At 43.2% G+C, this 72,089-nt stretch overlaps 1 protein-coding gene across 2 annotated transcripts; it reads right to left on the minus strand.

Moving 5' to 3' along the window:
- Positions 1-10,215: 10,215 nt before the first annotated feature.
- On the minus strand, positions 10,216-59,676 carry LOC147883288 (uncharacterized). 2 transcript variants are annotated; one of them, XM_087399771.1, is made up of 10 exons: positions 59,368-59,676; positions 58,986-59,132; positions 58,605-58,830; positions 35,976-36,282; positions 24,788-24,855; positions 13,581-13,679; positions 13,352-13,405; positions 12,481-12,549; positions 12,330-12,392; positions 10,216-12,223 (listed from the first exon to the last, which is right to left on the minus strand). In XM_087399771.1, exons 3-10 carry the CDS (start codon positions 58,818-58,820, stop codon positions 10,316-10,318), a joined length of 2,784 nt encoding a protein of 927 aa, XP_087255897.1. In that variant the 5' UTR covers positions 58,821-58,830; positions 58,986-59,132; positions 59,368-59,676; the 3' UTR covers positions 10,216-10,315. The 2 variants fall into 2 exon arrangements, with proteins under 2 accessions (XP_087255897.1, XP_087255896.1); XM_087399770.1 differs by having other exon boundaries at positions 58,605-58,864.
- Between the last annotated feature and the right edge of the window lie 12,413 nt (positions 59,677-72,089).

Raw genomic sequence — 72,089 nt, forward strand, 5'->3', positions numbered from 1 at the left:
AGTTGAAAGCAGGCTCACGCAGCCTCGAAACCCTCCAACAACCTGGTTACCCTTGTCTCAGTAATTGTCCGGTGAATGGCAAGGGCGGGATAGCTCTGTTAGTGCGAGATGCTTTCCATGTTCATTCCATCGGCAGGTGATTTCATTTCTCGACTCAGGGGATTTTCTTCTTTTTCGCTTTGCTAAATGCCCCTAAGGTTTCAGCTCAAAGAATGGAACTTTGGGATCGTTTAAGGATTGCTATTTTAGAAAAGAATATCGTTCTGTTGGGAGATTGGAATAATGTCAGCAGTGTGCAGGATAGATCCCATGAGGGAGTGGATATGCATTATCAGGAGAAGGTCTCCTGAATTGATAGACTGGATCAGCTTTGACGTATGCAGGCTAAGGAGCTTTACGTGGCATAACAAGCATACAGATAGCTCGTGGAGGGCAGCTCGGTTAGATAGGATTTACTTTAGCAAAAGGGGAACCTGGATCATGCCTGTTCTGCACGGATAGGTTCTGCCAGAGTCATTCGACTCAGATCATTTTCCTGTGCTGATTTTCTTTGGCCTATTGGGTCTTCATCAAGCTAACAAGGGACCGATGCCTTTTAAACTGAACGTTTCTTTGCTTGGTAAAAATGACTTCGATGCTAGTTTCCGTCATGAGTGGAGTTGTGAAGCTGTCAAATCTGGAAGCCCGCTTAGAAGATGGCTGAGTTGCATAAATGCAGTAGTCGCAGCTGCAAAGGAATACGGCAGACATCGAGCAAAAAGTCTAAGACATACAGAACAGCTGGCGAGAGAAGCTAGGTTGGCGATTTTTGCAAGCGATACAACAGGACCCAAAGACGTTTATCTGGCAACTCTCCTCAGTGAATCAGAGCAGTTCTTGAGGGCACAAGAGCATGAAAGGCTTAAGGCTGCTAGAGTTCAGCTAAGGCTAACATGACTCGAGGAAGGTGATAAGCCCAGTGCCTTCTTTTTCAATGCGATAAGAGACAAAAAGCAGAGAGAACGCATTTCAGTGATTAAGGATGGAAGTGGAAATTTGGTAACGGGTGATAAGGAGATCGAAAAGGTGTTTGCAGAATAGATGGCTCGCATTGCTGGTACTAAACCAAAGTTACCTGAGAAATTTGAACAGAGAATGAAAGTTTACTTGAACAACATGCCGTGAAAGGTCAAGCCGCACGAAGAACTATTGCTGCAGAGATCCTTTTCCGAGGATGAGATCAAGTTCACTGTGATGCAAATGCCCAAGGATAAATCGCCTGGGCCTGATGGAATACCGGCAGAATTTTTGCAGCACTATTGGGAGCTGTGTAAGAATGAGCTTATATGCCTAGTACAATGGATTTGTGACAGGAGAGAGATGCCGTGTGAACTGAACACTGGAATTATTAAATTAATTCCAAAGAGTCACAACAGGTTCAGCCTAAACCAATTGGCCATGCTAAATACTATCTATAAGATAGTAGCCAAACTCCTTGCTAATCGTATTAAGTTCATATTGGGCAGAGTGATTCACCCGAATCAGTATGGATTTGTAATGGGAAGAAAGATAAAGGATACAGTCCTAAACGCCTTGCTGGCTATAGACTATCCTGTGGCACAAAATGAGAAATCTGTCATACTGAATATGGACCTTGAGAAATCGTACGATAGGATCAGTTGGGAATTTATCATTCGTACAATGAGCGCATTGGGATTTGGCAACCGTTTCTGTGGCCTGACCAAGATGCTATTTACCAATGCATGGGGAGTTGTCTCAGTGAATGGATACCACTATCAGAGTTTTGCTCCACAAAGATCTGTAAGACAGAGCTGCCCTAGTACTAGCCCCTTTACTTTTCGCAGTAGTGACTGAGTCCGGTAGTGACTGAGTCCCTACTTTGTCAAATTGCTACCAGATGAGTAGAGGTTGCATCAAGGGGCTGAAAATGCTGGATAAGTCTGCATTTTGCACGCAATTTTTTGCAGATAATAACACCAATTTTCTGGAGGCACACAGGACAACATTCGCAAATTTTTTGAGACCTTTCATGAATTTTCTGTTCTATTGGATTCAAAGGTATGATTAGCATGAAGTCAAATACTGAAGCTCTCTGCACACTGAGTCTGCTGTAGCTTGGGAGTTGTAATGAAGGAGAAAAAAAGGGGCAATTTAGAGGACCTTTAGAGGCCTCTTAGGTGGGAAATGTGGAGGGACTATGTAAGTCCCCATCCTCCCCTATTTGTGTAGCTTTTGATGTGACATCCAATCCTATACCAGTCATCGAAGTTTCTTGCAATTCTCCTAGTAGGAGCTATCATTCACAAAATGGTTCTAGGTGCTGATGGGCGATGTTATTCTCACGAAGTTTGAGCACCAATGCTCCAGTACATGAGGAGAAATGGTAAAAAACCAGTTGAAAATGACGCAACTCTCTCTGACAACTTGATGCGACATTGCACAATTCCTTGCTAGGGGGTCCTCTCTAGTAATAGAGCTTCCATTCTATTGCAAAAGCCCTCTCAAAGTCGTCTGTGTGTGGGCAAATTTCAGCCTCCAATCTCTGCTTATTTCTGAATTCAAATTTTGGCAATCTTGTGGTTTTGAGGGTTGACCAAGTCAACTAAAATTTGGGGCTTCTTATTTCGATTGAAAGAGTTTTCAGTATTGATTGTGCTTGAGTGCTAGAGTTCAATCATTGGACTTGTGGGAGTCTCATTCACCTACAAAAACCCTACTTGGTGTATTGACAACCTTTCCTTCATAGCTTTGTGTTCATGGAAGGTGGTTATTGAAAATGCCTTCTTGTGGTTTTAGCAATACTCCATGTGTTAGGAAGATGAAGAACAAGAAAGCTCCAAACTACACCAATAGGAAGGTATCTAGGCTTCAAGACAAGAAACAAGTCCCTCACTATTATCATTATGGAAAGGACCTTGCTTGTAATATGCATCTATATGGTGATGGTTCATTTTGAAGAATTGTAAAGGGATTAGACACTGTCAATTATTGGTAAGACCTTTCCTATGGCCTCTAAAACAAAGATAAGTTTCAGGGAGAGGGATTTCACACTCGGCAAACCAAACTCAAGTTTTTTCTCATGAAGAAGGGGATCTGGAATATGGGAAAGAGAAGAAACCAACTACTAGGAAAGGAGAGACTTTATGGGTACCTAGGGATGAAAAGGCACTAGCTATAATTGTACTTGGATTGAGTGATTCTTATATTCATCACATTGATGATTGTGACATTGCATTAGCTATAAGTGTACTTGGATTGAGTGATTCCTATATTCATCACATTGATGATTGTGACGTTGCACATGCTGCATGGAGTCATCTCGAGATTGTCTTTGGAGCACAGGAGATATGTTCCAAGTATAGTTTTCTCATTAAGTTCTTTGATCTGAAGTTGGATAGAGGAGAATCAATCTCTTCACATTTAAACTCTATGAAAAGCATATTGAGTCAGTTAGCTAGCATGAAGTTTAATCTTGATGATGACATTGTAATTGCTATCTTGCTTAAAAGTCTACCAGCAATCACCACTCCACGTTCCAGGAGGAGGAAAGACCTTCATAGCAGGCCAAAAACGTATGTGCAGCAGATCCCCAAGAGTTCCGACTCAAGCACAGGGAATAGGCACAGAATAGGAGACGCAGCTAGCAAAACCGGTGTCGGTGAAGGAGATCCCAAGGAGGAAACAGATGGTGGTTCCAAGTCAGCAAATCCTAGCTGTCCAGTAAAATACAATGCACTAGCAGGTCCACACCACACACATCAGCAAGAGGATCCTCAATCTGACGATGATGAGGAGCCACATTCTAAAGGTAAAGTTATTGCATTTCTTGATGAAAATAAGCTAGAACAATCCATTGAGTGGCTATCTTCTCATGCATTAATAGGCTTTCTTCCTGGCCCCTGACCTCCAACATTTTTTCTTGAAACAATTGGATTAGGAAAGGCCTAGTTGTCACCAGTGTAAGATTTCTTAGAAAAGGTTTCTTTTTCTTTCTATTTAAAATAGAAGACATGGCTTGGAAAGCTTGTTGAACCATTAGGCACCAACCTCTATATCTAGAATTTCGGTCTCACTATTTTAACCCTGATAAACCTAGGTCTACCTTTGTGCCAGTGTGGGTTGAACTCCCTGATCTTCCATTTTCACTTGTCAACCAAGCTCCTAATCTCTGTAGGAGTCTAGGTTAGGTTATTGATGTAGAAAAAGAGCAATTTATCAAAGTACAAATCTCAACAAACTTGAGAGCTCGGAGGCTCTTAGGGGGCTTTCCCACGTATGCCAAGGGCTAAAACATATGCTAGGAGCCCTGGCAATGGCAAGCGTAGCAAGGCTTATGTCCCTACAATCATTAAAGCTAGCGATCAGCTCTGAATACGATGGATCGATGTAAGTTAGTGGCTGGGAATTTTACTAAAAACAAATGAAGCCCCGTAATGTCCGGGGGTGGAGAGGAAGAAATTCCATCTCCACCAAAGCACCTGCAATGCCAAAAAGTTGTCAGTGTAGACTTAGGCGTGTAGACTTAGGCGCTGAGGTGGGAACGAAGAAAAGGTTGGCAAATTCAAGCAAAGTTGGCATATATGCCGTTGCAGGAACAGCCTCTTAGCTTACAGACTAGGACAAGCAGCCAGAAAGCATGTGCTTCCAAAAGCCGGGCCTGCTTTCTTAGCCTAGAATAGGTGATTTTCTCCAAAGAGTTGGGCTTTAATGCTTTCTCCAAAAAGTAGGTGCTTTCTCGTAGAAGTTCGTTCCTTTTTTGCCTGCCCTCTAGGTAGCCGTAGCAAAGGTTCGACTTTTGCAAAGCCAAAAATCCGGATTATTGGAAATTTGGAAATTCTTCTTTTTTGCAATTGGTGCATTAGTTATTGCAAGTGTTTTGTTGTTGCAGGTTTATTTATTGTTGTAGGCTCCATTGTCAAAGAGCTTTAATGCCTACAACTGTTTCACTTTCTTCCCTTCGAGTTGCCCTCGCATATTTTTTTCAAAAAAATTGGGCTTAGTTGTGGATTTTGTGTGGTTTAGGTTGCCTTTTATTAAATGCATGCCACTTGTATAAACAAGATTAGCATGCTGTCTGTTAGATATTTGATGCGGCAGATTGATTTGCGCCAGGTTTCGGAACTGGGTGCTTGCTGCCATGTGATTTTCTAAATTTCTACTACCAGTTTTGAAAATCTCTCCCTATCTTGCTCCCGTGTCTTTGTTCGATAGCGAACAAGAGTTGGAGAGACGCGTTTCATCCTCCTTCGACCGAATTCTTTGAGAATAGGTAGGGGAATTCTCTCTAAGTGCATGATGAAGATGCAAATAGAAGCATTTCTTCTTCCATTAGAAATTTAAGAGTAGAGGTAATCAACTTCTGCGTTAGCTCATTCTCGGTTCCTATTGTCTGAGTAAACAACATGAAGGTTTTCTGTGTTAGTAGGATGCAAACAATCAGAAGCATTTTATCCTCTAGTCTTGCTATTATGTGAAGAAGATGGTCGAGAGTCCTGTATTTCCAGAAGTATTATATGCTCTTTTGCTACCACTCTACATAGAGGTTATGGAAGTAAACTGTTAGCGGGCTCTGAGTCCTCTTTTAATCAGGTAAAGGGAATACCAACCGATCAAGCAGGCCAGATAGTATTTGTTGGATCATGGCTAGGCAGCAAGATGGGAGTGGAACAACCAAAATAACTCTTGTACTTTATTCATGAGGGAAGGCCAATATGTAAGCACTTGATACATACATGAGAGCCAAGGTCCACTAATTTCTCCATTGATTTCTCAATCAGCATCTCTCAATCACACACCACACTCCTATATTCACTCAATCACACCTACTACAATCACACCTACTAATTGACACATCATCAGTCACATCTAATCAGGCACACCTACACACACACATGTTCACACACTCACTCGTATGATCACTCACAACCATAGACCTTGGTATGATCCATTACATCAATTTGTCCTTCATACCCCCCACAAATTGATGACCTCAACCTTAGCAATAGTACATGGGAAGCTTCATGGTTTGTTCACACCTAGTAACAACACTCATGACCCCAACCTGTGACTCACTTTGGTTATGGCTCTTGGTTTACAACTGGAAGATTGGACAATGACTATGTATGAAAATCCCCATGGGTCCAACAAGGTAAAACCTCAAACATAAGACTAACAACAATCATTTAAGGGGGACATCCCAGGGTAGAGAACCCTTATTGACCACACACAAAAATTCTAAGTTGAAGATGTGGGGAAATTCCCCCCCTTGATGGCAATCTTTTTTTGGCATCATTTCCAAGCCACCATTGTATCAGACTCATAAACTTGCGATGAAGCAAAGCTTTCCTTCTTTGTGTATCTTCTTGGTATACCAAAGTATAATCTTTTTTTCCATGTGAAGCAAAGTATCCAATTCTAGGTAAGGTCTTACCAATAGGCAGTGTCTAATGCCTTACAAGGTTTGACAAATAGACTCAAGCAAGTGGAACTTGAGAACTTATTCTTTGAGAACACAATCATCATGTCATCCCCATATATATGCAAAGAAGTTGCATATATCATAAGATATATTGCATAGACAATTAAGTCATCTCCATAAATGCAAAGTACAATGACACCCATGAGTTCCATAACTGAGTTCTAATGCTCAAGAAGAGTCAATATACTGAAAACTTTTAGTCAAGGTCAAAAGCCCCATTTTTTTTTTGTTGACTTGGTTAACCCTTTCAAATGATGGAGTAACATGAAGGTACAAGTAGTACAAACAAGCTCACTAGTCAACTACAAGCTTCCATCAACAGACTAAAAATGGAGGATGCAATTTGACCAAATGAGAGCAACTCTTTGAGGGCTTTTGCTGTGCAATGAAAAGTATACTACTAGAGAATACCCAGTACCAAGCTTGAGCGAAATGGCACATCACATCACTCGGGACAGCAGCACCATCGTCAACTAAGAAAACAGTGCTTTCTCTTAAACTGGCTGGTTTTTCCGTGTTTTCTCCTTGCTCAGTGGACCATATCAGCACAGATTTGAACACATGACAAACCTTGACGTCACCCAATAGTGGCTAGAAGCATTCTAGGAAATTTGGAGTTTAAAGGTCGAATTCGTCGAAATGTCACTGGGCAGAGAAGTCGTCGGCACGAGCTGTAGGAGAACTAGCTTCAGAAATCCTCCAGGGTGGACGTGCGCCCTAGTGAGGGAAAGCTACAGCAGAAATATCTCGGGAAATGGTCGCCTAGAGCTTGGGAATTTGTGCCTCCATGCTCTAGACCAGAAAGGGGAAAGAATGAAGCATGAGGAAGAAGATGAAGAATCTAGGAGAATCTGGGAGTGTAGTTCTAGAGACCTCAGGGCGGCCGATACGTGCATGGTGGCTCTGATACCACATGTTGGATCATGGCTAGGCAACAAGATGGGAGTGGAACAACCAAAATAACTCTTGTACTTTATTCATGAGAGAAGGCTAATATATAAGCACTTGATACATACATGAGAGCCAAGCTCCACTAATTTCTCCATTGATTTCTCAATCAGCATCTCTCAATCACACACCACACTCCTATATTTACTCAATCACACCTACTAACTGACACATCATCAGTCACATCTAATCAGGCACACTACACACACACATATGTGTTCACACACTCACTCATATGATCACTCACAACCATAGACCTTGGTATGATCCATTACATCAATTTGTCTAGTATTTCTTCTCACCAAGAGCGGGAGATACAAATTGGAGAAAGAATTGGAATAAGATTTTGCAAACTCATAAGACAAACTCGATTCAAGATTTGGCCTATTCTTAGGCAGGCCGAATGAATTATAATTCATCTTGTTCCTTTTGGATCATATAGGCCCACCATTCAAGTGGGACGCCACTTGTCTAGGTGCTTTTTCCCTTAAAAAGTGGGGTATTTAGCACCCTCCAATGTCCTACACATTCCACAAATTATATCCAACACTTTAACCCATTAGAGGTTAGCCAAATGCATGCATTCTAGTTCTTGGACTAATCCTAGTCCCTCGTGGGCATCCTCACAGTGCTCTTTATCCATCAACACAAGGGAAAACTTGCTCTAGTTACCCAAAGTCAATTCCTTGGGCCGGAGTCAACATCAAAATATTTCTCTTTATTTCTTAGAGAAGTACAAATTCATGACATCCTACATATATAAGTCTTTTTGAATTCACACATAAAAGAACATGCATGATTGTTTTCTTGCTCACTCAATTGTGCTATTGCTTACTCACAATTCAAGGGACTATCAAGTTAAAAATGGAGAACAATAGAACACTTCTTTCTATTGGTGTAGATGCCCTCTACAGACTTGTCTTTATTATTATAACCAGCCATCAATGCATAAATACAAAGGTGTGATGTTGACATCCCCTAAGAAGCTAGGCTCGGTATCCCTTGCTAGATGAATGTGCGTTCAAGGAATTGAACGATGAGCATAGCTAGCATTACTATATTGAATAACACTAATAACGAGAACAATGAAGATTCTTTTATAATAGCAATATAAACACAAAAGTAGGAATGGCAAAATTGTTGATTAATTGCACCAAAGGATGGTGTCAACAATACACGTATGTTAGTGAATTTGAAACTAAACAAAGTAGCAAAAATTAGAAAATTCCTAATGTGAATTAAATTTTACACCACAAGAATCTAAAATTTATTGCTCATCTCTAGGAAGCATTGCAATCGATTTAACTTTAGATTTAAATTGAACAAACAATGTTTGTATCTTCAAAGGATGTTGAAATGTGGAGATGGGAAATATGAAAGAAGTGCAAAAAGAACAAGGACTCAATGGGAGAAGTGGAGGCGTTTGAAAAACGGAGACTACAATGCACACAAATAAATGAAGCAAACTTTCTTTTTGGATATTGACCTTCAATATCGAGTAATAATAATAATGTATAGCACATGCCTTTGACTATATTGAAAAGTTTATCAAAGCTTTGATATAGATACCAATGTCACTTTACACTTATATATATTATAACATAGTACGAAGATACTCCAAAACCTTATTTTATGTTTTAGTGTTGTTTGTCCATTGGCGTATTACTTGTATTTAAAAAGAGTATCAATGCTTTTCACGCGCGCCCCCCCCCCCCTTCAATTTTCTCACTTATATATATCATAAAGTAGTGAGGGTATACTAAAAAAATTATTTTATATTTTAGTGTCATTTGTCCATTAGATTATTATTATTCTTGTCATAAACTATTTTCTGTCATTATTTTTTTCATTATAGCGCCATAGTGCTCTCAATCATCAATATTCAATAGGCTTCCATTTGAAGCCTAAGATACGTCGTGTGAATTCACTAATGAACGTTTAACAAACTCAATGTTGATGCAACTAGCTCTTTAATCCAATGAGTATTCGTAAGCTCCATGGATATTAGTTAATGTCATGTACCATGGATCAATACCAATAGCTTCCACAGTCTTAAAGATACAAAAATTGCTTCCTAACTCCTACACGTAACAATACATTGCTTACTAGTTTCACCTAGAGAATTTGCATTAGTAGAAATTGAACTTTGCAGTTTGTCAAGAAAAAAAGATATCACTAGAAGTTACTATATGTACCATGAGAGAGTTATAGAAGAAGAGACAACTAACGCGAGGGTTGAGTTACATAAGTATAAGCCCTTCATTATATCAGCATTGCAATAGACCAATTCCTGAAATCAAAATCACAATGCATCCTATTGCAAGCTAAAAAGCTTCAAGTGCCATCGCCAAAATAAACCTCATCTTTTGATAATTTAAAAAGTATGAAAAGGTATCACTTCTATTGCAAGCATAATATCTGACAAACAAAGATGAATGCATGCCAAGCTGACTAAAAGTGCTGGGTTTTTAATCTATACGGTAGCAATCATAGGAACCTTAAAATCCAGGGTTAGATCCATACACAAGAGTCCCTGCTGTTGCTTTTAGAAAGGATATACTTTAGAACAAAGCAGCAAAAAACAGTAAAAATAAGCAGCAAAATAAGGAGCTAGTGTGATCGGGCATGTGCCTGATGTAGCATCATCTAGACGTCTAAAGCAAGTAATAATTATGTAACAAAATTCATTCAAGATCTAAGGTGACCACCATAGGAAACAAACAAAATCTGTCTTGTAAGTTGCCTTCCAAGAATATTTTTAATGACAATTATACACTCATATTCCATACCGGACTCGTCACTGCAATCATAAATTAATCCAGCATTTATTTAAAATTAAATAAAATATTGTTCCTTTGGGTATAAAAATTAAATACATTAAAAGTATCCTCAAGAATCTTCTGGTGGAAAATCCTTAGTAGCTGATGGTGGGGGATATGCTTGGGGACGAGGAGATGGGGTAAACGGCGGTGCAGAATTTTGCTGGTATACATATCCTTGGGATCCTCGTGGTGGTGAAGATCCTTGGGGTCCTTGAGTTCGTGGGTAGTTTGGAACACCTTGTGGTGAATGTCCATGGGGCCCTTGCAGAGGAGCAGCATATCTCATAAAGCCTTGGCCTGGATGACTCTGATGACTTTGTGGTGATGGATCAGCTGGTGATTGTGCTTGAAAGACGGCAAGAGGTGGTTGTCTTGCAGGACCCTGCGGTGAAAACCATGGAGCCCCCTGAGGTGGGGGTGGTGGTGAAAACCTTGGGGGACCTGGAGCAGGTGGATATCTGAATTGACCCTGTGAGTAATCAGGTGATCCTTGAAAGGGGGGTAATGAAGGCTTTGGTATACCCGCCGGTGGTGTGTACCTCAGTTGACCTTGTGAGGGAGCTTGAGGAGGTCCATAACTTTGAGGAACACCATGCCCTTCATCTTTATGTTTCTCCTCTTCAACATGTTCAGCTCCAGCCATATGAGACCACTCTTTAGGTGGCATTGTCTTGACTGGACCAGGTGGTGGGTATCTTGGAGGACCTTGAGACGAAAACCATGCAGGTCCCTGAGGTGGGGCTGGTGAAAACCGTTGGGGACCTGGAGTAGATGGATGTTGAAACTGACCTTGTGTATGATCAGGGGATGCTTGAAACAGGGGAAATCTTTGTGATCCCTCTGGTGGCGTGTATCTTGGTTGACCTTGTGAGGGACCTTGAGGAGGCACAAAAGTTGGAGGAGCAACATGCCGATCCTCTCTCTGTCTCCCCCCTGCTTGCGTTGGAGGACTCTGTGGTGAAAACCATGTTCCTACCCGAGGTGGGGCTGGTGCAAATCTGGGACCTGGAGTTTGTGGATATCTAGCTTGATCTTGTGAGTGATCAGGATATCCTTGGAACAGGGGAGATGAAGATCTCTGAGGACCTTCTGGTGACATATATTGTAGTTGACCTTGTGAAGGACCTTGAAGAGGTCCGTAACTTTGAGCAGCATTATGTGTGTCCTCTCTATGTTTCTCCTCTTCCACGTGCCTTGGAGGACCTTGTGAAGGAAAAAGTGAACCTTGCTGTGAAGCACCCTGGCCAGGTGGAAACCTTGGGGGCCCTGGAGATGCTGGATCTCTAAATAGGCTTTGTGGTTGATCACAAAGTCTTGGGGAACCTGGAGATGGTGGATCTCTAAATAGACTTTGCGATTGATCACGAAATCCTTTACATGGGTGTAAGGAAGCCCTTTGCCCATCTGCTGGTGGTGCCCATCTCTGTTGGCCCTGTGAGGAACTTTGAAGAGCCCCATAACTTGGAGGAGAATCATGACTTTCCTCTCTATGTTTCTCCGCCTGCTCATCTCTAGCCATTTGGGGCTGCACTTTGGGTGGCATCTTCTTGACTGGCAGAGGAGTTGCTCGTTTTGGAGGATCTGAAGGTGAAAACCTTGGAGCTCTATCACGTGGGGCTGGTGAGGATCCTTGGGGACCTGGAGTAGGTGGATGTCTAGGTTGAGCCAGTGGCCGGTCAAAAGATCCTTGGGATGGGGAAAATGAGGACCTTTCTCTTTCTGGATCCTTTTGTGGTGCCTCTCTCAGTATACCTTGGGAGGAAACATGAACAGCTCCATTAGGACTGGTACTCTCAGATACATCATGCCCATGCTCTTCATGATTCACTGCTTCCACCCGCTCAGCCTCAGCAGTTTGCACCTGCACTTTAGGTGGCTTTTTCTTGACTGGTCCAAACTTCACGTGCCTAAACATAACCCAAGCTTGGCACTTTTCAACTCTTGGTCCCTGTTCTATAACAGCAACACCATCGACCTGTTCCAAACAGAAAAAGTAACTTGAAAAATAAACCTACAGGTTGAGGAGAGTACAATATGCTCCTACATTACCTTTAAAGCAACGTTGTACTCTGTAGACATACCAGTGGGAAGACCTTGTCCAGTAATTGGCCTTGCGCAGAATCTGCCTTATACATAGCAACAAACTGCATGCATACAAAGAACACGATTAATACCCCACCATCCTTTTAAACAGAATTTCTTGAGCTGCAGTCTAATTGATGAGTGGTGTACCTTGACACGGTGTCCACGCTCCATGAACTGCTTTGCTTTCTCAACCTTCATCTTCAAGTCCTTCAACTCCTGTAGATAATAGAGGGTCACTTACTGCCTAGTTAGATTGCAGAGCTCATAAAATGTGTGCACCTATATATACCTACATGAATCCAGGAACATTCCCAAACTCATCCTCTAAAAACACAACATAGTGCAGTTTCAATCTCACGATAGTCACTCATAAGATTGAAAACCATAAAGTCCATCACGCATAGCAGGGACTAGCTACTCTGACATCCCCACTGACGTCATCAGCACCCAACAGTGGGTGTAGACCTTAGTATAAAAACATGCTCTCACACATACAAATCCACACACCCACACATACTTGAGTATCCTTTTATACAAAGTCTTTGTACTGAGTTTTTGTCGGCACTCCAGAGGTGAAGGGCAAACTCAGCCATGACAAAGGCTAGCACTAAAGGAGAAGGCTAATCAAAAAGTAGTCCAAAATCTCTTCATTCAAGCTACAACTGCTTGTGAAGTCTAAACGATTTCATTTTAGTCTCTCTCAAAGGAGCATCTAAATCTAGCTGATGTGTGCATCTCCTTGTACACATGCTTGCTTAGCTAATATCACAAGGAGATACATGCATATTGCTAGCTAATTGTGTAAGAATTGCAGGTCCAAAATCTCTTCATTCAAGCTACAACTGCTTGTGAAGTCTAAACGATTTCATTTTAGTCTCTCCCAAAGGAGCATCTAAATCTAGCTGATGTGTGCATCTCCTTGTACACATGCTTGCTTAGCTAATATCACAAGGAGATACATGCATATTGCTAGCTAATTGTGTAAGAATTGCAGGTCCTAGAAGTTGTGAGAACGCACAATTTTGGATGCAAAACGAATTTCCTTGACATCGCTGAGGCGAGCTGTCTCTCCCTGTTTTCCAAAACCCCAGTAGTTAGTGCAGGACATTTATCAATCAGAAGCAATTTTCTCTCTTCAATTAGATCAGGTATGGTAGGAGATTGAGGACAGTATGACCATAAAGAGAAAACGTAAGAGAATAGTAAGACATTGAAAAAAAAACATGATAAAAGCAGAAGCAACTGACTTTCTTCTTCCTACGATCCTTTCGGACTTGCTCTTGTTTGTATTCCTCCTTGTGGAAATCAAAAACCTTGCACACGGGAGGTTTTGCCCTGCAATCCATCTGCAGTCATCTTCTAGTCAACTTATGATACCACACATAGAGAAGCAACGTACAAAATTACCAAAAATGGCAAACAGTTAAAACATGAAACAGCACATAAACTCTTACTTGGACAAAACATGAACAGCATGTAAACTCTTAGTTGAACTGACATACAAATGCCTTTCAGCCTTACATACACTTTCTCACAATGTCAAGATTCAATTCTATATCAAAGGGCAGTTTTAACTTAGCCTCCATAGTCCAAAAGACTTACATCGAACATGTAGCTACAAATATTCGAAGTAGAACTCTTGGCATGTCCTATGAGAGTATATATTCGATATTGGGGATGAGGATTTGGGAAGAAAGATCTTAACATTGTTTACTTGTAATTTATCTCAATGAAAAGTAAAGAATATCACAACCTAACTGGATTACGGTGAGCCTTGACAGGCATATAGATAATTCAATTTAGGTTTTGAGGTCAGTTGAGCTGAGGTATCACACACACCTAAGCTCTTGTGATGGTTTGTTGTGCCATATTTACAGCTTTTTCAGCTTTGTAGTCTTCACTGTAAACTGTTGCTGGTAGCTGGTTTGTTAAATGCATCATTCAGATGGTCTCTTCTCACCTTCCATTAGAATCATGCCCTCATTCACCCTCCCTTCTTGCAGCCATACAGATTCTGTCAAGAGGTGCGAATGAGGAGAGTAGCCACCAAAAGTTTTCAGCTGAGAGCCTGCAGCAGTATAGCATAACAGGGTGGTGTTCAAAACTGTTTCAGCAATGCTTTCACAGGTTTTGGGGAGGCAAAGATTCCAAGACCTGTTCTATAAACCCTAAAACTCATACCCTCCATGTAGGAAGCCTGCAGATTTACAGTACTTCGAACAGAAAAAGCACACATAACACGGTGGCTTTGAGAATCGTTTCCACGACGCTTTTTGCAGGTTTCAGAGAGGCAAAGCTTCCATGACCTATAGTACACTGTAGACGATACTCGATGAGGTGAAGAACATGACCGCAGCTTGCCTTTTAAAAACACTACAGTCCTAAAGTCCAAACAAGTGTATCAAACAATACAATTCGTGAAGCCAGGTAAGACAAAAAGCAAATCCTCAGGAATGCCAAAGAAATAGTACTCCAAGAAAGGACAAAAGAGCTTCCATAGAGTGGTACAGGGAGAAGAATGACACCCAACCGCACTACGTGAACAGATGTGCGATCCCCAAAAGAATGGGAGATGCTCTCTATAACCGAATAGCAGTGCTAACAGGCACAACCATTGCGAAGCCCATCATGCAGAACAGACAGAAAAATGCGGAAATACACCTTAATCAGAACTGCCCTCTGTCCAGGAGCAACCCAAAGGGAGGACAAAAAGAAGAGTTATAGTGCCCAATGAATCTGCAGGCATATGCCCCTGGAAGCAGGTCAGTGTGCAAAGCATGGCCGTAAGTGCCAGCAAGCAACAGCACTACAAAAAGGATTGAATTAACTCCCATCGAACCCAAGTGAAGTCCAACCAAACTGAGTCAACGAATGTGCAATTCCTTCCAAAAGAAATGCCCGATGCTCACAGTGCATGGACCAATGGGAAAGCCATCATGCAACAGCAACCAGGAGAATGCTGAAAAACGCCATAATCAGCACATATCATGTCATGAAGGTGATGCCAGAAGGCAGAACAAAAAGAAGCTGGAATCTCCCTTTTCTCTGAATGGCATAAAGGTGAGATAAGAATCACAAGCATGAACCAAATCTAATGGCCAATGTGAGTATATCTAGAGAAGAGATGTCTTACCAAAATAAAATGGAATTGCCACACGTCACACAAATGAGGACTTTGGATTAATCAACCCTAGATCTGCCTCAACAATTGGTATAATCAAAGTATGCCAACCAATACATACACAAGTATCCCTAGTGACATCCTATCAAACCACATGCAACCTTGAAAAGGGTTTGTGAATAACTCCTGCCAAAAGTGACCCATAAATTTTGTATCTCTGTCATTAACAATTTCCTGAGGGAAGCCATGCTGCTTCAAAACATGCTCAATAAATTGCCAAGCAATCTGTAATGCCCAATACTGGGTCTTGGTGGGTATGAAGTGAGCCTCTATTGGCACTCTATCCACAACCACAAAAATGCTATCCCATCCACTCTCTATAGAAGGCAATCCTGTGATGAAACCCATAGTTATGTGAGTCCATTTGCCTTCTGGAATAGGTAATGGCTGTAAAAGACCTGCGGGTAGCTGGCTGTCCACCTTATTTTGTTGGCAAGGCAAACATTCCATGCCATCCCAGATGAAGCTCTGTTTGATCTTTTCATATGTCGTAGTGATACCCACATGTCCCCCCATAGGAGATAAGTGCATTTCATGCAAACCAGCAGTCTATACTAGGGAGTCTGGCACAAGATTAATTCTGTCCTTACAGTACAACCACCCATTATGCAGCTTAAATTCAGCATGCCCTTGGCTTGAAGGCTCCTGTAACTCCAAAATGTGGGAGTTGCATTTGAATTCTGCATGTATTCTTCTTGAATCCCATGAATCCAGTCCTGATAGATGGTGGAAATGGCAGATAAACTACATGCCCACATTCTAGACAAGGCATTGGCAACCACATTTTCTTTCCCCTTCCTATATTCAATGTCGAAATCATAGGATTGAACTGCAGCCAACCACCTCTTCTCCTTCATGGACAAATTGCGCTGCGTAAGAAAGTACTTGAGTGTCCTATGATCCGTCTTAACCTTAATCTTGCCACCGTACAGGTAGTGGTGCCATTTCTCGAAAGCATGTAGGATAGCCAGCATTTCCTAATCATAAACATGATAGTTCAATTCCTTATCCTCAAATTTCTTGCTCTCGAAAGCTATAACTCCATGCTCTTGTCTCAGAACAGCCCCTCGGCCTTTGCCACTTGCATCTATCTCTACAATGAAGACCCGTGAGAAATCCGGGCATACAAGTACAGGTGCATTACATCTTTGAGGTCCTCAAAACTGAGTTGTGCTTCTTCTGACCACTTAAAGACGTCCTTTTTCAACAAGTCAGTGAGAGGGGCTGCCCTCTTGGCAAAATGTTCAATAAATCTCCTGCCAAAAAACCTCTGAGTTGGGTGGGATTCTCTAGTTGTGGCCACTCCCTTATGCATTTGACCTTGGCTAGATCCACCCAAATTCCATCCCTGCTCACAATATGGCCAAGATACTTGATCTCTTCTGCCATGAAAGTGCACTTTCTGGCTTTAGCATAAAGCTGATGCAACCTCAAAAGTTCCAACACCTGCTTGACATGCCTAATGAGTTCAGAGCTTGGGAGACAGTGAGAGAAGATTTCTTTCACAGACACCCCACGTCTATTGAAGAAAGGAGGCAATAGCCTCTCCTCTTTAGTAAACTCATCATGATTGATACAAGTCACACTCTTAGAGTTAGACCTCACCTACCTTAGGGGAGCTTCATCACAAGAGTGGCTAGTATTGTGGGAGAGTGAATGACCTTTACAGACTTGCCACTGTAGATTCAGAGATAGAAAGTGTATGGACTTAGAGGATTCCAAATCATGTTACAAAAGGGGGAGAGGATGATCACAAATGAATGGAGAGTTGGATGAGATCCGCACTCTTGGGTTGGTATCTTCCCTCGATATGAGATTCTATTTCTAGTGATGGTACCTTAGGACTCTCTTCCCTCACATTTTTTTGAATTCTTTTTTTAAGAAAATTACTTTATTAAATATGCATGAAAACCGCGAGAGCAAGCTCAAATGCGGGAATACATCATGCTATGCATGAGGAAAAAAACAGCTCAAAAGGAGCTAATAAAAAACCAAGGCGGAGGCTGAAAATGCCACCTCAACCCTAAGGAAGACTCGGAGAAGAAAGGAGATCCTCTCCAAACTCTAAAAAAAGTAACTCTCTTGGCAATGGCTGCTCTGGAGGATCCCTGCATGCTCGCCCAAATGGCCACCAGAGTGTGTACCACAACGGTCCAAAATACTGGCCTAAGCTTGAGAGGGGTGAACCTGGGTACCCTCCATCGCCTCTGTACACCTGGCTCTCCAAATATGCCAAGCTGCAATGCTAGCCAGAATCTCCCATGATGTGTCTACTGAGGCATGAGCAGCTCTGAAAGGAGTGAAGGGAACATCTTGGAGGGAACAAGACTCCACTAAGTGTCGTCGTACAATGAGAGCTGGATCTGGATCATGTCCCTCGAAGAACACTTGAGGGCCAATAAGAGATAACCATGCTACTGAACCCCAGGTCATATAGAAAGGTGCAATATATGAAAGATGCTGAAAATTCTAGCAACACCTTTGTAGATCGTCCTCGCCTATACTCCCAAAGGCAATGCTGTACTGACTCAACTGCTATGTGGCAACGAGGACAAGTAGGGTCAGCCCCGAACCTGGATCTCCACAAGTTCACTGCAATCCCTCCATGAATAGAAAGCCAAAAGAAAAGAGTGATCTTCCTATTCCTGAGGGATTTCCAAAGCCTACGCCAAAAGTTTTTTCGCACAACTGCAGAAATCTGAAAACTATCCCAATGAGGGGCTCTCCAGGGCCTCCAACCTCTACTGTTGCGCTGAAATCTCCGGGCATTTCTGACTGTATAAAAACAAATCCAACGCCGTCCTGAATGAGGTCAGTGTCTATGGAGTGGCATCCAAAAAAACAGCCGTATCATTTGTCAACTCACTGTCTAAGAGCTCATCCTCCTGCTTCAATGGAAGCCTGAGCCCTACAATATCAGCTTGAGCTCTAATGTGATAGCTCATAGCTTCAGCCACAAATAAGAACAGAAAGGGGGCTAGAGAGCATCCCTGGCGGACTGATCTGGTGATTTCCAACCTGTCTCTCTTGACTCACCAATAAGAACCTGGCTGTGGGCTGATCTGTAGAGAGTTGACACCCCTCTGATCCATGCATCGGAGAAACCAAAGTGAGTAAGTGTGCCCTCCAGAAAGCCCCAGTCTACCTTGTCATAAGCTTTCTCAAAGTCCAGGAGTAGAATGGCCAACATGTGGCCATTATGCATGGTCCACTCAGAAGCCTCCAGCCTCCCAAAATGAGAAGATGTTGTCAAAGATGCTCTTGCCATGCACAAAGCCCATTTGCGTATCATGAGCAAAAAGAGATGCAGACGAAGGCTGATAGCTTTTGCTAAGATTTTCTACAAAGTACCCAACAACAAAGTAATTGGTCTCCACTGAGACACTAAATTCCTGCAACCCCCTTTCGGAATCAAATGAATGAGGCCCTCCGTAAGTGAGTCTGGCATCTCACTCGAGTCCCAAACACCCTGCAGGGCTGAAGTAATGTGACCCCAAAAAGTAATTAAAAATAAGGGGTTAAGTCCATCTGAACCAAGACACTTGCCCTTGTGAAGGGCAAAGAGAGCAATCCTGAACTCTGTGTTGGTGAAGGGTGCATCAAGTGAGACAGTCATATCCCTAGTCACCAACCAGGTAAGTGCTGCCAAATAACCACTCTAGCATCATCTGTCGCCTAAGTGTTAGGATCTGTTGTAAGAAGGGAGGCATAGAAATCGGTGGCAGCCTGCAAGACGGCATCCGGATGTGTCTGAAGAACTCCGCATGAATCAACAAACTGTGAGACGCTCTCCTTACTATGTTTAGGGTCAAAAGTAGAGAAGAACTACTTGTTGATACTACCTCCCGTCTTAGTCCAAAATGACTTTCTGGCATGAAAGGCATACTCTGCTCTCTGATCTAAAAGTGATTGCTACTGTTGCGCCCTTGCTACAGCAAGGCGCTCCTGAATCAAAGCATCTGTAGGGCTCTTCTGCTTCTCTCTTTGGAGGGCAGCCAACTACTCACGGATACCTATCTCACCCCTAAGGATCTCACCCCTCCTGATACGAGCAACTGAAAGATAAAAGTCGCTAATACCAGAGAGAGCTGCAACTAAGTCTGACGAAGAAAGCTGCCCATCATGCATATGAGATACCCGAGTCCTCAACACTGTCTCTGTAAGCATCTAAAATCCTAACACTGGCAGAGTGGCCCCTCACATAAGAATCTGAAACCATCAAAATCACTGAAAAATTATCCGAAGTAGACACCCCAACTACAATGCTAACTGTACCACACCCGTCATCTGCCTGCCTGTCCCTAGCGTGCACATGATAGTGGGCGGCCCTCTAAGAGCCATAAGCACCCCACGAATCATTTCTATAGCGAAAACCTTGCAATTCATCATGAAGAAAGTCTGCCAAAATCCCATTTTTGGACAACCACCTGCAATTTCCCAGGAGAGCTCCAGTAGCCACTTCTCAACTAGGTCAACCTGTTTTTTCTCAGATTCCACCTCTTGCAGGGCTTCCATAGATGAGCAACTTCTCCTGAAGCAGTTTTGCTAGGGTTTCAAGCAATTTTTGAGTAAAAATAGCAGCTGGTTGTCTATTTCATGCCTATTCAAGCACACTTACTGGAGGACGCCACTTTTTGAGAGCTTCTGGAGCTGCTACAAGACTCGGCAACCAATTTTCTGCTGTTTTTCTTGCTACAACACGCATTTCTAGGCAGGGCAACCTGATTTTTGCTGGTGTTGAGCTCTCCAAACAGCTGCAAATCTGTTCTGTGCTGTTTTGGAGCATTGCAGTCATTTTTTCCAGCAAGTCAATGCTGTTTTGCATCTGTAGCACGTGTTTCAAGGTAGGTTGAACCTATTTTCAAAGTGTTGCTCTTATTTTGAGGAGATATTCAGATCTCTTCTGCCGCTTACCAGCTGGTCGACTCATTTGGGGACTGTTTCCCAGCTTTTGGAGCTGTGTACTTGCTGTTTTGAACTTATTTCAAGCAGTTTTGTGAAGGAACCGCTTGTTTTTTGCACTCTCGGAGTGCATAAAGAACCCATACATGATGCTTGACCAATCAAGGTTTGACTGAGGGGAAGATTGTGCTTTGATCGGAGCAATTTTCAGTAAATTTCAGTCATTGTTTGGAGGGCTTTTGGAGGCATTTTGCTACCCATTTTTGAGCACATACAGTTGTCAGTGGGTGTATGCGATGTTGAGTCAAGTATTGGCTAGTTTGGGCAGAGTTTTTGAGTGTGCAATACATATCCTAGGGAGGGAATTTTGTCACGAAGACGTGAATTTATGGGAATTTTGATTTGCGACTCTTGTAATTTACATGTAACTACCTTGGGCCTCCAAGACGGGCCACGTGTGTGGGACTTGGGGAATTAAAATTCCTAGCGAGCCCTTGGAAGTTGTGAATGTGCAGGCCAATTACTAGGCAATTAATTCCTAGGACCAGTGTGTGCAACAGAGGGGCAGAGAGTGGTGCAATTAAATTTTGCTATTTTTAGCACGGGACTCTAAAATCAGCATAGGACACCTATTTGGCATGCAGGACGCTAAAAGGCAAGCAGAAAAGTCAAAATGTGCTTTCAGGGCTGTTTTCTAGACCACATAAGAACACGGAGAGGCAAGTCACAAGATGGCAAAGTGCCCTAGGGCTATTCGCCTTGCTGATTTTTGACAACCAGGGCAGTCTGTGGGTTGTTGGTGGGCTCCCTGAAGCTCAAAAACGAAATTCGTTTTTGTGCCAAGAGCAGTTTTTGCTGCTTTCCAGCTTGCAAGCAGGCTGTAGGAAGCAAGACGATTTGATTTCTGGCTGATTTCTGTCAGCTGCAGCTGATTTTGGGCTTTTTCCAAGTGAGGAGACCTGTTTTGTGTTGCTTTCGGGCTGTTCCATGGTTGAATCATCAGTTCCTAGCTGGATTCCGGGTTTTCCAGACCAGATGACTTGTTTTCTGAGGATTCCTAGCAAAGGAAGGCTGGTTTTTGCCTGCTTTTTCTGTTCCCAGACTAGTTGTGGGCTAGTAATTGCGTTTGGTATTGTTTCTAGGCAAGGAAAGGCTGATTTATGCTGTTGGGCAGTGGCCAAGGGTGGCTACAGTTTGGGACGAGCTGTTTGGAAGGGTTTCCTTGGTTGGTTGTGCCAGAGTTTGGCTGTCCTTGTCTTTTCTGCAACTGTTTAGCCCTGCTTGGCTGGTTGGGCACTTGGTTGTGCAGTTGCAAAGAACAAAGAGATAGTTTATACCTTTGGGATCTGTTGCACGCTTGGTCGAAAGGAAGGATGCGTGATTGCCTAGTGATTGATCATTGGATGTATATTCGCCATATAAAGTTGAGCAGGAATTGCAAGGTGTGCAGGATATTGGAAGTCTGTGGGCAGTGGTTTGCCTGTGTGCAGCTTTCAAGAGACCTTTTAATCAGCCTCTTGGCTTTATATGAATATTAAAGAAATACCGCAACAGGCGCCAATGTTTGGGGCCAATCGGTGTCTTTGTTTCTGAGTAGGAGCGCTCTACCTCCCTGTGATTTTATATGTGGTGATTAATTGTAACAAGGGCAACTACTAGACTACTAGACTGTCACTTAAACTAGTAAAAAGAACAGAAAAGATAGAGGGGTAGGGTTAGAGACACTCTCACATGAGAGGGCATGGACTTGCAGCTCCATGGGCTGGCTAGCCATTGCTAGGGGATCCTTCTTGGGATTGAGTCAATCACCAAAGGGAGTAGACTCCAATTTTTATTATGATCAAAAGGTACTTGGAAGTACAGCTTAAGCCCCTTTTTATATTATGGGAAAGTGGACCAGCAACACTAAATGCTTATGGGATAACTCCCAAGGCCTGCCACGTGGCATTACATGATTTAAAGTAGAGTTTACAAAAGCTGAATTCCGAGCAGATTTCAAGGTAAATGATCTTCAATGGACTCCAAACTTAGTTCATGTGCTCCAGAGGCTGAGGCAACTACTTGGAAGCAGAGGTATCACTATTTGCAGCAGGGAAACCCTAATTCAAAGCAAAAATGCAGGTACAGCCAGCCGAAAACGCTGATAACTCCCCCACTTGGACTCCAATGTCTACCAAACTTAAGGAGCAGCCTGTAGAGCCTAGGGCGACCAGCATGGTGCAAGAAGCCCCAAATTCTGAGCAGTACTTGGCTAGATCGCAATTTAGGTCAAAAATTCGCCTACACCAATCAGATTTTCAAGCAATTTCTGGGTCAAACCTGCACCATTTCGTGTTTCTTGCACATAGGAGTGATGAGGGAAGCAAGGGCTATCCAATGATGCTAAAAGCCCCAAATTCTGAGCACTCTGAAATTTAGGGTCTCTGCACAGTCTGACACGTGGCAGCAGCTGACTGGGACACCTGACCACGATGAATTTTTGCACAGAAGTAGGGATAGGCCTAAAGATTCCATGCTCCAAGTTTCAGCAAGTTTGGACATGATTTACCCCACAATTTCCCATGAAAAGGGCTCTGATACCAAATGTAACAAGGGCAACTACTAAACTACTAAACTGTCACTTAAACTAGTAAAAAGAACAGAAAAGATAGAGGGGTAGGGTTAGAGACACTCTCACATGAGAGGGCATGGACTTGCAGCTCCATGGGCTGGCCAGCCATTGCTAGGGGATCCTTCTTGGGATTGAGTCAATCACTAAAGGGAGTAGACTCCAATTTGTATTATGATCAAAAGGTACTTGGAAGTACAGCTGAAGCCCCTTTTTATATTATGGGAAAGTGGGCCAGCAACACTAAATGCTTATGGGATAACTCCCAAGGCCTGCCACGTGGCATTACATGATTTAAAGTAGCATTTACAAAAGGAAAGAGTAGTTTCCTACTAAAATAGAGCTAACTACTAAGCTGGAAGTAACTACAGTTACATTAATAATGTGATTATTTACTGTGTATGCTGTGGTTAAAGTGGATTCTACCACCCTTTGATTAGTGAAGGCTGGTTTCAAATTTTGTGGACTGTTTTGAGGTGCATCCTCAAGCCAAGTATTGGCTTTGAAAGTGGGCATATTTTTTGTTAAGCAGGGTAATCATAGTACATTCACTTAATAGAGCTTGTTGCCCTTCGTGCATTTGTTCGACATGGCTCAGAATTCAAACGATATTTTGGTGTGCTTGCCGATGGGATGAACATGTGCAACCATGGCATTAGATATTCAAGTATCCTGAGCCATGTCCAGGATACTTCAGCCCATACCATGGAGGGGGGTTTGTACGCCATTCTATGGGCTATCCATAAGTGCCACTCCTTCCTTGGTATGTGTCTTGTAGGCATAGTTACATTCAGTTAGGTCAATTGGTACAGTTAGTACATGTACCACTTAGGACAGTTAGGACACTTAGTCCAGTTAGGGCACTTAGCCCTAGGGTTTTGTTATGTTGGCTCTCTCTTGAACCTCCACTTTCAATTTTGCAGCAATTCATTACAGCATCTCGTTTTTTGTCTTGTCACCTCCAGTTTTGAGCTTCCATTGCTTGCCATAGCCTACAGGGGAAAGGAAGGGGATCCTAGAAAGCTAGGCCAAAAGGGATGGGGGCGGGAGGAAGAGGAAAGAAAAGGAGAGAGCTAGGGAGGGATACGAGAAAGGAACAGGGTAGGAACGAAATTGGGGATGAGCAGAAGTGGAAGGAGGGAAAAAAGGAAAAGGAGATAGAGTAGTCCTACGGTTGGCTAGGCGAAACCCCAACTAGCCTAACGTTGGCTAAAGGCATTGTAACTAGCCACAAGGAGGGAGAAAGGGGGAGGAAGGTGACAGCAGCAGAAGGAAAGGGGGGGGAGCTTGGAATGCCAGGCGAGAAGAGGGAAACGAAGATAGGAACAAAAGTAGGGCAAGTGAAAGAAGGCAGAAAGCACCCAAAGATTTTGCATAATGTGGGAAACTGAGGTTTAAACACAAGAAATATGCATTGCCATTAAAATAAACCAAAAATTCATACATAATGTGCTGCACGCAATGAAGTCGTGTAAGAGAACTTCACCCAAAGAAAAAGACCTCTCATTCAACACGCAAAAGAAATATAGCAAGCTATTTGAAGCTCACAAGTACCAAGGCCTTTCTTTAACGTCACGTTGGCCTATACAAATTTTTGGAAGCAAAGAAAATCATGTGCACTATAAATTACATTGAGAACACAATTCACGCAATGGAAAGCATATGCTCAAAGAGAAATCTTTCTTGAAGCCACCAAAGAAGATTGGTGACATAAATGGCACATCATTAAATTAGAGTAAACAGCAAAGAGTTCAGAGTTTCACCTGAACAAGATCCATGTTTCTCTCTTTAGCATAGCTTAACGCCTCTTCCCTTGAGAGAATTCTATGATCTGTTGTTTCAAAAGACAAAATTGAATACATTAAGTACAATCCATAGAGAATTTATAGATTTATTTTGCATACTTTTTCAAGATGTTCATAAATGCGTGTTGGAATGGAAACTTCTTAAAAAGAGTTTGCATAACTTCACAACTTGCTCAATTACGAATAACAACCAAGAGATATACACAATTTGGTATTTGCAGAACCCCTTCCAATTTGCTCTTGGGCTGTGGGGCTAAGACCCCCCCCCCCCAATTATCCAAGCTCTTTTTATTGCTTGAAAACGAGATACAAGACCAAGGTGCAATGCACCTTACAAACTTAGACTCAAACTGTTGACTTGGACATAGACAAAGGTCTTATTTACAACTGCACGACAAGAGTGCTCAAGCTGAGCTATACACAAGGAATGACTTAAAAGCTGAACTAGTGGGAACAGGACTCCATGAGCACCTCAATCTGCAAGGTTAGCTTTAACTTTAGTTAAGTTAGTTTAACTGTTAGTTAGTTAGTTATACTAACTGGATCATTAGGTTAGTTGATTGTACTAGGTTAGCTCAACTAGTTGTGGTTAGTTAGCTGCAGTCAGTCTAACCATAACTAGGTTAGGTTAGACTAACTGTTAGGCATCTAACTAAACAGTTAGGTTAGTTAGACTAATTGGGTCAGTTAGATCAACTAAACTGGATCAATTACTACCCCTCAATTAGACTTAAGGCCCATTCACACCAAACCTTAAGACCAAGGCCCCCCCTCCCAAAAAAAAAATTTCACACCAAACCTTAAGACCAAGGCCCCCCCTCCAAAAAAAAAAAAAAAAAAAAGCCAATTTTACACCTACTTTAACCCCTCGTAACTCATCCGTTTGGGACTCAAATTGGACCCCGTTTGAACCAAGATTTCATCCTTAAGACCAAGGCCCCTCCCCCAAAAAAAAAAAAAAAAAAGCCAATTTTACCCCTACTTTAACCCCTCGTAACTCATCCGTTTGGGACCCAAATTGGACCCCGTTTGAACCAAGATTTCACATATGGAAACACCACGCTACGGGGTATTTTTCCAGCCCATTGCACACCATTTTAGCATCCCTAGCACTCGCTCATTCGCGCCCCCGTGTGGGCCTCGTTTCACACAAATTCGCTCGTATCTTCACGCCATGACCTCCGATTGACGATCCATCTACACTGGCACACTTCCCTACACACGTAGGACAATCTTAGACACATTATTAACACAACGGTCCCTACACAAACTAACACCATTCTAACCTGCGTAATCACAACTTCATCCCACATTGCTTGCATGCACTAGATGTCTAGAAAAAGAGGAAATTTCAATGCAAAAAATCTACTGCAAATAAACAACATATTCAAACTCCCCTTCCCCTGTGCTCCCTTGATTATGGAGCCCTTGGTTGAATTGCAGCCCCTCTTGCTTTGATGGATGAGGTCTTTGGGCTGGAGAGAGAAAAACTCAGAAGAAGTGATGCAGAGAGGAGAGCAAAAACCTTAGAGTGGAGTAATGGCATCGAGAGGGAGTGTCGTTGTTACTTCCGGACACGGGAGAGAGAAAGGGGTACTGCTGCTGCTCCAGAGGTCAATAAAGGGGCAGATTTCTGCAGAGAGAGAGGCCTGAAACTATAGAGAGAGAAAGTGACTGCTGTAGAGAGAGAAGCCTGGGAGAGGAGAGCTGCACCACCAAGAGGACCTGAGAGGAAGGCTGGCTGCACCAAGATGGGGAAGGAAGAGGGCTGCTGCACCAAGGAGGGAGGAGGGACAGAAATGGAGCATGGGATTTTTTGTGGAATGAGGGAGGGGAGGCCCTTCTTATGCCCACCCTCTACCCAAGATGGCAAGTTGGGGGCTTGGCTGGCCCACTTTGGCAAGAAAAAATCGCCCTTTTCAGCCCGCCAAATGGAGGGCTGGCCCGTACACTTGCCCCACTCCTTGCCACTTGCCCCCTCCTATGGCCAAGTGGCTGGGCCAGCTGGTGCTGCTGCCAGCTCCAGCCTGCCACATGTCACCAAAAGCCCTAAAAATTCAAACTTCTCAAAATTGAATTCTGACTTCACCAACGGGTTCCTAGCAGGTAGTCCTAGATATTGACCCACTCTAGAGCCACTTCTGAGTTTGATTAACCTCATCTAAAAGGTTTATTCGTGTGTCGTCTTATCTTGTATCTCCATGCCTCTTGGCATGTTTCCTAGCTCAAACCCAAGGCCCTGAGACATTCTCTTGGATGGTTGCTAGGTCACTCTGCAATTTGTGCATTTGATTTGTCCCAGAAACGGATACTCAAATGGGGTGTGATTTCTGATGTCCCTGTTGAGAGAGGGCATCACTCTTGCGGGTCGCTAATGCCCATAACCCCGAGCAAGGGGGTCCACCCTCAAATGCTAGACCTAGACCCCATGACCTAACTGAATAGAGGAAAACATTTTCATTCTCTTGCAAAACATACTAGCTTAAATATTTTAAAATAAATAGAAATTTAAAAGAAAAATCACCAAGCAAGTGGATATAGGTTGAAGATGAGTGACAGGATGGGACATGCAAAGCCATGGAAGAGCTCAAAGCAAAAATGCCAATCTCAAGAAATACATTGGAGCTATGCAGCCTCTATTAGAGTTGTGCATCTTCTAAGGTATCACATGTAGAACAAGAGTGAGGGCCTTTGTTGTGGGTGTGCCCACCCCATTAGGAAGGGGGTTGGATGTGTACCTAGGCATGTGTTTCTACCAAGGTCTTACAGCACAGATCAAGGCATGATTTGGGACCGTGGGAGGCCTGCTTGCTGCCGAGATTACTGCCCCTAGGCTGCGCCTAGAGTGGGCTGGTGTGGGGGTCATCCAAGCCACCCCTTGGGCTAGATACCCGACCTGTTTGTCGGGTTTTCACGGCACTTCACCCGGCCATTGGTAGGGGTGGGTCGGCCCCTAAGTCAAGCTATCGGCCCTTTGTAGCAGACTGACTGGAGGGGGTGAGGCTATTTATAGGAGCTAGGAAATCGCATGTAGTTTTAGGGCTGCTATTCGGAGGTGTTTGAAGAGAAGTGTGTGGAGGTGTGGACTGTTCAGGTGTCGCAAGTGTTTGAAGCGTGTTTTCAGATCCGAGAGTAGGGGTTTTAAGGGATGGGACAGCGAAGGCGTGATGGTACCTTAGGCTTCAAGCCTCTTCGTCGTCTTCTCTAGCCCTTTCTTCTCTTCCATCTTCAACCCTCTTCTCTATTTTCTTTCCCGTCCACCCTCTCTTCTACTCTCTCTTCACTCTGACATGGCTACCTTAGCCGAGATGGTGGAGAACAAGGTGAAAATTCCCATATTACCCACCTTCTCCATGGACCGTCAATTGGATGGGCTCAATAACAATGTATGGCGGGTCATGATGGAGTCTGTCTTGTAGTCATATGATGTGGCAAACTTCATTTTAGTAGGGGTTACCAGGTCCGATCCCCTTCCAGCAAACCTAGGGATCCTAAAGCAACAGGAGGCTGAGGCCATGGCTCAGCTCTAGGACCAAGTCAATGCGAGGGTACATTCCTTCGTCTTCTTGAACTATACTCCTCGAGTTATTAATCATGTAAAGCATATGACGGTAGCCAACAATATATGGGAGCACTTGGCGTCCTTGTACAACAAAACTTCTCCCATGAAGAGGATGCCTCTGGAAGTTCATAAGAGAGTGTGTTCATCAATGCAGGAGCACATCAACAAGCTCCAAGAGCTTCAGCAAGAGATTCTCTAGGCGGGGAAGGAGATATCATCTAAGGACATCGCCATTACATTGTTGTCACACTTGTCTTCTCAGTAAATCCTACTTTATACGTCCTTGATCACCAGTGGTAGGATGAATACATTGACTTGGGAGGAGTTGGTACCCATGGTGCTCAACCAGGGGGAGAGATTTCAGAGTCCTTCCCAAGGTAGTAGTGTGAGAAAGGGAGAGAGCAAAAGTGAGAGCTAGAAGCAGGAGTGAGAGAGAGCTGAAAAGATAGTTGCAAATAGATGAGTGTAATGCAACTGAATGGAGTGATAGGTTTTGTCTAAGTGACAAAACCTTATCCTTCACTAACCATAGTTAGTGAACTAACTGTGGTTAGGGGAAAAAACCTCTCAGTGAGGAAAAAGTGCCCCTAACCTACTTATTACATTACATTGGTCACTGCTAAATTATAGCAATAATTCTAACACCCCCTTGTAGTGCCAATGTCATGTACAAGGAAATGATCAATCACCAAAAGGAGATAAGTTCAGGGCATTGCGAAATGCCTCAAACTTTTCACGTGGAAGTGCTTTGGTGAAAATGTCTGCAACATTGTCATGTGTTGACACATAGATCATGCTGATCTCTCCTGCATGCAACTTCTCTCTGACGTAGTGATAGTGAACCTCAATGTGCTTCGTGCGAGCATGAAACACAGGATTCTTTGCCACTGCAATAGCAGTCTGACTATCAGTGAGAATTGGAGAAGGACCCTCCAATGAAAGATGAAGATCAGCAAATAAACGACGCAGCCAAGCACATTCAATTGTCGCTGTGAAAGCTGCCCTGTACTCAGCTTCACATGAAGAGGTAGCCATTGTAGATTGTTTCTTGCTCAACCAAGAAATATAAGCTTTGCCCGAAAAGAAACAATTGCCACTTGTGGACTGCCTAGTGTCATAATCTCCAGCCCAATCTGAGTCACTGTAGGCATGCATCTGCAAGTCACCCCCCCTCGGAAACATCAAGCCAAAAGACTTGGTACCTTGCAAATAGCGGAAGATGTGTTTTACAGCCTGCCAATGCATAGTCTTTGGGCTGTGCATATATTTGCTCACCTGAGAAACTGCAAACTCAATATCAGGTCGTGTATTGCAGAGATAAATGAGACATCCAACAGCCTGACTGTAGAGTGTGACATTAAATGATTCACTTGCTTCATGCATTGTAAGCTTCAGCCCCGGCTCCATGGGAGTAGCTATGGGCTTACAATCCTGCATGTTGAATCTGTCCAAGAGTTTTTGCACATACTTGGATTGAGACATACCGATGCCACTTTGCTCTTGAGTGAACTGGATCCCCAAATAAAAGTGTAGCAGCCCCAAATCTGACATGTCAAAAGTGGTGTGAACTGGATCCCCAAATAAAAGTGTAGCAGCCCCAAATCTGACATGTCAAAAGTGGTCATTTGACCCTGTGAGCAGTAAGTCATCTACATAAAGAATGATGACTAAAATATCCCCCCCATCCTTCTTGATATAGAGGGTGCTTTCAGTTGGACTGTTGTGCAGCCCCTTGCTGGTCAGAAAGGCATGAATCTTTGCATACCATGCACGTGGGGCCTGTTTCAGCCCATACAAAGCTTTATTCAGCTTGCATACCTAAAGTGCATTTCCTGAAATTTCAAAGCCTGCAAGTTGTTTTACATAAACCTCTTCCAACAAGTCTCCATTAAGGAAGGCTGTTTTTATGTCCAACTGATGAACATTCCACTGAAAATTTCGCTGCTGTACAAATTCATATGTGTCAAATCTGCATCCTTACGTGAAAGTGCCGTACATATTCATCTGCGTCAAAGCTGCTTCTACAACTGCCACAAATTTGTGGTTCAGCACCTGTCCTCCGTACGCACACACGTTTGTGCATGTACATCAAATGTTTTACTCGTACACATGTACGGATACTTTTCCGTACAACTGCTACTCGCTCATGCAATGCTTGCGTAGCATCAGGGTCAATGTTAGATTTTCACATTTGTACGGAACTTCGGTTTGTACAGCTTGTGCCATCTTCAAGGTCCAACCGTACAAATCATATATCTGATACAGTTTCATTTTACTACAATTTCCCGTAATTTTGGTGCAATTTTTTGTCACAATTTGGGGCTTCCGAGTGCTTTGATGTCATATTGCCAATTTGCAGCAATTTTTTGGGCTTCCTCAATTTGTCCTCTTTTGTTGCAATTTGCCCTTTAGAAATTGGGGCTTTTCATATTGGGCTTCAATTTTCCGAAGGACAAGGCCTTTGGCAAATTTGTAGGTATTTTTTTCCTCGATGGGCGAAGATTCAGCAGGCTAAACGTAATTATGGGGTCCATAATGATTCGGAATAAGCCCTCAGTACCTCATCGGATCGTACAAGTAGCCACTTCAGCTTGATGCCATCTTCCAAATGGTGACAGGTTTGATCCTTGTCTGTCTAGTCTGTCTAGAGACTACCGAGGTTGACACTAGAGTCATCCAGACAAATAGCCGAGGGAGAGGTTAGCACGGCCTAGTATGCATGCATATCCAGATGGTTTGCCAGTCAAGGTTTTCAGATGGACCGCCTACCCCCCTTCCAGCACAGCTTGGATGCCCCGTCTCTTTAGAACCCGTGAGACAAGGTCAACCCTATCATACGATTAGACCTACTCCAGCTCTATACGTCACAGACTTGGAAGGCGAACCTGGAGTTTCCCATCAAGATCCAATTCTACCATGACCACTTCGAGAGTGTCAGAGGATGGAGTGATTCTCATACCCCAATATCTGGAGGACAAGCAAGTTTCACGCATTGAGGATCGCTACCGGACAGATGTGGGTCTCATCCCATCAGCTAAGGATCGAGTCAGAGAAACCCACAGGCACGCCTAGAGAGCAGCAACTCTGCAAGCTATGCACACTGAAAGAGGAGGAGGATGTGATCTCATCAATGTAAAGTCCGAAGAGGGTCGGTGAAAGTGGACAGCCCTGCTTCACCCCGATCGTGCTCTCAACCCAATCTGATAGACCACCTGAGGCACAGACTCTACCTCTGACTGACTTATATAAGCTCACCACACCCCAAATCACAATCTCTATAATCTGCATCTCATGTAGTCTCTTGATCATGCAGGATCACAAGACAGTGTCAAAGGCCTTTGAAAGTCTACAAAACATGTGTAGACTTTCTGGTGTCTGTACCTCGCCTCCTCAATGATAGCTCTCAAAGTGAATATGTGATCTAAAGTGAAGTGCTAGTAGCTACCTCTGGAATCTTGTCTGTCCTAGTGCCCGCTACCCTCGAACCTCTGTATGAGTGCTGAGCTCCCTCTCTAGAACCGATCCATAGATCTTGGCCAGAATATGGCCAATCATGAGGGTGCGGTAGTGCCCAGACTCCATAGGGTCCCCTGCTTTGTGTATCGATACAATAGTGGTGGTGCTCCAAGTGGGTGGGAAATTGTGACAAACAGCTTGTTGAACATCTGTGCTAGGACCGGAGCTAAAATGTCCGCCCATGTGCAAAGTGCTCAGTCCGTAGGCCCTCATAATCCTATGCTTTCCGGTTATGTAGTCGACAAAGTGCAGCTCGTACATTCTGTGTGGCAAACAAGTGACAATTGGCGGGCCTGGGCATAGAGGATATGTCCGGTGGTGTATGCATCTGGGCATCATAGAGGAAACATGCATATGTGTGCCACACACCTGGGTTCGTGATGGGAATAGGTGGCTTCCCCTCCGATAGAAACCCCCATCCATTGGTCGCGGATCTCCTCCTCGTAAAGATCTGACAATCTCATCCATCCTGTGTGTGATAAAGGCCCGCCTCTTGCGACGTGTCAATCGTCGAAAGATCCTGTGTGCCTCAGATGACTTCATATGACCTAAGGCTTACTCCCGTATGAAGTAGGCTCTCGCCTCTCTGCACTCAGTATCAAACCAAAGGTTTTGACCATCTTCCCATCTCGGATTGGCGTGGATCGGTTCGTGGGAAAGGATATGGTGGCAGCATCATGTACCACTGAGACAAGGGTATCCGAGGCCTGTGTGAGGGGGGGGGGGGGGGGGAGAGAGAGAGAGAGAGAGAGAGAGAGAGAGAGAGAGAGAGAGAGAAAGAAAGAAAGATATATTAACGTCCACAGAAGGCCTCGCGGGCCTATGGGACAAAGTGACACCAAAGAGAAAAACTCATACAAGCCACAAGGGGCTGAGGCAAAGGGTGCACTAAGACCCTTTGCTGAGTACTGTGCTGAAATAAAAAGAGCTCACTGGCTCAAACAAAAACAAGTACAAAAATAAAAAAATATCTCATATCATATCATGTGCTATCTGCTAACGGGAGTAGGCTGAGAACTGGAACTTGGATTGGAAACTTAGAAATCGAACCCGGGCACTGTGGTGGCTCGTCTATGAGCAGTGAAAATGTCTCAAATCTGAGTCTGTCTGGCTGTCTCATAATGTGGCATCGGAGGGAGGCGTGGTCTCCTCGATCTCTGGACCCGCTGAGAGAGAGAGAGAGAGAGAGAGAGAGAGAGAGAGAGAGAGAGAGATATTACCATCTTTGGGAGGCCTCACGGGCCTATGAGACAAAGTACAATCAAAAGAGTGATTTATACAAGCCCATGTGGGCTTAAGCCAAAGGGCTCGCTAAGGCCCTTGCTGAGTGCTATGCTAATAATCTCAAACACACAAAACTTGTTCTTTAAAAAATACATATCCGAGTGCCATGGTGGCTCTCCGATGGGATTTTAAGATGTCTCGTATCCGTGTCTGTTGAGTCGTCTCTCACTGTGGCAGGGGACATGGTCTTTGTATCCATCGCTGGGCCATATCAAAGAGTGACACCACGAGTCAGACCGTCCCCTCTGAGGAGGCCCGAAATGGGCTGAACCTACATCGTACATGCTTTGGTCATCCTCTACATCGTGCAGGGTCATTGCATTCTCGCTCAGCCACTCCGCATTGTCTCTTCCTATTGATCCACTCTGCTCTCATGTCAACTAACTCCTCTCCCTCTACTCCACACTGTCCCAGGGTTGACTTGAATGCGTAGAAGTCGGTGACATGTCAGCGAGTCTCTGTATCTGATCTATCTCAATTTCCTATGTCATTGTCACCTCTTGTTGTTTGATTTGCGCCTTAGTAGGCTCTCTCTGTAATGCCGCATCTCCATCCGATAGCCAACGCAAGTCCGGTGATGGAAGTGGAATAGCCAGGAGAGTGGCCCAAAAACCTGCCCCTCTTGAAAGAGTCAGAGTACCATCCTCAGATCTCATAGTAGACTAGGCAAGTACATAAGAAGTACTGGCTGAACTCATGATATAGATATTGCTATGGGAAAGCTCCAGACACACAAGGGCTAGTAGCAGAGATGTTAACATGGGGAGGGGAGAAAACAAAGAAAATGGTTACGAGGCTTATGAACGTGTCTCTAGAGGAAGAGTTTCCACTAGATCGGCAGATAAGCAGAATTGTACCAATACATAAGGGGGGAGATAGCACGATAGCAAAGAATTATCGGGCAATCATGGTAAGCAGCCTAATGGCAAAGTTATATGGCACTATCCTTGAGCAGAAAATCCGCAAATGGTCGAAAGAAGGATTGAAGGCGCCATCCCAGGCACGGTTTCGTCCCAAGCATTCTACAGTTGATCGTTTGGTTGCCATACGGGCTGCAACTAAAGGAGTTAAGGGTAGGAAAGAGGCTGTCTACTATTGTATCATAGATTTCAAGAAAGCCTTTGACACAGTGCCGCGACAGAGGCTACGGGAAAGATTGGAAAAGCTTAAAGACCCTCAAGAACTCAGAGAAGCCACGTACCAACTCTACGAGAAGGTTCTAGCTCAGTTAGCACACCCGCTAGTAGATGGATCATGCTCTAAGAGAAAAGGAGTGACATAGGGGTTAAACAAGGCTGCCCCCTCCGACACTATTCAATCTTTTTATCGATGAATTGGAAGAGTGGATGAGAATACACAGCAAAGAAGTAGTTAAATTGCAGGGTACGCTTTGTTAATGCTTATATATGCAGATGATGTGGCATTCTTCGCAAGCCTGCAAGCACATCTGGATGCACTAAGAGAGTTTTGCAAACACTCGGGAATGCAGGTCAATATAGACAAGTCAAAGGTAATGGTCATCAGGACACGTAACAAACATGTAGATGTCACGTTTGGAGGGGGGCCCCTAGAAATAGTCAACTCATATAAATATTTAGGGCTGAATTTCACCACCAACTACAAATGGAATGCATGCGTGGAGAGGAGGATTTTGGGAGGTCTAAAAGCTCTATATAGCTTCCATAATAAATGCAGGAAGGTGCATCTATGGAGAGGAGGATTTTGGGAGGTCTGAAAGCTCTATATAGCTTCCAGAATAAATGCAGGAAGGTGCATCTGTGGAATTGGGAAATGAGAAAGTTTACGTACACCATGCTTGTGCAGACAGTAATCCTTTACGAATGCCCCGCTTGGGCACCTAGGCTGTCTAACGAATAGAAACTTTACATAAACGATTCCTAATAGGGGAGTTAGGGGTTAAGGCACAGACACCCTACCCCATCCTACTGGCTGAAACAGGTATGATACCTCTAGAAGGTGAAGCATTATGTCAATTCATGGCCTACCTCAACAAAGTTGAGAAGATGGATGCCGGCAGGATACCACACACGGGTTGCCACACAGAGGGGATGAAGTGGATGGAATCATGCGGTATAACAACCGCTGATATACCAGAAGATGCATGTGAAATAAGAGGGATTGTGACGCAAAAAATGATACAGAAACTATGGCAGAACCCAAGAACAAAAATGCAGTTCTATAAACAAGAAATTGACTCAATGGACAGTTATGGAATGCAGAAATACCTTGGGGAAGACATATCCACATTTAAAAGACATGTGATCTGCAAAATCAGAACTAGTTCACATGATCTCGAGGTAGAGAGGGGTAGATGGGCAAGACCCAGGATCCCCAGAGAGGAAAGAATCTGCAAAATCTGCCCCACAGGAGAAGTAATAAATGAGCAGCATGTACTCCTGAGATGTAGACCATATGCACGCATTAGAACATCACAACCAGGTATTGGCCCTTGGGTCTAGCTCACAAGCTGGCCCAACAAGTACTCACTACATGACAAATCTGTAAGATTTTTCTCTTCACTGGATGTAAGGGATGGTGATCACCAGTCCCATAGATCCTGAAGGGTCTCACGCAGACTTTAATACAATAACATGAGAGTATATGCATGTGCCAACGAGATTTTAAAAATTAAAGACAAAAGCTAGCATTTTGGAAACATTTATTGCTGTACAAAACTTATAAATCGAACTTTGTACAAGATACAATTGCCAATCCTGATTGAGCTTCCTTGAAATATAATGATGCAACATCTTGTCTGTCTACCTTTCTTATCAAGCACAAGACGAACTGTTTGTGATGTGATTGCTTCATTCAAAATGCGTCCCTGCTCTCCTGCCTTCTGCTTTGGAGGTTTAGGTGGTTTTTCTTTTTTCTTTTCCTGTTCCACCTGTCCCACTTCAACCTCTTCTTCTTCATCCTCATATCCTCCCTCATCATCATACCCATCCTCATCTTCAAACTCATCCTCATCTTCTGATTCAAGCTCTTCTTCTTCATCGTTGCTCTTCACCCCTTGTGCTTCATCGTCATCCTCCACCTCTTCTAGAGCATTAGCCTCTACATTGCTTCTCTGCATGGACCATTGTAAGGATTAACAGATATTCACTATTACTTTATGTTTTTCCAGATGGCAAATAAAGGGTATAGATAATGCATATCTTCAACAAAAAAATCTAAGAAATACGACCAAATAAGATCTGGCCAATAAAGGGAACCAATTATAGTTTACATCACTTTCACGCTATAAGTTGACTTTTTAGTAAAAGATAAACTCTATGTTTTACAAAAATTCTACAAGGGAAACAACCAATCACTCAATATAACAACCTTGGTGAGACCCAAGTACACAACTTAAAAGAGAGAAACTTAATATCTAAGGCAACACTCCTCTCAGCAGATGTAGAAAAATGCCTATCAAATTATCAAGCTAAAAACACAACTGGTAGAGAGTAAAAAGACCCAATATCATGTATTGACAAGAAGCCCTATGCCTCTCATCCTCTCCATTCAATGAGGCCTCAAATACCATTTGATGTATGGCCATCTTTAGATGTATCTAGATGTCGGAGGAAGTCGCTTCCTCTAAACCTGCATGTCTATGTGACTATTGAGCCCTTGCTCACCACCTATGCCCTACCATCTCACTCGAATAGCACAAACCAAGAGGCCCTAAGGACCACATAGTTGAGGCCCAGAGTGAGAGGTACAGCAAAATTGTCAACACGTCGATACACAGATCAAGCTAGGGGATCTTCCCTCCATATTCAACAAACCAAAGTCACAGCCGATGGTGTGAAAGTGGCACTTGTCCGACACAGGGCCATGGCTAGGAGACCACAATGGACCACGCATACTGACCGATGTCAGCACTCTATCATGGGTTCTATGCCGCGTAGCTCTATACAGCACCCAAAAGTCTCTATGCCGAGACCCTCTTATCCATTCCACGTGGACTTGGTTCCTCCGACAACATATAGAGGACCAGCACAGTGATGCCACACCATAGTTCCCATCCTTTCCATGGGCTCACACACTTTGTACAAATGTTTATGTTTATATCATATTTGTCTTGGAAGCAGATGCTCACTTAGAGGCTCCACCCATTCAGCTCATTGTATTGTATCTAGTTTTATCAGCCTCGTAGACCTTCAGTCTTTCAAAGACTTTAATAAACTCTCTCTCTCTCTCTCTCTCTCTCTCTCTCACACACACACACGCAAAGCACACGATTGAGTACATCAAGATCGAGTCTCCCAAGTCAGACCACAAAGCAATGTCTATAGGCATTAAGGGAACAGGCAGTGATGTGGGGGAAAAACAGAAAATACTTACACATCCCACGCTAAGAATGGTCTACCAGAAAGCACATACTTATGAAAAGAAGAATCAGGCGGCGATGGCACAAAGGCCAATGCCCTCAACATGTCAAGAGATGAGAAAATACATAAAGATATGTTACTGTCAATAGCACAAAAATGCTTCTCTAAAAGCAAGGGGAGAAGTCCGGGGATGCCATGTAATCATTGGTACGACCAGGATTGCAAGGACGCAAATAGAATAGCAAATGCAACAGAGAAGGAGGACAAAGCTCGAACATATAGACAGATAGTAAGAAACAAGAAGAGGATATATCTCAAGAGCAAACAGCTCGAGAGTTTTGAGGAGCTAACACAAAACCCCAAAAAGTTTTTTCGGAAACTACATGGCAACAAACCCCAAGAGAGGAAAGCACAATGGCAAGACATAATACGATTTGTCAAAAGCCTTATGAAAGAGAAGGGGAAGAAAAGATCAGCCACAACTATACCATCAAAGCAACAGATAGAGTCACAACAGAAGAAGACATGGGAAGTGGTCTGAAAAAGCTAGCTAATGGGAAAGCTTAGACACACAAGGGCTAGTAGCACAGATGTTAACATGGGGAGGGGAGAAAACAAACAAAGTGCTTACGAGGCTTATGAACATGTCTCTAGAGGAAGGGTTTCCACTAGAGTGGCAGATAAGCAGAATTGTACCGATCCATAAGGAGGGGGATAGCACGATGGCAAAGAATTATCAGATTTTACACATGGACAAGAGGTCCTGCTGGCCCCAATCTTAGCGCGAATGTTCAATCATGATGTATGCCATAGCTGCCCACCTACTTAGAGTACCACCATTGTTGTGGCAATACACAAAGCCGGGGACCCCATGGACATCTGGGAGCTACCATACTCCCATGATTGGCCACACATTGGCCAAGATTTATGGATCAGTGCTAGAGAGAGCAATCAGCTCTTACACAAAGGCACAAGGGCAGCAACGTTTGGGAAAGGCTGGTTCCGAAGGCAGCACTCTACCCTTGGTCACACTTTCACTCTTCAGACCATCACGGAGGTGAGGTCGAGATCCTAGAAAGTCCAAAATTTCCACCAAAATTAAGAATTTTTTATAATATTGAGTTTGACAAACACAATATTGAAAAAAGATGTCGAATCCTCAGGTAGTCCAAGTTCCGAGGCCAGGGTCCACTTACTTGCCACCATCCAAACAAACTAGGTGTTAAAACATCATAGTTACGTTTGGGTAGACATGTAATGCATGCTTTCCTCAGCTTGTTATCACTTACTTAGGAATATGAAAAACCATATGGATTCTTAGATGATTGAAAAAAAATTTAGTCACAACTGAAGTTTAACTCACACCAAGGAGCGAATGAGTGCATGGGTTGAGAAGGCATTATTGGAGGTATGGGAGGATTAGTGTGCTTGGTGTGTGGGGTGATTAAAAAGAGAGTGTAAAGGGGACATTTCACGTGGGGTACATAAAAGAATAATTCATAGTTGGGGAAGTATACATGTGTTTGTATATTTCCGGAAGGCCTTTGACACAATTCCAAACCCTGCATGATTAGGAGACTTCCGAAGATGCAGATTCACGAGTCATGATTTGGAGAGTGATGAGCCTATATGAGTCAATCAGAGGGAAAGTACGCATCCCAGGAGGTTTGTCAGACTGGATAGAGAGCATGATCAAAGTGAAGCAGGGATTCCTTCACTCGACCCTCTTTGGGCTCCACATCGATGAGATCATGACCTTCATTGACCGTCCCTCTTTGGGCTCTACATCGATGAGATCATGACCTTCATTGACCGATTGGGAGGTGAGGGGTCACTTCTAGCTAGGGAGCCGTACATAATTTGATCATATATAACGATCTTTAGAGATGCCCGTTATCCACGTATATCCAAATGGTTTGTCATTTAGGATCCCTGCGTCCCATGCGATGAGATCAGCCCTATTATACAATTGGATCTACTCCAAGACTGTGTGTCACGGACTTAGGGGAGAAACAGGAGTTCTCCACCAAGATCCAGTCCTATCACGACCACTCTCTGAGAGTATCAGGGAATGGAGTCCCCAATACCTGGAGGACACATGAGTCTCGAGTGCATTGAGGATTGTTATTGTACAGATGCGGGTCTCGTCCCATCAGCTGAGGATTAAGGAGAGCCGCAAGCATACCTAGACAGCAGTGGATCTGCAAGCTGTGCACATTAGGGGAGGTGGAGACAGAGGAGCATTTCCTATATATTTGCCCAGTCTACAGCTAGGAGACCACAACGGACCACATATACCGACCATGGCCAGCGCTCTATCACAGGTTTTATGCCAGGCTCCCTCTTAGGCTTGACCCCTCTGCCAACTTCTGGATCATCACAGTGATGCCACATCATAGCTTCCAAATGAGCCAGCCTGCTGATCAGTAAACCGCAAGCAATTGAACCAGAGAAGAGGCTAACAAATTGCAACAAAGAGGTGCCAATGTGCTGCTGATAAATCCTGACCAAATATTTGACACCCTGAGGCTGCCAACTGATGACCACTACCTACCTATAACACTGCTGGAGCACACAATGACAAGGCGCAGACGCTTCAGAAGCACTAGATGATTAGGTGATACATTTTCTAATCACGTCAAAATACACACAGGTTGAATTACTGTCATTTCTGCTCAGCCAGGTGTAACCGGGTGAATCCATTGAAAAGATCAAGATTTGAGTTCTATTTGATGCCCAAACCACGAAGAAGTGTTTAATGCCACTTCGATGCCACTGGCAAAACTGTGCAGAAACGAACTTTGTTGAACAGAGAAAATGCCATTCTTCGCCTGCAGGAAATGCAATAATAATTAAATCACGATCTGAAAATTTTATACAAGCTAGCACAACAAATTCTCGATCTGGTTTGACGCTCCAAAAACAGTGAGAAGGGGACAGGAGCTGGTACAAAAAACAGAGGAGGGATGTTTATTCCAAGGAGCATCTTGAAGAAGCCCAATGTTCTCACCACTCTCATTTTTATAGATCTACAAAAGAACATATGTGTGATAAAATGCAGAACGAGAACACAATGCTAACCAGTATGGTCAATCAGTTACAAGACGGCATGAAGGCAATGTCTCAAAGGATGCAAGAACTGCAAAACAAAATGCAAATGGGGTATGCCAAGTTCAATGACATGGATAAGAAAATAAGCAGAAAATGCACAAGACAAAAGGGCAAGGGGAGCCAGATCAGCAAATGCCAAAAACACAGAATATCATCAAGACTATTATAACGGATGAACTCACTTCCACGTTGAGAGAGCAGAAAGAACTAACCCTCAGAATTGTGGGGATAGAGAAAAGTGAGGATGAGGACATCGAAAAAGGCCTCACCCATGTATTTCAAAAATCCATGCATATTTCTGCAACTAGCTGGCAGCAGGCCTTAAAAGTGGGGAGGAAAGGGGACAAACCCAGGTAAATAATTGTCAAATTCCAAGACATACAGTCCTGCACTCAAGTGCTGAACCACAAACACCATCTCAAAGGGCATTCTATATGGATAAATGAAGACCTCACGAGGAGCCAATGATATCAGAAGATCAAAGAGCTTGAAAATCCAAAAAAGGGGGGAAGAGTGCTTATATGAAGGATGGGAAATCTATCGCCACAGAAAAAAACAGAAGAGGAGGAAAGAAAGACAAATAGCAACTCGAGACCCTCAGGATCAAGGTCTGGAACATGGGAGGATGGACCTTGGATAAGGTCATTGCACTAGGAGAGGAAATTTTAAAAACTGATATACTCATAATTTTAGAGACATGGGACCACGAAGGTTATGAAGCTCCAGAAATGCAGGGATTTAAAAAGACATCATTATGGATCACTAAAAGATAGTCACTACTTTACTTAACCCTAGTTAGCTTGACCTAACCTAATCCAAACTAACTAAATCTAACCCAAGCTAACTAACCTAACCCTAACTAACCCAACCAAGCAAACTTTAATCTAACCTAATGTCCTATCCTAGCGTTGAGTGGAGAAAGGCGCAAGCGCAGGCAGCGGCGCGACCATGGCGAGGAGGTCGTGTGTCTGGTTCCACCCACGTCGTCCAGTTCAGCGTCGTCACCAGTTCTGTTCGTCAGGCACCGTCCACGACATCTACCAAGTAGGTGTGCATGCACGAAAATCCAGTTTTGCCCACGTTCCCAATTGACCATCAGTTGGATGGACTCAATTACGGAGTTTTGCGGGTCATGATGGAGTCTATGTTACAATCATATGATCTGGCAGATTTCATATTGGTGGGAGTTGCCAGACCTGATCCCCTTGCGTCCAACCTTGGCATCCTATGAAATCATATGACCATGGAGGAATGGATAAGGATTTGGCGCATAAAGGGAGGAGATATACCAGAAGAGTCAAGTGAAATCAAAGAACTAGTAATGCAAAAAATGCTACAGAAAATATGGCTAGACACAGGACACAAACTTCAATTCTACAAGCAAGAGATTAACCCAATGGATAGATATGAAATGCAGAAATATCTTTAAGCAGATATCTCAATGTTTAAAATGCAATTCTACAAGCAAGACATTAACCTGATGGATAGATAAGAAATGCAGAAATATCTTCGAGCAGATATCTCAGTGTTTAACCCAATGGATAGATATGAAATGCAGAAATATCTTCGAGCAGATATCTGCAAAATAAGAGCCAGCTCGCATGACCTAGAGGTGGAAAAGGGCAAAGATGCACAACCCGAGGGGATCCCAAGAGAGGAAAAAATTACAAGGGAGGCAGCAGATGAGCAACATGTGCTTCTGAAATGCCGAGCATATGCATATGCACAGATCAGAGAAATGTATAATGAAAGCAGGGATAGTCTGAAAACTCTACTGGAACAGCCAGCCAACAAATTGGAAGCTACCTACAAAAAGTTCCTGGAGCACCGCAACAAAGTCCTCGGGCTAGTACACAAAATAGCCAAGCATGACATAGAAAGTGTTGTAGAGATTTCCTTTCAATGGATGTAAGGGACCACTATTAGTTTAATAGTGGTCGCCAGTCCCACGGATCCTGTAGGGTCTCAAGAGGCCTTTAATACAATCATGTCATCTCTCTCTCTCTCTCTCTCTCTCTCTCTCTCTCTCTCTCTCTCTCACTCTCACTCTCACTCCTACATAAGGCGTCACCCTCAGCTTTAGGAACATTCGTATCTAAGCTTTTCAAGAACAAAAACTCACCTAGACATAAAGGTAGTTTCTCTTATTACCCTCCCCTTCGAGGGAGGAGTCTTTATGTATGTAAGGTTTTGTATTGTTTTCAGGTCCCATAGGCCGATTTTTGGTCTTCAGAGGACGATAATATATTCTTCTTCTTCTTCTTCTTCTTCAACACACTATTGCGACCAACGGCCATGTATGCGGCACCCTTCTGGGGATGTAACTTACCGAAGACCAAGTGGAGAAAATTTGAGCGGCCACAGGTGACTATGGGGTCCAGGATGATTTGGAAAAAGCCCTTAGGTCCACATGAGATAGTACCGGCAGAGTTTGCCATGACTCCCCTACAGATTGATGCCATCTTTCAAACAGTGACTTCCATCCACAGAGTCTGGGACTTGCCTCGACGGAGATTACCGAGGCTGGCCTTGGAGTCATCCAGACGACTAGCAGAGAGTGGAGCAAACACATGGTATGCACGGATATCCACATAGTTTACCAGGCACGGTATCCAGATGGACAGGCTCCCCCCTTTTCAGTGCAGCATGGACACACCCCCTGAATCGATCATGCGAGAAGAGATCAACCGTATCATATGACTAAATCTACTTCAGCTCCATATGTCTTGGACTTGGGGGGGAGACCAAGAGCTCCCCATCAAGTTCCAGTTCTACCGCGACCACTTCCTGAGAGTATCGGAGGAGGGATTCATCATCAGACCCCAGTTTCGAGAGGACATAGGATTCTCGCATGCACTGAGGATTGCCATTGGACAGATCCATGTTTCATATCATCACTTGAGAATTGAGACAGGGAGAGCAGTAGGCATACCCAAGGAGTAGCGGCTATGTATGCTTTGCACACTAGGAGTGACTGAGACAGAAGAGCACTTCCTATGTGTCTGCCCAGCCTATTATGAGATCAAGGGACGATACCATTGCCTCTACCAGGAGGGGAACGGCTTTAGTCCACTTTCACGATTGATCCACGTCCAAAATCAGGTTTGCATTGGGCTATATTTACTTGAGATGCGCCGACACAGGGAAACCCTACTACAACAGATCAGAGAGCAACAGGAGGCGATCATGTCACAAGACAAAGAGGCTGACAGAGCACAGCGTCACGTCACAAACTTCTATGCATTTGAGTCAGCCCTAGGATGCATCGGGATGGAGGTGGAGAAAATAGCTGACATGTGGGCGGCCTGGATTACTGTGAGAGGGATGCAGAGACCCACCTACAGCACGGAGAGTGACCAAAGCACACTCTATTGAGGTCCATCTTATCACAGCTTTCCTCAGAGGAGACTGCCCAAGGCAAGGGGTCACTCTAACATAGCCCAACGGGTTCAAAGATCGAGGAGACCACATCCCCCTCCGCCACCACAGCATGACATAGCCCGACAGACGCAGATCCGAGACATTTTCACCGCTCACAAGCGAGCTACCATGGTGCCGGGCCTTGACTTCTGAGCCTGAGTCTCAGATCTCAGCATGTTACAGATCTCATATAGTTGCTAGTTGCTAGGCTCCAGGTTATATATCTGATTTCACTCGAGCTATTGAGCTCTGTAGAGTTATCAGGCTATCAGGTTATCAGCCTATCAGCTTATCAATTTTTCAGTTTTTCAGTCTTAGCTACCAACAAGGGCCTTAGTGTGCCCTTTGCTCCAGCCCACTGAGGCTTGTATGAGATCATCCTCTTGGTGTACTTTGTACCTTGTCCCATAGGCCCGTGAGGTCTTCCACGGACGTTAATACATCTCTCTCTCTCTCTCTCTCTCTCTCTCTCTCTCTCTCTCTCTCCCTCCCTCCCTCCCTTGTATGAAGATTGACTTATTACTGTTTATCTTGTTCAATTGATTGGAATTTAAATTTTGCAAGTGGTAATTAAGGTAAACATCTCTGCAGCCATAGCAATAACTGATCTCATAGTGGTCATCTTGAAAGTAGGAGCAAATGTCTCCTCATAATCAATGCCCTTCTTCTGAGCATAGCCTTTTGCAACCAACTATGCCTTATACATGTCAATGGACCCATCTGACATTCTTTTTACTTTGAAAACCCATTTGGTACCTATGGCATTCTTTCCTGGTGGCAAATCCACAAGATTCCAGGTCTGTTTTTTCTCAATGGACTGCAACTCATCTTGCATGGCAATCATCCTATGCACATTGTCCTTAGCTTCTTCAAAGGTATCAGGCTCTTCCTCATCAAGAAGAGTACCTGCATAAGCTGATTCAATAGAAAGAGCCCCCCCTTCGTGCCTTGCCGCACTACGAGTTCTGCCAGGCATAGGAGCATCAAGATTACTCTCCCTGATAGTTTGGAGCAGCCAATTGGGAACAGATTTGGCTGCATGTATTTCTGTAATCTCTTGCCTAACAGCATCTTCCACTACCTGTGGAGGAACTAAATCAGCCGGTGGCTGAATCGGGCATGTGGAACATGCGGAGCTTGCTGCAAATTCTGATTTTCAGGTGGGATGTCACATGCGGAACCCAAAGCAATGGGTATTAACCCCTCCAAAACATCATCTGATGTAAAAGAAGCTAGCACATTAAATTCAGCTTGTGTATGTGCTAAATTTTCTGAAAAGATTACATCTCTGCTAACAAAAATCTTGCGTGAAGCAGGATTGTAGAGACGGTAACCTTTGCTATCTGCACTATATGCATTTAATTGCCTTGTCTAACAGCTTATGTCAAAACTCTACAAGCACATGGGCATATGCAATACATCCAAAGACACGAAAAACGTTCCGCTGAAGGCTTTCTCCCATGCCAAACTTCATAAGGAGTCTTTATTTTCAAAGCGTTAGTGGGAGCCCAATTCAAAACATAGTTGGCACACATGAGACCCTCAAGTTAAAACCTTTGAGGCAACTTTTTGCTTGTGAGCATGCATCTATCCATCTCCATAAGAGTTCTATTCTTCCACTCAGCTTTGCCATTTTGCTGAGAGGTAAGCCTCACTGTAAGTTGATGTGTGATGCCTCTCTCTTTCAAATAAGCCTCAAATTCATGAGACATATACTCCCCCCCCTCTATCTGTGTGTAGAATCTGAATCGTGAGGCCTGTTTCATTCGCAACCTTTGCCACAAAGTGTCAAAAATGCTTAAACACATCTGATTTATTTTTATTTTTTCTTTAAACCATAGACCCAAGTGTAGTTTGAGTAGTCATCAATAAATGTGACATAACAAAGATAACCACCCAATGCAGGAGTCCTCATGGGACCACAGATGAGCTGTAATTTCCGAACAGCTCGTACTGCACCATCCTTCTTGAAGGGAAACCTCTGCATCTTACCAAGTATGCACTCTTCACAAGCATGAGGGGGAGGTGACTCCAAAGGAGGTAAAGCATCAACCATAGAATGCTTTTGAAGTGTCATCAAGCTGCCATAACTCATATGCCCATATATAGCATGCCATAACTCCGCATTTTGCATAGCAACAGTGGGAGAAAGAACTGCAAGTGCATCATCTGGTCTTTTCTCAAAAAAATCAAGCTGAAAAAGACCACGAAACAGCGTGCCAAATAGTCTCAAGGCATAATCATCTTCCCTATCTCGGACTGCACACTTGTCATCTTCAAAGACAACCTTAAATCCTCTTTTATTGAGGGAGGACACTGAAAGCAAATTCTTCTTGATTCCAGGTACATAAAGCACATCATGAATTCTGAAATTTGTGCCATCTGTGGCTGTTAAGTACAATCTCACTAATACCACGAACTGAATAAGAAGAATCATTTGCACAAGACACCCTTTTTCCAGCAGGTGATGGATGCAAAGAATCAAACAAACACTTCCTTGAAGTGATATGTTTGGTGGCACCACTATCACAGTACCAATTATTCAATGTCTCATTGACATTGAAAGCACATGAATCCTTAGAAGGATCATAACTGCAAGTCAGAAAAGCATAAAAGTCATCCTCAAATGTGGCTGTAATATCTGGAGCAACCACCTGAAAACCAAGACTGCAAATCAAAAAGACATACACTTCTTCCACTAAGTTGGCTGAAGCATTACCACTATCATGTGCATGAGGAGCTGAATCTGTGACAGCCATACTTGAATCCTTTTTCTTTTCCAGGGCAATTCTTTTCTTGCATTCTCCTATGTAGTGACCCGGCTTCTTGCAATAATGGCAAACACCCTTTCTCTTGGGCTTCTCTCCATCATTCTTAGCCTTGTGAGAAGGCTGTCCAGAATCAGCTTTATGCTGATGTGAAGGCTGATTTGCATGCTGCTTATGCTGCCCCTCCTTTGGATTTGAATTTCCAAAGCATGGCACGCTCACCAACCTGTGAAGCCATGTTCTTCCTGTTTTGTTCTTCCTACAACAAAAGCCCTATCAACTCATGAAAGGTGAGAGGGTTGCCACCCCCCCTAAAAGACAAGTTCAATGAGGTGTGAAAACCAAGATAAGACTTGGGAGAGAATTCAAAGTGGTGGTGACCATCTCTGAATCTAGAATGATCTCATCAATATTCAACAATTGCTCTCTCAAATCCTGAAGTTTAGTAAGTGCTCAGACATAGAGTCACCCTCATCCATATGAGTATGAGTCAACTCTTTTGACAGAAAGGGAGATAGCTGAAAGTGCTAGTGCATCACGTGAATCCCACCTTTTATGTTCCTCTATGGGAGCCACCACTGCAGCAGCTGCTACACCTAGCACTTGTCCTACACCCTGAGCTTGTCCTCTACCCCTTCCTCCACCTTGTTGAGGAGGAGTGGCAGGTGCAACCACATTCTCTGGCCGTGTCTCATCCCCATTGACCTAATCCCACAAGTGTTTGCCAACTAAGATATTGCGAACCATAAAACTCCATAAGGAATAGTTGATACCATCCAACTTATCGTCCTGTGTGAGGACTCCAAACACTTCATTGGGATTGTTCTGAGCCATAACTGCCAAAGAAAATGCAACAAATACCAACAAAAATTCCCTTCCTAGGAATTATGTCACCACAATGTAAATATCCTAAGTCAAAGTACAGTTGACCATTTATTTGATCATAATTAAAGTGTTTTATATGTATTAATCATGGTCAAAGAGTTCTTTTAATGGTCAAGGGATTGACTCTAGTCAAGTAAGCCTGACTTCGGTCAAGGAGACTTGGTTTATTACCAAGAGGATTAACTGCGGTTAACCAGAGAACTACAGAGTTGACTACAGTCAGAGAGTGTTGACTTCGGTCAACAAGACTTGGCATGCGCCAAGAGGGTTAACCCCGGTTAACCAAGATGTGCCAACTTCGGTTGGAGAGACTTGGCTATAATTAAGGCGCCTCGACCCTTGGTTGAAGCTCCTTAATTATAATCAAGAGTGTTGACTCCGGTCAACCAGAGAATAAATATATATATTTATATTTGTTTAGGTGTGCTCGTGTTCAGTGGGGACGCCCACCGTGACTAGAATTAGTCCACAGTGTGTTATTTGCATGCAAAGCGCTAACAATTAATGGGTGCCATGGTGGTGCGCTTTAATTAATTGTTGCAGGTACTAGGAAGAGTTATTTTTCCTAAGCGCTACGGGAGCCTGACAAGCATCTAGGAGGCGGTTCGTGTGACCAAGTGCTTTGAAGACTCCAGAGTGGCCCTTAGTGGCATGTAATAGGACTTAGTCTAGATTTTAGACAAGTGGCATGTTGCCAATTTGAAATGAGCTTGAAGCTCTTGTAATAAGAGGATTTTTCACGTTTTGAAAGTGGTACCAGACAGCTCTACGCTGAACTTTTGTAACAGATTCTCTTCAAGTAATAAAATACCTTCGGGGGGGTCCAGCCCGACATGTTGTCCTGGGCCCTAGTGTCTCTGTTGAGAGAGGGAGAGAGGGAGAGCAAATGAGAGTGTCTCTGTTGTCTTTTACGAGAGTTAGCATTGCATTGGTATCAGAGCTTGGGATTTGCCATCTTCTCAGGTGGTGACGATCCAAGAAAGGCTTGAGGGTGTGTGGTTGGGTGATCAGAAGATCATTGGACCTTTCGATGCTCTATTTTGGCTGTTGCAAATTCCGCCCAAACAGTGGACTACGAGTTATGGTTCTCAAGCACTAGTTTTTCAAAACGACTGGTGACCATCTACCATTGGATGCACCGACGAAGACTATACGCAGGACGGTGGCCAGGCGCGAAAGTTCATGGGGTCCTGCAGTTACTAAGCTAAGCGAGGAGTCAGGAGCGTGGGTTTGTGTCATTCCATGGAGAGAGCTTTGAGCAGACGATTGCATGACGCCTCGGGTGGGATAGCGCAAGTCCTGGTATTGCTGATGGCGTATGTGCATCCAATACCAGAGATGTGAATGCAAATTAATTGGGGCAAATTTTGTCACGCTTCATGTGTAGCCATGACGCCTTGCATAGCGACGCCTTCACGCATGGGTTCACTGGCTGACGGAAGACAAGCGACTCTCCAGAAGGCTGGCTGACGGAAGATAAGCGACTCTCCAGAAGGCTGGCTGACGGAAGACAAGCGACTCTCCAGAGATGCAAAAGCCCGCGACGCACGTTGGTCTCTAAGGCGTGATGGTCTCGACGGAAATTCTTGCCAAGGTTTGGGCAGGTTTGCAGAGCTGACGTGGCGCAGGACATGTGGCACTGACATGGCAAGCCTGACAGATAACTGACGTGGCAGCCAACAGGTCCAGCTGACGTGGCGTCCACACGTGCACTAGATGACGTGGCACTGACACGTGGCAGTCAACCTGGCAGGCCAGTGGTTAAGTTAACCCTGGTACAGTAAATCTTGGTTGGTTGACCTATGGTTAATGAAACCCTGGTTAAGTTAACTACAGCTAGTCAACTCTGGTTAGTTGAACCAGTACCCAGTTAGTTCAACATTGGTCCAGTTAATCTGGCCTAACCAGACCAGTTTGGTTGGTGCAACCAGTCCAGACCAGAACCAATCAATCTAGTTAGAGTAACTAGCCAGTTACTCCATCTGGTTACTGTTCTTTCAAAAAAAAGGACAATTGCAAACACTGTTTCTGCTAGCAGATTTCACCTGTCTGTCAGACTTTTACTGTCAGAAAAGCAGCAAAAAAGCAGAGAAAAGCAGAGAAATCAAAGATTTGCAGAAAAAGAATATGCATGCCTTTGAGCAGAGAAAAGAGGGAAAAAACAGATGCATTTTGAAGTCATTTGCAATAGCCAAAAAAGGGGCAATACAATTGTTGATGCTTTAGCAATTTTGTGGGTTTATGCTTTGAATTGATAGCCCAATTACTGGCACAAGTTGTGAATGCAAGACACCTCTTGTTGAGGTAATTTTTCTGTCGGAAAAGCAAAGGTAGTTGTGCATCAGTTACCTACACGGTGTGAAAAAAAAAAAAAAAAAAAAATTTGCAGATCTCAGAATATGGATCAATCACCTATTTAATGGGATTCACAAGATAGGGATGTACATCCAAGACAGAGAAGTGTGCAGCAAACTCAACAAGAATTTGAACAGATGGTACGTGCTCGTATACAAGAGATGGAAAATCTCAGAAAGGATCCAAGGGCTCGGCATTTGTTTCAAGCAGAAGCTATGCCTAATGCAGTATATGACGTGCCAATGCCAGAGGCACACTCTCGTGTACAGCCAGAAAAAGAGAGATCTCATAGGGGACGGTCTCATAGCAGGAAGAGATCGAGGCATCATCACCGATCTCCTAGTCCATCACCGTCTACCTCGAGTTCGACTTCTGTATCTTCTTCTTCCTTATCAGATAAACCATCCAGGAAAAGAAGGAAACACAAGAAGTCTAGGAAGAGAAAGTCTTCCAGAGAGACCAAGGAATTTAAAGAGGGAGGTAAATCTGTCAAGTTTATGACCTACAATGGACAGTATGGTCATACAGACAAAGCATTGCAGTTCATCAGGCAGTTTGATGCTGCATTCAGCATAGAAAAGTTTTCAGAATCCTCCAAGTTAAGAATGGTCAGTTTGCACTTGACAGCAACAGCTAGTGCATGGTGGAGTGCACAGACCACAGATGGGTCAGCCCCAAGGAAGTGGAAGGACTTCAAGAAAGCCTTCTACCAGCAGTTTATGCCTAAACAGTTTAGAGACCATGTTCTTCAAGATTGGGACAGTTTGCATATGGATGCACGAGATACAGTGGATGTGTACAACCAAAAGTTTTGGGATGCTTATTTACAGGTTGCACCTTTCAAAAAGATCTCCAAAGGGACCCAAATGAGAAAGTACAGAGCTGGTCTCACTCCAAAAATTCAGGCAGTAGTGAATGCTTTGGGGGCAAAGAACATTCAAGACCTTATGCATTCAGCTTCAGTAGCTAGTCTTGTGCCGTTACAAGATCCATCTACGGTACTATCCTTGCATGCAGGACGTGCCGAAAGAAAGAAAACTGATTTTTCAAAATCAGAAAAGAAAGAGTACCCCAAGGTTGAAAAGAAAGGGTTTCAGCCTCAGAAGCCGAGGGGTACTCAGTTTTCAAAGGCTTATAAAGGCAAATCTCTATTCACCCCTGAACAGATAGCTGAATTCCGTAGAGATGGGAAATGCTTCAGGTGCGGCAAAGAGGGGCATGTGGCTGCCCAGTGCCCAGAAAAGCCTTCAACTTTGAAGGGAAAAGAGGCAGAGAAGCCACGAGGACCGCAAAAGCCAATGGCGGGGGGGATTCCTGACATACTCGGTCATGTTTCAAACCCAGAAGAACGAGAATTGCTGCTATCATGAGGCAAAGTCAGAGACCAGCAAGCGCTAATTTTATTTGATCCAGGGGCTACTGATAATTTCATATCAGAGGATCTAGCCCTGAGGCTGGGAATAAAGACGGAGGAGTTGGGCAGGGCTTTGGATGCCGATCAGATGTTCTATGGGAATCCTGTGCCAGTCACTCCCTTGATAGGGAAGCTCCGTCTTCATGTTCAGAGTTATGTGGATCAGGAAGACTTCTTCATTTCTCCACTGAAACATCATGATGTAATCTTGGGAATGCCTTGGTTTCATCGCAAGGCAGTGAAGTTGACTCTTCCTGAAAGAGTGCTGGAGTTTGTGCATAGGGGGAAAAATCAGCGTTTAGTTGCCAGGAATAAAGGGGACACTATCCCCATTGTATCTCATGTTACATGTGGTAAAGCAATAAAGTCTGCAATTTCTGCGTACATGGTTTTTGTAAAAGAAAAAGAGAATGATATGCATGCTGAAATGAATGATGCAAACAAAGATAAGTTTCAGTTTCTTGTAAACTTTAAAGATTGCTTTTCTGATGCTTTGCTAGGGGAGTTGCCCCCAGAGAGACCAGAAGATCATCAGATAGAGTTAATGCCTGGTAGTGAGCCACCAAACAGACCACCTTATAGAGTCAGTGCGACTCAGAGAGAGGAGATTATGGCTCAGGTACAGGACTTGCTGTCCAAAGGGTTGATTCAGCCCAGCTCGTCTCCTTTTTGTTCCCCTGTACTGCTAGTACAGAAGAAAGATGGTTCATTCCGTATGTGCGTCGATTATCGCGCACTGAACAAAATGACCATCAAGAATAGATTCCCTATTCCACGCATTGATGATGTGCTGGATCAGTTAAATGGAGCTTCAGTTTTCAGCAGGATAGACTTAAAGAGTGGCTATCACCAAGTGAGGATACAGCCTCAGGATGTGCACAAGACAGCATTCCGCACTACATTCAGGTTGTATGAATACTTAGTGATGCCTTTTGGGTTGACAAATGCTCCAGCCACATTCAATAGAATGATGGATCGCATCTTTCGAAAGTACAGGCATTTCACGGGTACTTTCTTTGATGATATCTTAGTCTTTTCTAGGACAGAAGAAGAGCACAGGGAACATCTTGCTATAGTGTTTCAAGAGCTGAGAAATCATCAGCTCTACGCAAACAGCAAGAAAAGTGAATTCTTCTTGGAAGAAATCCATTATCTGGGGCATATAATATCCAAGAATGGGATACAAATGGATCCAGCAAAGATCCGTGCCATTCAGGAATGGCCAGAGCTGAAAACTATGCATGAAGTTCGAAGTTTCCTAGGCTTGTGTTCTTACTACATAAGGTTTATCACGCATTTTGCTGATATCGCAGCTCCCTTACATGACCTTACTAAGAAAAATACAGCCTTCACATGGGGAATATCACAGAAGAAAGCATTCAATACACTCAAGGAGAAGTTGACTACAGAGCCTATTCTTGTAGTCCCGGATCTTTATCAATCTTTTGATGTTGATTGCGATGCTTGTGGCGAATGTGTTGGGGCTGCATTGCATCAGAATGGTCATGTAGTGGCCTATGAAAGCAGGAGACTTCGGGATGCAGAGAGATATCTAGGAATCTATGAGAAAGAGTTATTGGCTGTAATTCATGCCATCCATACATGGAAGCACTATCTTTTGGGTGCAGATTTTACTGTTAAGACAGATCACCAAAGTCTGAGGTACTTTTTGGCTCAGACCAAGCTTTCCGAGAAGCATATGAAATGGGCAAACATGTTGTCAATGTATCATTTTCAGATTGTCCATACCCCAGGAATTCGGAACAGAGTGGCAGATGCCTTGTCCCGAAGACCCCAGGTCAATAATGTGACTATTGCTTATCATCAGGACCTGGAAGGCATGAGGGAGCAATATTCTCGTGATTCAGATTTTGGTGAAATTTTACAGCAAATGCAAGAGGGGCAATCCACCAGTCACTATTCCCTGAAAGATGGGTATCTAATGAAAGATGATTGCCTATGCATCACCCACGAGATGAGGAAAAAGATTTTGGAGGAATGCCATGCACCTCCCTATGCTGGACACAGAGGAATTATAGCAACAACTCTAGCACTAGAGAGGTATTTCTTTTGGCCAAGGATGCGGAAAGATATACATCAGTTTGTTACTGAATGCCTTACGTGTCAGAAAGTGAAGTATGATAGACGGAAGACACCTAGCCTACTTATGCCTCTTCCCGTGCCTCAGGCACCAAGGGAAAGTATTACAATGGACTTTATTTTTGATTTGCCAAGATCAAAGTCAGGGAATGATGGGATTTGGACTATCATTGATAGATTCAGCAAGCAAGCTCATTTCATTCCAGTTCGCAAAACCATAAAGGCAGATCATATGGCTAAGCTTTTCATGGTACAGATTTTTAAACATCATGGTATGCCTAAGTCCATTGTTAGTGATCGAGATCCCAGAATGACCAGTCTATTCTGGAGAGCTTTATTTGATAACATGGGGACGAATTTGAATTTTTCTTCTTCTTTCCATCCCCAGACAGATGGTCAAAGTGAAGTAGCAAATTCTACAGTTTTGGATATGCTGAAATGCTACGTGGGTGACCAAAGTTCAGACTGGGAAAAGTACCTACCGTTGGTAGAGTTTGCTTACAATAATACAGTACATAGCTCTACAGGGAAAGCCCCTTTTGAGGTCATATATGGGAAAGTGATTTTGCCACCTATATTGAGGACCAAAGATGAAATATTTGCAGCTGATCAGTTTGTGAGAGACCTCCAGACAGCTTACAGCCAAGTCCGGACAGCAATTGAAAGGTCTCAAGAGAAACATAAAAGAGCTGCAGATAAGCATAGAAGACAGTTAGATCTCAAGGAAGGGGATTGGGTACTTTTGAAGTTTGAAAAAGCTAGGCTCCGCAAGTTTAAAGGCAAACAGAAAGTGTATGCAAAGTTATCTCCCAGATACTATGGCCCTTTCAGGGTTACCAAAAGAATAAATGAGGTTGCATACAGATTAGCATTGCCAGAGCATTGGAGGATTCACAATGCATTCCATGTGAGTCTTCTAAAGAAATTCCAGGGACCAGAGCCTACAGAACCAGTATCAGAGGATCCACCAGAAGTGGATGAGCTGGAGGAGGTCCTTCAACCAGAGCAGATTGTGTACCATACTGTGCGCAAAGGCCCTCAGGGTAAGGAGTTTTACAAGTATCTTGTAAAATTCAAAAATTATACGGCATTAGATGCCAAGTGGATGGACGAAGACATGTTATCCGACCATCCACAGCTTTTGGATGTTTACAAGGAAGCTTTTCAGTTGAGGTCAACTGAATAGAAGCCGAGGGGATGTCACCACAATGTAAATATCCTAAGTCAAAGTACAGTTGACCATTTATTTGATCATAATTAAAGTGTTTTATATGTGTTAATTATGGTCAAAGAGTTCTTTTAATGGTCAAGGGATTGACTATAGTCAAAGATACTTGACTCTAGTCAAGTAAACCTGACTTCGGTCAAGGAGACTTAGTTTATTACCAAGAGGGTTAACTGCGGTTAACCAGAGAACTACAAAGCTGACTACGGTCAGAGAGTATTGACTTCGGTCAACAAGACTTGGCATGCGCCAAGAGGGTTAACCCCGGTTAACCAAGATGTGCCAACTTCGGTTGGAGAGACTTGGCTATAATTAAGGCGCCTCGACCCTTGGTCAAAGCTCCTTAATTATAATCAAGAGTGTTGACTCCGGTCAACCAGAGAATAAATATATATATTTATATTTGTTTAGGTGTGCACATGTGTTCAGTGGGGACGCCCACCGTGACTAGAATTAGTCCACAGTGTGTTATTTGCATGCAAAGCGCTAACAATTAATGGGTGCCATGGTGGTGCGCTTTAATTAATTGTTGCAGGTACTAGGAAGAGTTATTTTTTCTAAGCGCTACGGGAGCCTGACAAGCATCTAGGAGGCGGTTCGTGTGACCAAGTGCTTTGAAGACTCCAGAGTGGCCCTTAGTGGCATGTAATAGGACTTAGTCTAGATTTTAGACAAGTGGCATGTTGCCAATTTGAAATGAGCTTGAAGCTCTTGTAATAAGAGGATTTGTCACGTTTTGAAAGTGGTACCAGACAGCTCTACGCTGAACTTTTGTAACAGATTCTCTTCAAGTAATAAAATACCTTCAGGGGGGTCCAGCCCAACATGTTGTCCTGGGCCCTAGTGTCTCTGTTGAGAGAGGGAGAGAGGGAGAGCAAATGAGAGTGTCTCTGCTGTCTTTTACGAGAGTTAGCATTGCAAATTAAGGTGCACAACACAAATCCCTTCCAGGATATTGATGCAAACTTCCCACTGCTCAAAAAACAGCCAATCAATGGCTAATAATGCAACAGCTCAAAAGCATAAACTCAATTGAATCTCTGCCAAATGTGCCTGTGAAACACTTGCAAAAAGTCCAAAATATAGGAGAATGGCTCAAAATGCACCCAAATAACCTGCAAATGCCCAAAATGTGCCCCAAAAAAACACTGCAATGTGACTCAATCTGAGTACAAAATTGCCTGCAAAGTGTCCAATTACCTCGAACACTGAGAAATTGCCGCCCAATCACAAAAGCCCCAATTTCTTGGGGGTAATTGCAACCAGAAGAGGGCAAATTGACTAAAAGCCCCAAATGCTGCCAAAATTGCAATTTGCCTGCAAAAACCCCAAATCTAACTACAAATGTGTGCAAACGAGCACACCCAAAATTCCAAATGCACCTGCAAAGAGACCTGCAACAGAAAGAGCTGTACAAACAGCTACAGGCAGGTAACATCACACATGCAACCCTGGCGCAGCAGCCGTTGTACGGAGAATCTGCATGTACGGAATAAAACTGTACGACGTACAAGTGTACGGAATGGCGGGACAACATACAGAATGGCATGTGCACGGACGGGATCGCAAGGCCATACGGCGTCAATAAAGACGAGCAGAACGGGACCTGCACGAACGACTAGAACGAGACCTATGCAGACAAAATGCGCAATGGCAGTGTTCGAATGGCGAACAGTACGGCTGTCCATACTATTGTACAGACGAGCAGGTCAAGGCTCCATACTGTTGTACAGACGAGCAGGTCGAGGCTGAGTTATGGATTCCCATGTGGAGTAGGCGATGGGCTCTAGGTCCGGGAGCAGAGAGGCAAGCTTATTGATGAGCTCTAGGTCCGAAAGCAGAGGCAGGCTCTGATACCAAATGAAGGATGCAAGACGGAGCTGCAAACGTAGAATAGATAAAGATAATGGAAAACATACAAGAGGTGAAGGTTTTGTCTAAGTGACAAAACCTAAACCTATCCACTAACCGTGTGGGGATCCTAACTGTGGTTAGGAGGGGAAACCTCTAATGAGGGAAAAGTGTCCCTATTTCACTTACTGACTATACATTGGTCACTGCCATGAATTATGGCAATAATTCCAACAATCAAACCCATCTTTCTCTGAAATTTTTTTCTTGATTGGGCTTAGAAACATAGCCCTAGGTTGGCCTAGGTTTGCCAATGTTTGTGATCATCTCATTGTGTGGGAGTCATTGTTCCCCTAAACCTTGCCATGATGAACACAAGGAGTCAGAAGTGCCAAGGATGCCACAAAGACTCCTAATGTTTCAAGGTTGCCACAAAGACACCTCGTATTCTAAAGAAGAAAGTTGCCAAAGAGAACAAGTTCGTGAGATATGTGGACAAGGTGAATCTTGTGAACTAGAACTTGAGGAGGAGATGCCACCCAAGAATAGCCAAAAGAAAGATGCCGATAAGGACGAAGGTCCAGAGGATTTATTTCAGCTGTTTGACTCATTCAAAACTGATATTTAAAACAAATTATCTATGATGGGGACAGCTCTTGTAAATGCTTGGGAGAAGTAAATTCGAAATAAGTACAAGGAAAAACAAGCCCAAAGAGCAGATTCAACCAAGGATCAGAAGCAGAAACCAAGGATAAGACCATTCAGTACAGTTGGATTGAGAGTCGTTGAGAAGTTGTTGCAAGACGAACCAAAGGAAGAGGACAATCTCCCACATCATTGACATCATCTTGGGAGTCATGAACATCACCAACATCATAGACGAGACCAAGAGATTATATTGGGAGACAAATACGTCTAAATAACAAAGCATAATGAAGACCACAAGCCAGACATTTTACTTGGTTGGATGTGGAACCTTGATAATTCTTTTGCACGACAAGAGTCATTAGAAAACAACTCTCACACTTGAGGGTTTCAGCCACCCGAAGATAATACCGGGTAAATTGGCACCAATCGTTTCCAAAACACGAGTAGATCAGCTGATATGTGGTGTTGGGAGTTGAATGAACATCTGTTTCACACAATTGTCACGCATTGTCATTATATGATATTAAAATTTGAGATGCAGCATCTCATTAAATATGTAGAAGAGGTGGAAAAGATTTAGACATGGTTCTTGACTAGTTTCCTACAGGTCCAGAAAACCCCTCTTGAGATTGGGAGTCTATCTCTAGAACTTCATTGGATGGATGGGCAATCAGATAAATCCAAGTGTGCCAACAGGCAGGCTTCTTTGCCATGCTTGGGAAGCCAGCTTCAAGGAGCAGTCAACGGTAAATGTAAGGTTCCACAAATAAGATTGATGGCATGACGCCAATCCCTGGTTTTTGAGCTGAGAGGCACGGATCCTAGAGACGCCTTTTGACAGAAACACTATCAAAGCATTCCTATTGCGTAAGTGGAGACATTGTGAGTTAGACCCACAACAAAAAATACAGGTTTTATATGCAGCAAATAACCAGGCTAGTTTCTTTGATGAAGAAAGGCTCCAAACTCAGCCATGCTTGGTTGAACTGGTACCAAGGCGGAAAAAGAGAGCGGTGGCTTCAATCTGAACAGGCACACAACCACTTCAGATGTGAGACAGCCAGCTGGCACTTAAGGGACAAAAATGCATACCATGGGAAGAACAGCAATGTCTACTTTGCAGTAGGAGTCCATGTGAGTACTTGCTATGCAGTGTCAGGACACTACTTGTACTTAGGGCTGTCAACCTTGTGGTCTCCCACTGGTTCATTAGAAATTGAATCTGCAAAACCTCAAAGAGGAAATGATCCTAACAAGCTATGTCTAAGAAACCAAAGAAAAGATTGATGATGATACCTGAGATGAGAAGGCAAGCTGTCGAGCCGCAGTAGCGTGCATCCACGGAGATTCCCAGACTTTTGAAAAAGGAGATCTGGGCAGTGGCCTTAATACAAATATAAGAGTTGAGGTGCAAGAGGTGACAATGGTGCCCTGAGAATGAAAGGTCCCGCCACATAATCTCGCTTCCTTGTCCTTGTCAAATGAAAGCCACCTTTTGCACTCCCGCTTCATCGTTTGAAGCCTGGCTGTGCTCATTTGTAGGTTTGCTTTAGTAACTACATGTCATGTACTGACAAAATCAGTTCACCTGAGCCTATTCAATTTAAATGAGTAGACAAAGCGCCTGTAGATGCTCATCAAAATAAATGCAGATTGAGTTCCAAATATCGAAAATACCGGTGCCCTGAGAATGGAAGGTCCCGCCAGATAATGTTGCTGCCTTGTCGACAGAAAGCCACCTTTTGCACTGCCGCTTCATCGTTTGAAGCCTGGCTATGCTCATTTGTAGGCTTTCTTTAGTGACTGGATAGTCGTGTATTCCATCTGAACCAATTCAAAATAAGTACGTAAATAAAAGTAGCTGTAGATGCTCGTCGTCAACAAAAACAGCAGAATCAAAATACATACAGATTGAATTCCAAATCTCATCTTTTAGCATTGCCACCAAAATACCAAACCTCAAATCGAAGCACATCATAGACAACCTAAGGATGCGGTAAGCCCACAGCTTCGAAAGTCTAGCACACCACAGAAGAACATGCAAAGAAATCACACAAACCTCTAGGTCCAACTCCACGATGACAGACGAATCAGTTTCTTCCACAGAAGGTGCGGTTTCTTAGCCCTCATTGGTGTGTCTCATAGATGGTGACAATAATTCCCGTTGTTCATCGCAGCAGTTGCTGGACTACATCAATGGCTCCGTCGACGAGATTGCGCTCCACTGGGAGGAACAAATTGTTCAAAACAAAATATCATGTTTGTGAAAGACGATTTGTTGAATCCGAATAGAGTCCTCCTCTTTCAGAGACTAACGATTTCTATGGAGGTTTGCCAACACTCAAAGCCTTTTGTGCTGAAAATGCAGCATCTAAAAAATAAATCTATCGGCTATGCATGTTTCTTTTGTACATCACGCTGGAAAAAAAATTGATTTACTTTCATAGTACACACACACACACATTAAATATTTTCGGTAAGTAGGTGTTTTGGTTGGAGGGAAAGGGCTTGGGTCGCCCTTTCCAGGGAGGGGAAGGCGGCGAGCGACCGGCAGGGAAAGAGCCTTGGTGAGGGAGCCCTCAGGAAGGCGACAAGTGGCCGGTAGGCCGCGAATTGCCTTTTCCGACGGCTTCCTGACTTGGAAAGAGTGACCAAGGCCTTTTTTCGACTGTCAAGGGCCGTCAGGAGGGGGTTAGGCTGTAAAATTTAACTTTTTGATGGGGTAAGTATGGCTTTTATTGGCAACGGGAGCTAATTTTTGTGGTGTGGGCTATGCGGATTTGTCGCCCATCACCATGTTTCGCGGATGGCGCACCACGCGTGTCTGAGTGTCTGGAAGTCGCTAGGGCTCTGCCATGTCATCTGAGCGGGCAAACTGGAATCAGGGCTACTGACATTCCCATTCTGGTTGCGACTAGTAATACTCATGTTTCTTTTTAGAATGTGGCCAGAGTTGTACCTGAGTCTACTATTGTTGCCCCTTGCACAGGTCATAAGAATATTGCTCTAGATGCTACCCAATTGCAACTTCTCACCTTGACCTCATTGTAGCCCAGTCTTAGATAGGACCGTGTTGGAGCCTTGACAAATCCTCATGGTCATCGTCCTTCCGAGTAGCCCCATTCTTTGTCTGTGTCCCCCTTCATTGAGCGAGGATAGGCGATGGTGCATACGATTTCCCTAGCCTCAATTGCAAGGATTTTATGTACCTCAACACTAGGCATGTTTCACATGAACTCTTTTTTGTCCTTGGCAGACCTAGTGGACTTTCCAAAGGAGGAGTTTGTGCCCTCTGCCTTCGGTGGGTAGTGATTGGTATTCTTCTTCATAGGGTGTCTTCCTCAGGTGGATGAGCTCCTTCCCCCATGGATTTTCCTCCACTTGGTTCCCTTGAGTAGGAGGTCTTCCCCCATGGAGGGCTTTGTTTCCACCACTAAGTCAGATAAGGGGTTCCATTCTACTTCCTCCTATCGATGAGGATTGTTAGTTTAAACAGGTAAACTCTTCGTCAGCATATCTGCAGGGTTATCATATGTATGAACCTTGACAAGCTCTATGCGCTTGTCCTCAAGTACCTCCCTGATAAAATGGTACCTGACCTCAATGTGTTTGGTCTTTGCATGAAAGACCGGATTCCGTGCTAGCTGAATAGCACTCATGGAATCACTATGCAATGTCGGTACACCTGTATGAATCCCCAAATCTCCCACTAGCCGATCAAGCCATATAGCCTCCTTGCAACCCTCTATGGCTGCAGCATAGTCAGCCTCTATGGTAGACAAAGCAATGCACTTCTGTGCACGAGATATCCATGACACTGCACCACTTGCAAAGGTAAACACATAACCAGAAGTGGATCTCCTACTATCCACATGCCCTGCATAGTCTGAATTTGTGTACCCAAGTATATGCATGCCTCCAGCATGCATTGCAACCTTTCTTGAATGGTATGGTTCATCTTTTCTGCAACTGGATTTTGCTCTGGAGTACGAGGGGATGTGAGCTTCCTCTTAATCCCACGTGTATCACAGAAATGCTGAAAGTCATGAGAGAGATACTCTCCACCATTGTCAGTCCATAGGCATTTAAGTGTTCTACCTGACTGATTCTCAACCAAGGCCAACCATTTCTGAAATACCTGGAACACATCACTCTTCCGAGCTATAGCATAAGCCCACACTTTCCTAGTTGCATCATCAATGAATGTCACATAGTATTCAGCCCCGCCTAATGACCGTGTAGGCATGGGATCACATACGTCTGAATGCACCAAATCAAGCTTTTCAAACTCTTTCTTTCCCCTTCTTTTATGGGCTGATTTAGTTTGCTTCCCATAGAGACAGTGCTCACAAAATTCAAAATCAGAGAAACTCAAATGCGATACATAACCTAAACGGCATGAGAGTTTCATTCCATTCTGGCTCATGTGCCCCAACCTGCAATGCCACAAAGAAGTACTTGGCTACTCGGTTATTGGAACAACATGATCAAACACCCCTGATACATGTAAGGGATACAAAGTCCCACACTTGGCACCCCTGGCCAAAAGCATAGATACAAAGTCCAACTCTGAAAGCCAAAACTGGTGTGAAAACCAGCATCATCTAGCTGACCCACTGAAATAAGACTCTTGATCAACTTAGGCACATGTCTCACATGTTTCAAAACAAATGCAGACCCATTTGAAAAAGAAAACTTTAGCATTTCACTAGAATATGGAAGAATGAATTCAATAGTGTGGAGATGCCAAGGCATAACAAATTTGATGTATGTGCAATTTGCACAGATTTGAAGGCCCACCATGACAACTTTGAAGGCATAGAGAAATGTTAGCATGTTTAATAGAAGGTAATCCATAAACTACCAACGTACATACATGGAAGAATGAAGAAACCTATAGGAGGATAATTTCATACAATAACATGTGGTATGTTACATAGTCTATAATGCAATCTTGATAGCAAAGGTGTGTGCGCAACCTTCATATTTGAGAAATGATACAAACTTGATGGTAACAGCAGCAATGAATGAAAATTTTCAAACCATTCAAGCCTATATAGTTGAGATTTCTCCTAGATGCGCTTTATGTGTGGTGGGAGAAGTACCATGGCAGTAACAATTTTGGTATAATGGCTTTGATCAATTGACCTATAGGGAGAGACCATCAAAACATCTTCAGAATCAAAAAAATAGGTAGGGTCTTCCATAATGGCAGGTAGGAGAATAAGGTATAATTCTCAAAATAAATAATCTAGGGTTTTGATTTCATACCCCCCTTCAAAATTGACCTTATATATTGATTGAGATATTTGCTAGCTAGCTTCATCAATTGTATGTCGTAGTTCATGTCATGTGCATGGAGTAGTCCTCAATATTGGAAAGCATATCTCTACCTTTTACATGGATGTGCAAACACCATGGTATAGGTGCTATTGACTATACTAATTAGCACTATTTAGATGTGCTAATTGGTATGCTCAAGTATCTATTAGGCATGAGATTTGTGTAATGATAGTTTTGAAAATCCTTTTGGATTAAGTTCTCTCCACTTTGTTAATCATGCAGGCTAGCATCTACAAATTTGGCAAGTCGATAGAGAAATTTGAGAAATGCATACACATATGCTAGATGCTATTTGTAGGTGTAGGTGGTATAAGTGCTATTGGCTATGCAATTGACTATACTACTTACCACTATTCATAGGTTCTAACTGATTAGGTGCTATGTGCATGTGTAGATGGTATAGATGCTATTGACTATGCTAATCAACATTACTCATTTGTCTCACCAATTAAATCCCTAAGGGACATGCATGCTGTCATATGCTCCAAGTGGATAGAGAAATCTAAGAAATGCACGCACTATAGATGGAATAGAGAATCCAAAAAAATGTTCATGAAAATCCTTCATCTGTTACAAGGAGGTGCCACATTACATTATACCATCAAGATTACATTGCCTTCAACACTTTCTACAAGGACTTTAAGTCCATTCACACACATGCTTCCAAGAAGCCATGTCATCCAAGCATATACCCTATTATACCATATCCATTAACAACCTCCCCCTCAAGCTCAGCATGAGCTTGTACATCACATAAACCCAAAGCATCTCTAAAAAGACAAAACTTATCCAAAAACTTATCGTTACCCAAAGACTTGGTAAAGATATTTGCGACCTAGGCATCTGTCCCCACATATCTCAAGTCAGTTTCGCCACTTATAATTTTATCTCTAATGTAGTGATGGTGCACTTTTATATGTTTTGTTCTGGCATGGTAAATGGGATTCCTAGCCAGCATGACAATACTTATGTTGTCACAATAGATCACTATTGGACCATCAATGCATACTCCCAGTCAGAAAGGAGCAATCTCAGCCAAGTTTCTTCACATGTTGCTATGGCAGCCCCTCTATACTCTGCTTTTGTACTAGGCAAAGCAACCATGGGTTGTTTCTTGCTACTCTTATTCATCAAACTACTCCCAAGAGAGAATGCATACCCATGAGTTGACCTTCTATCATCAATGCTACCAGCCCAATCTGCATCAGTATAACCATGCAAGCATATCCCTCCTTCCTTGGCATAAAACAATCCAACATTTATTGTGGCTTTCACATATCTAAGTATTCTTCTCACTGCATCAAGGTGACTCTTGCCATAGGCTTTTAAAAGCATAAATTGATCACCACACCCAAGGCATAACTCAAGTCTAGTCTAGTGATGGTACAATATATAAGACTTCCAACCATCTTTCGGAACATAGTCAGTAAATCTTGCGAGTAGTACCCATCATCAACTATCTTTGCATTTTGATCAAGCGATGTTTTAATCGATTTACATGTTGTCATACCATATTTTTGCAACATGTCCAAAGCATATTCCCTTTGTAGCATCTAAACACCATGTGGTGAATCAATTACCTCAATCCCAAGGAAGTATCTTAGTTGTCCAAGATTCTTGATGTCAAATTCACATGACAATCTCTCCTTAGTAGCTGTAATTTATGAATCAAGACTTCTCGTGATGGTTAAATCATCCACATAAATGATCACAAGCACCATTTTTTCTCCCTCTTGCTTTACATATAGTGAACTATAAGCTTTAGATTGTTTGAAGTGCATATTCAGCAAGGCTTTTCTCATTCTCTCACACCAAGCTCTTGGAGCTTGCTTCAACCCATACAAGGATTTCCTTAGCTTGCACACATGCATAGCATATTTGGGATGTATGTACCCCTTGGGTTGATGCATACAAACTTCCTCATGAAGAGTACCATTCAAGAAAGCATTTCTTACATCCATTTGATATAGCTTCCACTCATGCATGCTTGCCAAAGAAATTGTGGTCCGTCTGGTGGTCATATTTGCCAAAATGTTTCATCATAGTCCCATATGTTTGGGCATACCATTTTGCAACTAACCTTGCCTTGTATCTCTCCACACTTCCATCTGATTTGCACTTCACTTTATAAACCCATTTCTAGACAATAAATTTATTTCCTTTTGGAAGTTTGACAAGTGTCCAAGTGTTGTGCTTATCCAAGGCATCCATTTCTTGATCCATGGCATCCCTCCAATTTGAATTTTTTACAGCCTCCTCAATCTTGAGGGCTCTCAAAATGTTGTACTTTGCTAAGCATATATGCATAGTGTATCCTCATATATCCATTGTAAGTCAATCTATCCACGGGGTTTCTTACTTTTTGTGACCTTCTTAAGGGTTTTGTACTTGCCATTGGCTTTCTAGCATGCAGTGGGACATATTTTGAAACATGCTTAGTCTCTTGAGCCTTTGTTCTTAGTTGGTGGAGTGACTTGTCTGGTTAATTTCGTTAACAAACGAGACCTCAACCTGCTAACTAGTTACATGAAGGGTCCTCTTCATGGCCAACATTTTAGAGGGACTATGGCCATCTAGGCCATGGAAGTTTGAGGCAATAACAGGTCTGTGATGCCCTTAGATGTTTTGGGCTGCACACGCGCTACACTATTGAATTCAATGAGTTTACCACCTAGACCGAGAGGCCCGGGTAATCTTTTGAAATTTCATCATGATGGGGATAGATCATTGCAATTATTGATCTTCAATGAGGAATTCCTAGTAAGCGTGAGTCATCAGCTCAGCATATAGAGGCAACTTGTAACGCAAGCCCTTTAATCAACAATTATAGACACACCGCGAATTTGTGTACCCAAATACACGCATCTCTCCTTTGCCAAAGTTGATACACAACTCCTTGGTACCCTTTATGTACCTCATGATGCACTTAACTGCCTCCCAATGCCTCTTTCCAGGATTAGCCATATACCGGGGGCTAACAACTCCCATTGCAAATGCAATGTCTAGTCTAGTATAGCTATCATAGCATACATTCGACTCCCAACCGTTGATGCATAAGGAACCTTGGCCATCATGGCCCTCTCCTCATTTGATTTGGGACTATCTGCTCGACTTAGTTTCATATATGTATGCAATGGAGTACTTACTGCCTTCCCCCCCTCCATATTGAAACATTGCAACACTTTTGTAACATACTCCTTCTGTGAAAGCCAAAGGAGTTTCCTACTCCGGTCATGCGTGATGCGCATACTAACAATATGACCTGTCCAAATCCTTCATGTCAAAGGCCTCATGCCACTTAGCCTTCAATGCATCAAGCTCATAAGTGTTCTTGCTAGCCAATAACATATCATCCACATAAAGTGCCAGGAGTATCAAGCTATTGTCCTTAGCCCATTTAGTGTAGATGCAATGATCAATCTCAGTTCTTCTGAAACCTTGGGACTGAATGAAAGCATTAAACTTGTGATACCATTCTCTAGGCGCTTGCTTAAGGCCATAGAGACTCTTTTTCAGCTTGCAAACCAAATGCTCTTTGCCCTTTTCTTCAAAGCCTTCCGGTTGTACCATGTAAATTTCCTCATGCAAACCTCCATGCAAGAAAGCTGTCTTGACATCCATCTACAGAAAGCTGTCTTGACATCCATCTGCATAAGCTGTCTTGACATCCATCCTCTGTTGCCATAAGTCCAAGTACACATCTAAGTGTGGTCATCTTCACAACTGTCCCACACTTGGCACCCTTGGCCAAAACCATAGAGCCCTTCTGAATTTTCCAACTCTGAAAGCCAAATGTGGTCTGAAAACCAACATCATCTAGCTGACCTGTTGAAATAAGACTCTTGGTCAGATTAGGCACATGTCTCACATTTTTCAAAACAAATGCAAACCCATTTGCAGAAGAAAACTTTATGTCACCTGCTCCCACTATGTCACATGCATAGTTATTTCCAAGATGCACACAACCTGTCTTTCCATGATCATAAGTGGAGAACCATTCCCTATGGGGAGTAACATGGAATGAAGCACCAGAATCCAAAATCCAATCCTAGATATATGCATCATCTGAAGTGGTAAGCAAGTATGCAGGTAGACTAGACATGAAGAGAATGTCATTGTCATTATCATCAATGACTGCATTAATCCCCTCAATCTTCATTTTTCCTTTTTCCTATTTGGACTCTCTTCCTTCTTATTTGCACCCCAATTTGCATTCTTTTTCTTATCCTTTTGCTCTCTTTTTAGCTTGTAGCAATCCTTTTTTATGTGGCCCTTCTTGCCACAGTCATAACACTCAATGTTCCATGCCCTGGATTTGTTACGAGACTTCCCTCATTTCGGGACTTCCCCCTGAACTATGATCTTCCCTTTGACACATTTAAGGCTGCATCTTGCTTGTTGCCATCCATAGACTTTCGTCTAATCTCCTTAACCAATAAGCTATCCACAACATCATCAAACTTCAGTAATCCACTAGGTGCAGAGTTACTAACAGTTGTACAGAAGGTATCCCATGAGGATGGCAATGAACATAAGAGAAATATTGCCTTAGTGTTTGCATCGAAATTCATCTTCTGAGCCTGAAGCTGACTGAAAATAATATTGAATTCATTCAAGTGAGAAGCAATGGAGACCCCTTTCTTCATCTGCAGCTCAAACAACCTCTTCATGAGGTAAACTTTATTAGAGGCAGTTTCCTTCTCATACGTGGCACATAATTTCTTCCACAAATCTTTCGTAGTTTGCTCATTTACTACTGTAAAATAAATTGACTCTGCAAGATGAAGTCTTACAATAGACTTTGCTAATGCATCCAAATCATTCCAATCATCCTCAGACATATCTGCAAGCTTAGCTTCAATCTCTGCCAAGGGTTTAATCTGCTTCTTTTGAATAAGCACATCCCTTATCTGTTCTTTCCACAAAGAAAACTTTGTTCCATCAAACTTTTTAATGCTGAAAAACTCCTTTTTAGACATGGAAGAGGATGCCATGATGCAAATGAAACAAAATCCCAAATGCTAGTACCTACAAGAGAGAAATCACACCAAATACTAGGTGCACCCAATATGTCTGCCTTAATGAAGGATAGTGTCACCAAAACTCAAGGCTCAAAGCATAAAAAATGCATCTGACTCATGTGCATATACTATGCATCCATATGGGAAAATCTAGCCCAAATGAAAATGTCAAACCACAATGACAAAACAATGGCAAATATAATGCCAATAAAAGCCAAATGCCTTAAGCATAAACACCGTCCATGGGCATAAGCATCAATAATGTCTCATCCAAGAGATCATAGCACAACACTGAAATATGTCAAAGCTGTCCCTCAGCATAAAATAGCATTTGTGTGCTAAACGTCCATCAATAAAGCATCCCATAAGGCAATCTAGGCCTATTAGTGCATCCAATAAGGATTACAATGCATCCAAATGGCTTGTAAAGCATCCATTGCAACCCAATGCAAACCACAAATGAGCGCACACGCCTCAGACTGCAACTAGAGTGATCTGCATAAGGTATAACCAAGAAATCACATGAAATGGAACCTGGGATGTCTCAAAACATGGGTGTCACTGCTGCATAATCGAACTCAGCAAGACAATCTTAGCCAAAATGCCACATGGCAACCAATGAGAAGGTATTGGAAACTTTGAGAAATTTCCTTCAAAGAGATGACGAAAAAACATAGAGAATCACAACTCCTCCGATTCTCGACAGAATGGCAAGTAGCTTTGTAGACGTATGTTTCAGGTAGTCTTGGATTTAACGGGATAGACAACTCTGTAAATGGAGGCCTGGATGTTGAGTTTCCACTTACACAGGAAATGACGGAATGAAGATGTTGGAGTAGACAGAGCTTCACTACACCTTCAAAACTTCATGGAATCAAAAGTAGCTGGTAGAAGTTTTAGACTGCTCTGAATCCACTGGGAGTGTTTGAACTACAAATGGTGGCTTGGACATGTAGATCCAACACACGAAATCTGCGCAAGAAATTCAATTTCGTCACTTTTTGGAGGAGCTGTAACTTTTCACTGAAAACTCGGATGATAGAGATGTAAAAACAAAAGATGAAGTACTCAAAGTCTTCTACAACTTTTCTTTAGATCTCAGGGTGAGATTCAACTTCTAGAGAAATATATCTTTATCACAAGACTCTCAGGTCTAAAATAGACTGTCTTTTTGCCTCCAAAACCACCTGATGGCTTGCAAAAAACCACTCAAAGAACTTTCCAAAGGTTTCTACAAGGTCTCTGCACATATGGATGTAGGTAAAGAACCCAAAGGAGCTTCTCCTTCCTCCCACAGAGCTGTAGCAATAGACTTCGTGCTCTAGGCTCACACACGGGCTCAGCTACAACACCCGCGCTTTGATACCAGTTGAGAGATCTCAATGACGGAAGCAGAATGGAAGAAGGTGAGAGAGAGGGAGAGCCAGAAGAGAGAGTCACACAAGTTTTGGTGGGTGCAAAATGCCCTAATCTTCTATGTCATCCATATATATATGTGTTTGAGTATTGTACATGACCCAGGTTAAGGTATAGTGGCCTTTAACCCCCATAGAAAGGTGGGGCTATGTAGTCCAAGGTAGAATGCTGCAGATAGAGCAGTAGACTTGTGCAGTGTCCAAGTGCATTTTGTAGGTGTTCAGTAGGCTAAGGTAGTAATAAGCTTAAGCCGAGGGAATGATGCATGGCACAAGGCATAGCAATAGTAAGAAGTGTCCATGGAGTACCACAACGAAGTCCATAGAAAGTCTACGACAACACACATGCTAAAGTATCTTGAAGGTGCTAGGAGAATAAATTTTAGAGTCATATGGGTCCAAATCTAGGTAATGTTAGCCTTGGTAATAGATGATGGCACATTGTGTCCAAATTTTACACATGGTTGGGTCCATCTTTGGGACTTTGATTCATGAGGCCATCTGACATAGAAAGCATATGATCAAGACACATAGGATAGATTAGTGTGTACAACCAAACTCCATGTAAAGCATGATCATTGAGTTTTTCCAATCAGTTAGCGGGGATAGTAGGCCCTAAGATAACAGTAGGGTCAAGGTCTGGGTTGAGACTCATCAACAGGTTGATGTACAGATCAAGCACGAGGATCTTCTCCCTAGTTCACTAGACCGAAGGCACGCCCGACAAGGGTGACAATGGCTTTGGTCTGTCGACATAGGGCCAGAACTAATAGACCACAATGGATCACACCATCGGCTGCCGACAACACTCTATCATAGGTTTCATGCGACTCGGTTCCCCCTTGGACTTGACTCCTTTGCGAACTTCTAGAGAATCATTACACCGGAAAAACTAGTAAACATTCTATTTAGTAATAGCCCCAAGGATTTTTTGCGAAAGTTTATCAAGCGAGGGTCTATATCCCCTATGACCGACCCAATCATCTAGCACACCTACGCATGCACACTCGATGATATTCTCCACCAGCCCTCACTAGACCTCCCATAGCTACCACGCCCCACTTCCTGTGCACTCTTCACTTTTGGTGACATCAAACACTCTACCCTGAATCTACATAATGGTTGAGCCATAGAAATCGTCAAGGGATTTCTATGGAGTACATTGCACATGGTATTAGCACACTAGCCCTGACCTTATCAAAAAGTTTGCACCAGTTTCCCCCCCACCTTGATCCTCAACACTATTATTCCAATTCACAAGGCAAGGGATCCCATGAGTCTGGAGAAGTATAGGACCATCATGATTGGACACGTCATGTTCAAGATTTATGCAACAACACTTGATGCTCATGTTAAGTGAAAGGCAGAGTGTGCGGGACACAAAGCAATGGGTCAGGCAGGCTTCCAGGTAGATCATAGCACACTAGAACACATCTTTACATTGTGGGCTATCATTGAGGAGGCCCGAGCATGGAAGAAAAGGGTTTATTATTGCTTTGTGGATTTTTGCAAAGCATTCGACATGGTATCATGAGCTCCACTTTTCAAATGCCTACTTGATCTTGGGTACAGTAAAGACATTATTTGGGCAGTTTGAGCAAGGAGGTGGTCAAAGGAGATCATAAGCACGATCGGTGTCAACAAACAAGGTTGTTTGTTATCACTGACCTTGTTTGTCCAGAGTCCTTCATCATGACTCTAAGAGGCACAGGTTCTTCTTTAACTGGCTCCTTGATGTTGGTCTTATTACATGCAGATGACGTGGTCCTACTCTCCTCCTCATCTAAGGGTCTCCAGCGACATTTAGATGTGCTCCAGTCTTCTATGATACACATGATTTGAAAGTCAATTTGGGTAAAACCAAGATTATAATCTTCAACACATCTTTAACACGTAGACTCAACTCTTCAAAGTATTGGAGAACCAGTTGCGATTCAACTCATCGTATCAACGTTAGTCTGATGGGGATAGATAGAAAAGATAAATTAAACCACAAAGGGGTATTTGCGAGAGATTATAATGTGGGCAACTGCATGAAGAGAGCAGGTTTCCTTTTATGGGCCACATGATTTGAAAGTCAATTTGGTTAAAACCAAGATTATAATCTTCAACACATCTTTGACATGTGGACTCAACTTTTCAAAGTATTGGAAAACTAGTTGCGATTCAACTCATTGTATCAACGTTAGTCTGATGGATAGATAGAAAAGGCGAATTAAACTGCAAAGGAGTATTTGCAAGAGATTATAATTTGGGCAACTGCACGAAGAGAGCAGGTTTCCTTTTACGAGCTCTCGTAGAGACTCTTGCATCCAACACATACTTGGGTGTCCTCTTTTTAGGTCTAATTTTCACAGTGCGACAGCTATGCATGCCTGTTTAAGTAGGGGACATGCCAAACTTGTCAGATTTGAGTGCCAATACTTCCACTCAATTTTCAAGATCCCAGAAACCAAGTCTCTTCTTTTTGACTCATTCGCCCGCTCGGCAGGGATGTATGGTAGTCCTTTTTTGGGGTTGGACTTATCGGTCCCGCATAGAGACTTTACACTACTACACACGGGTCCTATTCCGATGCTTAAGAACCAACGTTTAGCACACGCAGGGTGCTAATCATCAGTGACCAAAGTGAGATTCGTTAAGTGTCGCTATATAGCGACTTTAGGCAAACGTCTCTATATAGCGACGTTTAAAGAGCATCGCTATGTAGCGATACTTATTAGACTTGTAAATGGTCGCTATATAGCAACACTTATTAGACTTGTGAATGGTTGCTATATAGCGACACTGAGATAGTTTCCTATAGCGATGTTTTATAGAGTGTTTTTTCCCATACCGACCTTAAAAGATAGTTTTTACCAATGATAATTTTTTTTTCCTTTTCATACATGTTTGATCCTTTGAGAGAATAAAAGTACAAGAGTATGTACATCAAGCCTTTGAAGCTCATATATTCATGTCCAATTTTGAGATGAAAAAAAAATCAATGAAGAGCATTTACA

This window comes from Dipteris shenzhenensis, chromosome 28, assembly GCF_047967505.1.
Source record: "Dipteris shenzhenensis isolate YYH24624 ecotype China chromosome 28, Dip_SZ_1.0, whole genome shotgun sequence".
NCBI classification, from domain to species: domain Eukaryota; kingdom Viridiplantae; phylum Streptophyta; class Polypodiopsida; order Gleicheniales; family Dipteridaceae; genus Dipteris; species Dipteris shenzhenensis.

What these genes read in the sequence shown, in the direction of transcription:
- LOC147883288 (XM_087399770.1), bottom strand. Translation starts at nt 59,091, where the DNA reads ATGAGCATAGCCAGGCTTCAAACGATGAAGCGGCAGTGCAAAAGGTGG. An exon ending in AGGATCGTAGGAAGAAGAAA is followed by an intron (nt 13,406 to 13,580) that starts GTCAGTTGCTTC and finishes TTTGGAAAACAG; the next exon opens with GGAGAGACAGCTCGCCTCAG. An exon ending in TGGACAAGGTCTTCCCACTG is followed by an intron (nt 12,224 to 12,329) that starts GTATGTCTACAG and finishes TGTTTGGAACAG; the next exon opens with GTCGATGGTGTTGCTGTTAT.